At 51.0% G+C, this 69,710-nt stretch overlaps 3 protein-coding genes across 3 annotated transcripts; all 3 read left to right on the forward strand.

Annotated features, from left to right (window-relative positions):
• Nucleotides 1-1,176: 1,176 nt before the first annotated feature.
• On the forward strand, nt 1,177-40,155 carry LOC119252131 (MHC class I polypeptide-related sequence A-like). The gene is made up of 10 exons (XM_054698575.1): nt 1,177-1,237; nt 3,366-3,626; nt 3,879-4,166; nt 4,685-4,945; nt 5,057-5,194; nt 34,989-35,249; nt 35,500-35,784; nt 36,299-36,559; nt 36,670-36,809; nt 39,771-40,155. Exons 1-10 carry the CDS (start codon nt 1,177-1,179, stop codon nt 39,792-39,794), a joined length of 1,980 nt encoding a protein of 659 aa, XP_054554550.1. The 3' UTR covers nt 39,795-40,155.
• LOC119252133 (40S ribosomal protein S3a-like) lies at nt 23,352-23,845 on the forward strand. The gene has a single exon (XM_037519360.2). It carries the CDS (start codon nt 23,360-23,362, stop codon nt 23,825-23,827), a length of 468 nt encoding a protein of 155 aa, XP_037375257.1. The 5' UTR covers nt 23,352-23,359; the 3' UTR covers nt 23,828-23,845.
• Nucleotides 40,156-54,552: 14,397 nt separating the features above from the next.
• Nucleotides 54,553-57,352, forward strand: LOC129146428 (MHC class I polypeptide-related sequence A-like). Its single transcript, XM_054698580.1, has 5 exons — nt 54,553-54,630; nt 54,879-55,163; nt 55,643-55,903; nt 56,009-56,167; nt 56,944-57,352. The coding sequence occupies exons 1-5, from the start codon at nt 54,588-54,590 to the stop codon at nt 57,054-57,056; spliced, it is 861 nt and encodes a 286-aa protein (XP_054554555.1). The 5' UTR covers nt 54,553-54,587; the 3' UTR covers nt 57,057-57,352.
• The last annotated feature ends 12,358 nt before the right edge of the window (nt 57,353-69,710 follow it).

Here is a 69,710-nt window from a genome sequence, read left to right on the forward strand (position 1 = left end):
GTCATGTGTGGGCCACGGTCCTGCCCCCGCTGGCCCCGCCCCCTCTCTTTCTAAGGCATTTGTGTCTTATTCTGTGGTTTTGAGACACAGGGCAAGCTAGGAATTAGGCAGTTTTAGGGACACTGCAGGAAGGGACCTCGGAGAATTGAGGAAGGCTTCAGAGATAAGGGCAGCAAGAGGAATGTAACTAATTCCACCTGGAAAAACAAACATCCCAGGACCAAGGACAACATTGTTAATGCTAGTCCTGGTTTCCTTCAGGTGGTAAAGGGAGGCAGAGATTGGGGAAATGGAGAGTGGTTTAATTTATGGACACATTAGAAGGGCAGCTGTTTAACTTCAATGCAGGGATGCCCATCCAGAGGACTGGGCCATAAAGATAAAGATGCAACAAATGGGGAAAGACAGACCTGTTAGATAAGGAATGTGAAGATCCCCCACTCAGTAGCAAATTAAGTGAGACAGCCGAGAACTGACCAATCACAAAGAGACTGGTGGAGCTTTAGAATAATCAGGGAAAGGAGGTACATATTCCCTGAGACACGACTCCACTTTGACTTCCTTGCCCCTCCCAGGCCTGGTTCCCTGGCCTGGGAGTCCCACTTTATTTCTGTTCTTTTTCTTCTCAATAAACTTTTTCTAAACAAACCTGCATCTTCTCACTTGCTTGCCTGAGCGTCTGCGAAGTTCCTGCTGCGGCTTCGTGAGACACCAACCGGTGGGGGTCTAGTGGCTGGGGCTCAGCGCTGCCCTGCAGCGTGGGATCGGTTCCTGGCTGGGAGACTAGGCCTGACAATTCCGGTATCAGTTTGTCATAAGTTTTTGTGAAAATTCATCCTCTGAACAAGAAGTTCTAACAAAAATTGTGTTACCTTCCCCAGGGCGAGTGTCCTGTGGGTGTGTCCTCCGGGCTCTCCCGGCCTGGTATTGCTCTTTGGGCCGAGTTGGCCGCTGGCGCCTCTGGTTGGTGGCGCTGCTGGTAGGCGGAGAGTGTGTCAGCTCCGACCTGAGTGAGTTCGTTCACACTGTGAGAGTAATTTGTCAGTCTGCGGATCCCGGCTTCTGGCTGCGGCGCTTCCCGCGTGTCACCCTGATTGTGCGGGTGGACGCTTCTGGCTGCCGGCGCTTCGGGGGGCGGCGGGTCTGGTCGCCGGCGCCTCCGGATGCCAGTTCAGGATGGGGCCGTGGCCAGTTCTGCTTCTGGCTGCCCTTGTCCCCGCCGCAGCCCTGGGCGCTGGTGAGTGGGGGTCGTTGGTCCCGGGGGGCAGGAGCCTGGGCCGATCTGGGGTCTAGGAGGGGCCCCCTGGGTGTCTTGGGGACCCTCTCAGGAGGGGCGTGGCCTCTGGGGGTATTCTTGAGGAGGAAGGTGGGGCTGGACTTGGCTGGTTACACGCCTTCCTGACACACTGATATATATTTTTGATGTATTGATGTTATTTAAGCAATAAAGTTGTGATCTGCTCTCTGGGCAATGCCCCACCCTCCCAGGTTGCCTTAACAGTCTCTCAGCTCTTTTCTGGTCCTGCATGTGGACCCCTCCTACTCCATCCCTCTCCCCCCACCCCCACTTTCTGGTCTCACCTGCTGCCCCCTCCCTGCTGCTCCCCTCCCTGACACTCTCACCTTCCTGCCACCTTCCCTTTCTGTTTCCCCTCCTTCCCAGCTGCCCCCCTTTCCAGCATCCCCCATCCCTGCTGCCCCCTTCCCTGCTGTCCCTCCTCTCTGTGTTCTAGGGTGTCGTCCTCTTCCTGACTCGTTTTCTTCCTCCCTCCTGCACCATTGCCTGCCAGGAGCCTTCACCTGATGGATCCTACCTCCCCCCATTTTACTAAGCCCTGCTTTCTGAGGGTGATTTTTTTTAAATTATTTATTTATACAAGAACCGGGGTACAGGCCAGATGTAGGGGAGGGTGAGAGGATTCACCAGAGACAGCAGGGAACAGCACAGGCAGACTGACGAAATACACTGTTGAAGGGAGCAGCAGACGAGACAGGAGAGGTCTGCCTCGTTATGTGGGACTCTCGCTGGCCGGCTGTGATCTAACCAGAGCTGCAGAGGCTGAGGACAGCTTCTCAGCGCTGAGCTCAACCGCCTGTACCACCAGGGGAGGCCCAGAGGGTGCTTTTTGCCTCTGGTCTCTCCCTCCATGCTAGTCCCCTACCCCAACCCCATCCCCATCAAGGAGAACCTGGGAGCTCTGTATCTTTGCCTTGACTGCAGGCACAGCGCCCCTGCACAGACCTGCCCTGTCCTCTGGCCTCAGCTCCCACCTTCAGCCAGTACAGCTCCTGCTCCTGAGCTCTCAGCACAGGCCCTTCCCCACCCCTCCTGTCCTCACCCCAGACTCTCTTTTCTGGTCAGCACCCCAACCCAGGCCCTGCTCATCTCTGCTCCCCAGTCCTGTCCTCAGTACCAGTCTCCCAGCTGCCTCTTTATCGTGCAGCATCCCGCCCTCCCCAGACCTGAGAGCTGCTCCTGATGCGGCTCCTCTTCGGTCTTTACCCTCTTGGGTTCCTTGACCCCAGTGGGCTCTCGCTCCTCACATCACAGATCCGCCACCCTATGGCAGCCTCCCCTCCCCTCTACCCCCCACCCTACTCCCATCTGCCCCTAATGGACACAGCCCTGTCTGTGCAGGGGCCTCATGGCCACCTGCATCACCCCACACTGCAGCTCTCCCCTCCTGTGGCCTGGCCATCTGCTGGGCATTGAAGTTCTGCTCCCCAGGCCTCCCCAATCTAAACTCTCCCTGGGCCCACAGGCTGACTCCCAGTCCCTGCACCTGCCTCTCCCCCGGTCACAGACAGGTTCATCCACCTCCCCAACCTGTCCTTGAGGAACCACAGCCCGGCCTGGCTCATGTGGCCTCCTGCCTCTCACCACAGCTGCTCTGATCTCTGACCCCTGCCCTGGGCCTTCACATGCCCTCCCTTCTCTCTGATAAGAAACCCCAGTGCTCCTAGGGACCCAGTGACCCCTTCTTGGCCTCTGACCCCAGTTTCCCTTCTCCATCCTTTTCATCCACCATCACCCCTCTCCTTCCTTCCTTTCTTTTTGAGATTTATTTTCTTACATAATTGCTAATTTTTGTACAGAATTTGATTTCCCCTCTCAGGTGCAGTCCCCTTGGTCCATCACCCCATCCCTTGTGCTCTCCCTCCCCAGTTCTGCCCCTCCCTGCCCCTGCCTGGGCCCTCTCCTTCCTTCTCCTTGCCTGTGTCCTGTACTGCGAATCCTCCTCCTGTCCCTACGAACACAGCCCTGTCTGCAGCCCCCAGGCCTCCAGGGCTCAGGATGCGCAGCCTCGGGTGACTCTGAAGCTCAGGTAGCTCCTACCTGCCTCACTGAGGATTTCTCCCCCCAGGACCCCACAGGCTTCAGTATGAGCTCATGGAGACCCAGGATGCCTCGCTGTACTCGCAATTTGTTGCCAAGGAATACTTGGACGATCAGCTCATCCTGCGCTACAGCGGTGGGAACAACAGGCCCGAGACCCCAGGCCTGCTGGCACTAGTTATCCTGGGAGCTGAGCCGGAGGACACAGTGACCAGTGGCTTCACAGAGGACAGGAGGGGCCTCCTGATGAAGCTGGCAGATATCAGGGAAAAGCAGAGCCAGAGTGGAGGTGAGAGGGGCAAGCATGGGGGGCCTTTCCCAGGACAGTTAGGACAGCCGGTGGGGCCTGTCTCTTTCCACTGGATTTTCACAGGGTGGTGTGAGAATGAGGGGGTGTGGATTTCAGCACAGAGGTGAAGTCTATGCAGCCAGCACAGGGAGAGGTGGGGAAAGTGGGGGCGGGGGTGGTGTGAGTTACCTGGGAACCAGAGGGACAGACACAGGACTGGGGGAGTCACCCCTGTGTCTGTGTTGGGGGTAGGCTCCCGTTCCCTCCAGGAGGTTCGGGGCTGTGAGATCCAGGAAGACAACACCACCAGGGCCTTCAGGCGCTTCTTCTATAATGGGGAGCCCTTCCTCTTCTATAACGAGACGACCCATGAATGGGAAGCACCCCAGTCCTCGGTTCTTCCCTTGGCTGTGGAAGTCAAGAACTCCTGGGACACAGATAGGATTGGAAGCCAGAATTCCTGGGCCCTTGTGCGTGGTGACGTTTGTGGAAAACTGCGGAGATACCGGGAATCCTGGAAGGCCTTCACTAAGAGCACAGGTGAGACTCTGGGCACCCCATACCCCCCAGCCCGTCTCCCAGCTCTGCCCAAGGGGACCCTCCAGTACCTGGGCTGCCTGAATGGTCTCAGGGGTGTGGTGTCGTGAGGTGCCTGCACTGTTATGCCCCAGGGTGAAACACGAGGCGGGGAGGGCACAGACTCCAGGGAGCTACGGAACACTGAGCTGGAGCACGGGGGTCAGGAAGGAGGGGATGACCTCAGGCTGGACGTCACCCTGCTAGCTCCCAGTCAGTCAGTCCTTCCTGGTCCCCCCGTGCAGGAGCCCACCCCTCGCGTCCCCCTCCTCAGCTTCAGCATGTGGGTTCCAGGCCATCCTCCACCAGTCTGAGGAGCTGGGCCCCAGGGTGCAGAACCAGAACCACCTGGGGAAGGCTCTGACCCAGTGATGGAGGTGGGAGGAGCAGTCTCTGTCTTTCCTCTCTCCATCTCCCTCACTGGGGAGCAGGGCTTGGCCTTGTGTTTCACTGACTCTGTGCTTTCTTCCTGGTGCCGCCAGCTGTGAATGCCACCTGCAGCCAGGCCTCCGAGGGCGTGGTCAATGTGACCTGCTGGGCATCTGGCTTCTCTCCCTGGAATATCTCACTGGTCTGGCTTCAGGACGATGAGCCTCTAAGCCCAGATGCCCAGCTGTCTGGGGGTGTCCCGCGTGATGAGAACAGAACCTATTGGGCCTGGGTGGCCCTAAGGATTCCCCAAGGAGAGGAGCAGAGGGTCACCTGCTCTGTGGAACATTACTGGAATTGCACTGTGACCTGTGGTGAGCCTGGGGTGACCTGTGGGGTTGGACCTTGTAGGGCCAGGAGCCAGGATAGGGGTGGAGAGCAGGCGTTGGCTCTGGGTGCTCAGGTTAAAATAAGACCTTTTTTAGGAAACGTGCAGGTACATCAGAGTCCACGGCCAGCTGTGTCCCGGGGTATCGCTGTCGCTGCCACTTTCACTGTCCTTGTCGCTGCTGTCCTTCTTTATAACTTTTGGCTCAGGAAGACATCAGCTGGGGAGCGTCCAGGTGAGATAGGGGGCTGTGGATGGCAAGGGAGGGGCTCTTCTGCCTGTGACTAGGGTGTCATGTCTCCCACTCTGCAGCTAGGAGAGGGATGACTGGCCTCTGTAACAGGACTTGGAAGTGGGGTCCTTGTGACGGGTTTGGGGGCCACCTCTATGCCCTTAACCCTGCCCAGAGCCAGGGCCCTGAGTGTGCAGCCGGGGCCTCCCTCCTGGAAGGTGTATGGGGTTGGCAGAGGCCATGTTCCCTGCTCAGTCTCCTCAGGCTTGTCCCTGCTGTCAGGCTCCCCAGGGTTTGTGGGGGTGTGTGGGAACCATGGGCATGTTGGGGGAGGGGCTGGGTGATCCTAGACTTGGGTAACAAGCATTAAGATCACCTGTGACCTCGTGGGTGGAATAAACTCTGGGGAGAGTGGGGCTCTGAGCGCCACAGTGAGGGGCTCAGTTGGGCAGGTCTATGGGTCTCCTGCTCATCTACCTGACACCCCTTACTCTTGGGTCAGAATGTTGCTGCTTTTGTCATTGAGACTTGGGTGCAAAAAGAATATGAAAGTCATGAGCTAATTTCCAAATTTCCTTCTTTAAACTTTGCAGTCCAAAGCAGATGCTTATGACTGTCATTGGTTAGCCTTAACGGGGGGCTTCCTCCAATGCTGGGTCTTGGGATGCGTATTAAGTGAACAGTTCTCTGGGGAGCTCCCTGTTTAAGAAGGTTCCAGATGGGAGGTGGGGGGTGGTAACACTGACAGTCCAGGGTCAAAGAGGACAGACCTAGCCTCAGGCTAGGGGTCTCCAGAGTCCCTCACTGCACTGAGAAGCAGACCCCCTAAGGCTGTGAGCCAGTGCCTGCACAGGAGGGAGGGCCTGGGAGCCTCAGCCAGGCAGCAGCATGGGGTGGAGCTCAGACTCCAGGCACTAGGGCCAAGTGTAGCCTGAGATCCTGAGGGGGCCGCGAGGGTCCCTGCAGGGCTGACCTGTGTGAATTGCTCCAGGGTCCATCAGCCACCTAGCTTGTCACCTGAGACCCCAATGGCCATGCAGTTAGAGCTGCTGGTCAGGGCTGGGGCAGGAGCAGGCTGAGCTGCAGGGGAGGTCAGGGGTGTGTGGGGGACTGGGGAGGGAGCAGGCAGTGGCCCTGGGTGCAGGTGGCTGTGAAGAGAGGAGGCTGGGAGCTGGGACAGGTGATGATGTGGTGGAGTCAGGAGCAACCGAAGGGGAATTCCTGAAGGAACAGGAGGCAATATTCTGCAGCCAACTGAGCATTTACTGGTGTCTCTTTCCCCAGGGCCCTCTTCCCCCTGAGCCAAGTGGTGACAACGGACCTTCACGGCACCAGGGCTCAGGGCACCAGGGCTCAGGGCACTCGGCCTCTCTTGTCAGCGCCTGAGTTCAGGGACTCAACTGCGGGCACTTAGGGTCTGCACATCCGGCCTGGACTCACTGCCTGGGCTCCTCTCACCAGCACTTTCTCTTGGTGCCTCCCTTTTCTCATCTAAAATTAGATGACAGCATTCTCTGTCTCTGTCTCCTCTGTACCTCCTGAGGGGTCCCACAGCAGCTTTCCTTTGTGCTCTGTCACTTTGTATGGCTGTGCGGGTTATGTAATATGTATATACAGTGTATGTGTATATGTGTATATCTGTGTGTATATATTTAGGTACATACCTATAGATTTCAATTTTTACAATTTTATAAATCTTTAAACATACATATCTGGTGTGTGTATTATTTCATGTGGCTGGGAAGGGATAGTATGAGGTTGTGGGGAGATGGAGAGGTAGATACAGCGCTAAAAATCCCCAGCTCCCGCCCCCCAGCTCCCAGTCCTGCCAGACTCACAGGAAAGCACAAAGGGCTGGAGAAGCTGAAATGGGGCGTCTGGCGCCAGTGCTCAGGGGCTGAGTCTGGGGGAATCTGCCCTGATGGTGGGAGCTCATATGAGGGAGCAGAGCTGATCTTGGGAGGAGACAGGGACAGGGTATTGGGGTGACCTTGTGACAGGATAATCCCCAGGGTTCCTTCCCCCCCCCCCCCCCCCCGCCCCCAGGAAGGGTGGGGTTGATCAGGGAGGAGAAGCTAGAAAAGACCCAGACCCAGAGAAGGCAGGAAGGGGATCTTGAGTGAGGCACAGGGGCAGACACATATGAAGAAGCGGCACTTGCTCCTTGGTCTTGGCTTGTACCAGGGATGGGGGACATGGAAGGAGACACTTGAGACAGAAACGTGGGTGAGAGACCGTGGGGAGGCTGACGATGGCAGCTTTTACTTGATTTCAATTTTGATTTTTGTCTCCTTTCCTTGAAGACTTGCCTGGCCCCTTCTACCTCCTTCCTATGGTTACACACCAGAATGTGCCAGAGACTTTTGGCAAGATTTTGAGCCTCAACAGTCCTGCTTTCGGCCAACCTTGTTTGGGCATTTACCCACGAGGGGATGGGTAATTTTGGATGTTTGATTTGGAAAATTCTTTCCTACACTCTATTGCACACAAATTGTATTAAAGTTCCTCTGCAGGGAAGGTCTCATGCACTAGATGATGTTTGTGTTGATGAGGCAGATGGCAGGAGGCATTTAGCAGGCAGGTTTGGGGTTCCTGGGGTGCCCCTCCCCTTGCCCTGTGACAGCCACACGTTGCAGAACAGGGCTCAGTCCACTAGGATGAAGTGGCTTCTGGGCGTGTGTAGACTGTTGAGGTGAGAAGCGAACACGGATGTGGATGAGCACACATAGCCCCAGCATCTCCCCCCAAGTTCTGTGAGATTTCTACAAGAGGGAAATTTCTGCAAGGGAGATGAGGGTTCCCCATCTGAGGATCATGCTTCCTCACTTCAGGGGGCTCGCCGACAGTTGGTACTCTTCTTGGTCAGGAATGACTTACCCCTACCAGGTTAAACACTGATGACAGCACTGGGGTGGGGGTTTGCACCACCCACAAACCTAACGTTTGAGGGGAGCCCAGTGGGCAGCAAGACCTGCATGGAAGGAAGAGGAGGATGAAGGTCCTGTTCCCCTTACCTAGGTTCACAGGGTGGACAGCAAGGAAATTGGAAAAGAGAATTCATGGATAGATCTTTTCAGATTGTGTGTGTTGACATACTTTTTGTGTGTTTTTATTCAGGGTTGATGTCACTCAGCATTCAGGCTTGCATTCTGATATTTTTGCATTTCAGCTAGCAGCAAGTGTCTTTTGTACTCAGTTGTCATCAAGTAAACTTTATACTCATGCAACTTTTCGCTTTTATTTGAATCAGTCACAACTGTTTGTAATTAAGATGCAAATATTTGTGCAAGATTTCTCTTGAAATTGACACCCTTGTAGTCCTCTTCTCAGCTTTGCCTTCCTCCAGGTAACTATTTTCAATATTTTTAGATGATTCTATTGGCTTTTTACTTTCATATACCTAAATTCCATGTCTTTAGTACTGCTGCTTGATTTTCTGGTTGTGGCATCCATCAGTGACGGATGTAATTGTTAATAGTAGAAATTTTCTTTTTCTTTTCTTCTTCCCACTCCTTCATAGAGTGGTTGCTTCCCATAGAGTGATTATATTTAGTGAGTCATTCAGTATTTTCCTTTCCATGACTAGTGCTCTCATATGTAAATATTAGTCCATGTAGCTGCTGCACAACTTTCTATTCTCCCTGGAGTTCATAATTGCCTTTGGTTTTTTCTGTCATTTTATATGTACTTTCATAGTTCGAATTTGGTATTTATTCTGCTGTATGACTTCTTTTTAAAGATTGATTTATTATTTATGTATACCAGAACTGGGGTACAAAGCACAGGTGGGGGGATTCACATAGTCAATGTGGGGAACAGAACAGGCAGACTTACTAAATACACTACCGAGGGGAGCAGCGGGCGAGACAGGAGAGGTCTACTGTGCCATGTGGGTTGTTCCCTGGCCGGGAATCAAACTCATGCTTCAAGGCTGCAGACAGCTTCATACGTTGAGTTTTAACCCTTTGCACCACCAAGGAGGCCCCTCTATTGTATGATATTGAAGAAGTGAGGACACTGTAGGTATTTTACCCATTTTACCTTCATTCTTCCTGGACCCCTCTGACATGCGCCCATCTAGATTGGATTCTTTTATGCGCCCATCTGTAGAGACTCTGGTCCCTCCCTGGCCCTGCCCCTGGTCCTGTCCCAGACAGAGGGCGTGGCTCCCTCTGTGTCCTCTCTGGGAGAAGAAAACCTAGATAGTGTGACTCCATTATAAGCCTTTGCTAATTACTGGTTATTTTATCTCTCTATGTTATTGAAAGTAATGTTAGGTGGGTTCCAGTTTGCTGGCAGTATTAGTGAGATAGGAAGCTCATTAACTTTTTTGCCCAGTGTGATAAGGAGCTGGGAACCCAGAGCGCTAGGCAGGAGGATTTTGACTTGGAGCTCCAGGCTCAGGGACAACATCCTCCAGGGAAGTGTCAGTCAGCCCAGGCAGCCTATGGGAGCAGGCTCGGCCCAATATCGCTCCCTTGTGGCTACGGTCTTCCTGTGCCCAGGTCAAGCAGGACCTGAGCTCAGCCTGACCTTGATGTTCTTCGCTGTTCCCCAGGCCTGAGTCCACCTTCCCACAGAGCAGTAAAGCCTGAGGGGGACTATGTGGGATGGAAGGGTGTCAAACCTGGGGAGATCCCTGTCACCATGCTCAGGGGAGAGCTAAGCCTACCTTCCCATGCTGAGGGAGACTTGGACCCTGATGGTCCTACAGAGAGGGAGCTCCTGCGCCTCACCCTGCAGGAGAAGCTGAGGGCCTGCTGGCGGTGAGGGAGGCTTCTCCTCAGCTGTGTGCTGGTCAGGGCTACTCAGGGTCAAAGACTGAACTGCGGACATCACCTCAGCTGTTGGAAGCTAGAGGCTCACCCAGGGGTGCTGTTTCCCCAGGGGGTCATTGGGCTTCCAGTTCCTCCAAGTGCTCAGATGTCTGCAAGATGGTAGCAGATTCTGTGTAAATCAGACATTTTAATATTTTCTTACTAGACATAGGCTTTTACAAAAATATTTATTTTTTGAAGATTTATATGTTTAGACAACAAGAACTCAGGTACAGCCAGAGGGGCGGGAGTTGAGTGGATTCAGCAGAGACGGAGTGAGGGGCAGAAGAGGCAGATCAACTGAAGTACACTGCAGTGAGTGAGACAGGAGAGGTCTGCTGCGACATGTGGGTTACCTCCCTGGCCTGAAGTGGATGGAACTCGTGCTGCAGTGGCTACAGATAGCTTCATAGTGCTGCGACTTAACCCATAGTCCACCTGGGAGGCTCCAGATCTTAATTTCTTGTGAGTAACATCTAGGAATGTAAATGCTGGTTCTAGATTTCTAGTTTAGTAACTTTATGAAAAGACACAAAACTCTGTTTCAATGTGGGTGTCTTATATGGTTAGGGGACTGGAGGAGAATTCAGCTGTTCTGCACCCTTGCCAACCTTGACTGTTACTAATCTTTTCACTTTTAGCCATTCTGTTGGGAGCAGTGACTTCTCTCTGTGGTTCCACCTTGCATTACACCTTCATTCCCATGACTATTGATGTTGAGAATTTTTTTCATATACACATTGACCATTTATGGATCTTCCATTGTAAAATGCCTCTTTAAAATCTTTTTCTATTTTTTGCTGTTTGTTATTTGTCTTCTTATTATGAAGTCTGGGAGGTGTGTATGTACTCTGGAGAGGAATCCTTTGTCAGATAAATGTATGACAAACATTCTGACAAAGAGCTGTCAGTCTGTCCCGGTCAAGGCCTTAACAAGCTCTGTGTCATCACCTGAGACGGAAACGTCTGTGTCATCTCTCTCCACCTCTCAGCAGCTTCCCCACATGCCAGCCTACTCTCTCCTCTTACCATTTTTTGCACCAACACTTGGATTTCCTTCACACATTTCACTACAAGCAGATCTACTGGAAGAAAGGAAAACTGAACAGAAAACTTGATGGGGCAGCACCAGGTTGATACTTGGCACATGTGATAGTGTTTGCTGCATGTAGGGACAGAGCAGACCCCAGACCGTGCTCAGGTGTGGTTCTGATGTGTGTGTTTCAGCCAACACTGCACAGGCAGGGGCTGCTGGGGAGGGTCTAGAATTTGGTGCTTCCCTGTATACTTTCCTAAATCCCTCCTTTCTCATGTTTCAGATTGTGTGATTTACTTCTTTTCTGTATACTGCAGTTATGTATTTTAATAGGCTTATATGTAATATCATATAAAGTCCCTTTCTTTAAAATCTCAAGAATTAAAAAATAAGTCATTCAATATTTGAAGAAAGTACAGATTTATAAAATGTGTAAATCCTGTCATGAAAACTCAACATTATCTATACACTTGGAATAAAATACAAACAGGATCCACCCCACATGTATGCAGCAGTCACTTAATTCACACCATGTGATGAAAAGCACATCGTCATCATGTCATTCCACAGCTTGCTTTCCAGCTCACGGTGTGTATGAGATGATCCTTGTTTGTACAGGCAGTTCATTGTTTTTCATGCAGAACAGTATCCCGTGTAGGATGGGCTAGGATTTATTTCCTTTTCTCTTCGGTGACCTTTAGCTTGTTTCTATCACAGGCATTGCTGCAGTGAGTGTACTGGGGTCCCCCCTGTGAGCTCCTTTAGGGTGCCTGTACAGGAGTGGCATTACGTACATCTTGACACCGTGATGCTCCCTGATGCCAATGGAGGTGATAATTTCCTTACCTCCTTTGTTCCCTTAAAAGCTTCGGTGACAATCTACAGGTCTGGTTTCCTTCCTGCCGCACTGACTGCTCCTTCTTACTCTCCTTTTGCTCCAAATGTCCGTGGGTTTCGGGTCCCACCTGGGCTGCGTGCTCTGCTCTCACCACCTCTTCCAGGCTGTCGTTTCAGTCAGTGCCAGGATTTAAGTTTGTCTCCTCCGAGCATGACAGAGGTGACAACACATACCTGTGTGTATTTTCATAGTTTGAAAAATAGCCGCACCAAGACAAATACTCAGATCCATTGCACTCTGGCCATTTCTTTCAAATTAAAAAATGCTCATACCTGGCAGCCCCAATTCTGGACTGTGTCTCCAAACACACTTGTCTATCTGCAAAAGAACTATATTCAAAAGTACACTGCAATAGTGTGTAAAAGCAAGAGAAAAAAAAAAAGGGAAAAATGAAGAACCCAAATGTCTCTTAGTCGGGGACAGTTGTTTCAAAATCATTGCATCTATACAATGAAGTACAAAGAAAATTTAAAAAAAAAAAAAAGACATAGATAGTTGCTGGTAACTCTCATGGGTGGTCTCCATGGTACATGTTAAGGATAGGAGCGCCCGGTGCAGCAAAGCATGATGAGGGGCTAGACCTTGACAGGCAGGTAGGGACTGGGGCCCTGGGAGGTGTAGTAGGAGGGATAAGGGCTGGGACCCCTGGAGACACGGGACCCCTGGGAGACATAACAGGAGAGAAAATAAGAAAAAAGCCCACGAAACTGTCACCAGTTAATCTAGGTTAGGACATTGGCCAAAGCTGGGCCATCAGACACTGCACCATCACACAGCTCATGTCCTGACCCAAAACATGAGCTTTATTATTAAAACCCCAAAGTTTAGTTCACCATCTGCAACCTTTCCAAGACCCCTCTGGTGTGTGAGGGAGCTGCTTTTGCGTTTTGTCTGTCCTTGCATAAATCTCAGGCCTGTGCCTATTTCTTTAACCCTGTGCCTTTGCTGACCTGTGTCTTTTAATAAACCTCCTATGGCTTCTTACAGTTTTTTCTTTTCTTTCTTAAAGACTTATTTATTTATGCATACAAAAACTGGGGTGTAGGCCAGAGGTGGGGGTGAAGTGAGAGGATTCACCAGAGAGAGCTGGGAGCAGAACAGGCAGATCTACTGAAACACTGCTGAGGGGAGCAGTGGGTGAGACAGGAGAGGTCTGCTGTGCCATGTGGGTAGCTCCATGGCCAGGGATTGAACTCGTGCTGCAGTGGCTGTGGATAACTTCATAGGTTGCGTACTTTTTTTAAAAAAGATTTATTTATTTATGCATACAAGAATTGGGGTACAGGACAGAGATGGGGGGGTGAGAGGATTCAACAGAGGCAGAGTGGGGAACAGAATAGATCTACTGAAATACACTACTGAGAGGAGAAGCAGGCGAGACAGGAGAGGTCTGCTGCGCTATGTGGGATACCTCCCTGGCCGGGGATCAGACTCGTGCTGCGGTGGCTGCAGATAGCTTCATAGGTTGCCTCTTAACTCCTTGATCCACCGGGGCGTCCCTCAGTATGCTCTCTTTTAACAGCATTACACATTTGTCTCTCATCATTAAAAAGTAACATGAGACAAGATAAATGAACAATTGCCATTTTGTTTAGTGAAGGAAATCAGCCAAATCCGGGTAATGGGAAAGCCCAAAGTCTAAGACATTTTGAGGGGAGGGACCCATTGCCTGCAGCGCCAGCAGCTGAGCGCGCCCTCTAGTGTCGAGGTGGACACAGGTCCCCACAACAGAAAATTAATCACCTGGGTAGGTCTGGTATGGGGGCATTTGAATGAAGCCATTAGCCAAACTTCAGGGCCCTCATATGCACCTGTTGTTTTATTCCTATGTTTCCTCATGCTTGTCACACTATGTTGCCCCATCTTTGCATGAGACACACCCGGAGCTCTGCAGGCCACACGAGTGGCCAAAAGCCAAGATGCAGTAGAACGAGGCCCAGAGGTGAATGTAGAGGGGTGGGGAGCGCCTGAAGGTGTAGGAGCAGCCTGTGGGCCTGCAGGCCGCCCAGGAGCTGTGGAAGGCTCTGTCTGGGTCACCCGATCACCCTCCCCTGGCCCGGACTTGGATTTGATCCATTCCTAGGACCCCAAGGGAATCAAACACTGGCTCATTGGAGAGTAGAGTTTTGGTAAGTGACAGGTGTGGTCTGCCTTATCCTGCCCCCTCTCTCCCTCAGCTGATATTAGAAATATTAGATAATATCAGCCCTCTGCTGATATTAGAAACCAAACCAGGAAGACTCAGGGTGGTGGGTCTCAAATGCTGCACTGGCACCACCAGGGAACGTGTTAGTTATGTAATTTCCAGACCCCAGCCCTGCCCTACTGGGTGAGAAACTCCAGGGTGGGGCCCAGGACTCCGTATTTTCACAAGCCTTCAGCAGAATTTTGTTTTTCAAATCAGTGCAAGCTCTCTCTCTCTCTCTCCCTCTCTCTCTCTCTCAGGCATGTAGCATCTCTGATTCTGGGACACACTTTTTGTTAAGAGGCACCTGGCTTCTCAGTCAGCTCAGTCTGAGCCTTGGCCTAGCGCAGGCAAAGAAATTCACGTCTTGGATTCTGGCCACATTCTCCTGTCCTGGGTGCCCATCGGCACCTACTTCTGTGAGCCTCTAGTGGACTCGGAGACCTGATCGTAAAGTACGAACCAGACAGGGGACTGCTATGAGCAAGAAGCAGTGATTCTCTATTTTTTTCAGCATGGTTATATTGGAATAGGAACAGAGACATCTACGTTTTTTCATAAGTCAGAAAAAAACAAAACAACCTTGCCTCGCTTGCCGTGTGCGTGAGCTCGTACACACATACCGCATATGTGAAGCCTTGAGCTGTGAGGCCTTGAGCTTATGGGACATGTCTGCCCCAGTGGGCCTCTGTTGCTAGGTAACGACCGAGGAGACTTCCAAGGACAAAGCATGTTTTTGGGGGCGTCCCTCCAGAGCGGTTTCCACGCTGATGTATGTGAGTTTTCTCAAACGTTTCTGTCAGCCCTTCCCTTGCCGTCCTCAGGTCACCTCTTGATCATCCTCATGAAACAACTTCTACCTCAGAATGTAGCCCCAATGTTGTCTCTGTCATGAGGGTTTGGTGGCTTTTTGGTCAGCACGGATGGTCTCTCTGTAAGTCCATACACAGCCCACAAAGCCTGGAGCGTGCCCACTTCACGTGTGATCACATCCTTCCGCATCTGTGCCTGACTCAGGCCCTGCCCTCCACGAGGGTGAGGAGATATGGGTCCATCAGCCCCAGACCCGAGTATAGACTTGGTAGGTTCAGGGTCTTAGGAGAAGAACTACAGGTAGCTTGGGAATGCGAGGGCCATTCTTAGGGCTCACTGACCCGCCCGGCTGTGACTCACAGGGGTCACATTGGCCCTCTGCTGTGCTGGGTGTGTGTGGCCCGTGGTCCAAATCTGAGAGGCTCTGGTCGCTGCTTTGGAGATTTTGAGGGGGGGGGGGGGAGGCAGTAAAAATCCCAGGTGGGCTTCCCAGAGGTGGAGTGTCCTTTAAGTGTCAAGGCCAACATTTTCAGAGAATCCAGGCCAGGCACTCACAATTCCAGGGACTGCCTCTCAGGGTGTGAAACTGAAAGAATGTACCCCACTCTCTCAGGGGTTGTGGGGTCACAATTAGATGATAATCAGTAATCTATAGGTGGATGATTTTCTTAGTGCTGCCTTTATTGCTCAGCTGATTCCTACAAGAATGACGATTAAGAAGAATTCATTTCTTGGCCTCCCTGGTAGCACAGGGGTTAGACACAGTGCTATCTATCACCAGCCCCTGTGGCATGAATTTGATCCCTGGGCCAGGAGCTGGCCCACATGGCACAACAGACCTCTCCTGTCTAGCCCACTGCTCCCCTCAGTAGTGTATTTCCCTCGATCTGCCTGTTCTGTTCCCTGCTGTCTCTGGTAAATCCTCTCACCCCCCCGCACCTCTGGCCTTCACCCCAGTTCTTTTTTTTTTTTTAAATAATTTTTTTTTTAAAGAGGCATGTGTTTTTATTTTTATTTATTCGTTTGTTTTGTTTATACATGCACTGGGTACAGTCAGAAGCGCGGGAGGGTGAGAGAATTCACCAGAGCCAGAGCGGGGAGCAGAGCAGGCAGAAGGACCGAAGTACACTGCTGAGGGGAGCAGCGGGCGGCAGGAGAGGTCTGCGCGCCATGCGGGACCCTCATCCGGTGGCCAGGGAGCAGCCGGGAGGCGCGGGCAGCTTCGCAACCCAGCGCTCAACCGCTGCGCCACCGGGGAGGCCCCACCCCAGTTCTTGTATGCACAAGTACATAGATCTTAAAAAAAAATTTTCATTTTTTCTCCTAGAAAGAGGGTAAAAGCTGCTCAATCTCAGACAATTCTAGACTGTATAGAAGCAGAAAGCTGGAGGCTGTAGCAGCATCTCCATAAAGGCGGAGGCACCATGTTCCCTGCCCCAACATGTGCAGCCGCTTTTGGACTGGCCACTGGGAACCCGTGGGGAGCAGAACCCCCATGTGAGGCTCTACTGCAGGGCAGGCAGTTGAGCTGGGAGGAAGATGAGGAAGAAGAGACTGCTCTTGTCCTGCTGCAGTTGGAAATGACACGAGAGTGAGACATGTGAGGAGGACACTGGCAGCCCTCGTCTTCACGTGGCATCTCCTTTTGTCTCAACTTTCTGGGACCAAGCCCTTTGGCTTGGCTTCCCTGCCAGAAGTTGTGGCAAGATTTCAGGCCTTGGTGGCCCCACTTTGGTTTGACCCAGTTTGAGCATTTACCATTGAGAGGAGTGATCATTTAGGGTGTTTTATTAAGAAACTCTTCTCCATTCTTCTCTGTTTATGACACTAATTCTATTAAAGTTCTTTTACACTAAAAGTCTCTTTTGCCTTTGTGAGCATGGATAGCTGAACCCTTTAGAGAGTATAAGTCTGGGGTCCCGGGGTGCCCCTCTGTCACAAGTAAAAACCCACCTGTTGTCTCCAGAGGCGACTGTGGGGGAACCCTTTGATGGGTTCAGAGGCTCTTGACCTTGTGATGGGGCCCCTGCAGCTGTGCTTCGCAGCCCTGGTCCCTATGGTATGTTCTATGGCCGCGAGTCTATGTGGTCTACACAGCTAAGGACACAGTGAAGTCTTTTGAATCCTTTTTTGAAAATGTTAGGATTAGCAATAAACAACCTTATGGAATATTCCCACTTTTGTTAAACACACTTTTTTTTTTTTTTTTGTTAAACACACTTTTTTTCCCCCACTTTTGTTAAACACACTTTAGTTTATTTTATAAATGCATTTATTTATTTTCTTACACCTTTGTTAACTTTTCTACAGTATTTGATTTCTCAGCTCAGGTCTAGTCCCTGTGGTTCTCCCACAGCAGCCCCCTGATCCATCTCCACAGTCCCCTGTGCTCTTCCCTCTCCTGTTTTGACCCAACTCCCTGCACTTCCCTGCTGCAGCCTCAGATCTATGGTCAGCTCGCAAGTTTTGTCTTTTCCTGACCCTTTTTCCTGACAGTATCTCTATATTCCATGTTAACGAAACCATCTGGTATCTTTTGCCTTCTGACTTATTTCACTGAGCATGCTCCCTTCCAGCTCCATCCATATTGCTGTAAATGGCATGAGTTTTATCTTTTTTGATCACTGAGTAGTATTCCGTTGTATTTATAGACCACATCCTATGGATCCATTCATCTGTTTTGGGGCATTTGAGTTGTTTTCCATATCTTAGCTATTGTAAATAGTACCTCAATAAACATAGGGGTGCAAGTTTTCTTTGGAATCAGTGTTTTTGTTCTCTGGGAGAATTTCTAGGAATGGAATCGCTGGATCATTGGTAGATCCACTCTTTAAATACCGCTTTTAGGGCTTCCCCGATAGCCCAGGGTTTAAACTCTCACTGCTAGCAAGCTATTGCCAGTCACTGCAGCATGAGTTTGATCCCCTTCCAGGGGGCTACAAACATGGCGCAGCAGGACTTTCCTGTCTCACTCACTGCTCCCCTCAGCAGTGTATTTCAGCAATATGCCTTTTCTGATCCCTTCTCTGTCTCTGGCGAATCCTTTCACTCCCCATACCTCTGGCCTACACCAGAGGTTTTTGTGTGCATAAATCAATAAAATAAATCTTTGGAAAAAACAACACTGAGGGGCCTCCCTGGTGGCGCAGTGGGTTGAGCGCCGCACTGTGAAGCTATCCGCAGCCTCTGCAGCGCGGGTTTGATTCCGGACTGGCCAGGGAGAAACCCACATGGCATGGCAGACCTCTCCTGCCTCGCGGGCTGCTCCCCTCAGCAGTGTCTTGGGTCTGTCTTCCTGTTCTACTCCCTGCCTGTCTCTGGTGAATTCTCTCACCTCCCATGCCTCTGACCCCAGTTCTTGTATAAATAAATAAAATCTTTAAAAAACACACACACACACACAAAAAACAACACTGATTTTACCAGCCATATTTTTTAACAAGCATATAACTATCTTCTGTATCTTCTTTATCATTATATTCAATGAGTAATTAATATCCTTTTGTCTAAGTATCCTTCTATATTTTGTTTTAAAACATACATTTCTTGAATAGAAATTACTAGAACATTTTGAACATTGCTTGAACTTTTTTAAAAAAGATTTATTTATTTATGCATACAAGAACTGGGGTATAAGACAGAGGTATCGGGGGTGAGAGGATTCCCCAGAGAGAGTGGGGAGCAGAACAGGAAGACTGACTGAAATACACTGCTGAGGGGAGCAGCAGGCGAGACAGGAGAGGTCTGCTGCACCATGTGGGTCACCTCCCTGGCTGCAGAGACCTGAACTGTGAGGACAGTCATGTGGGGCCCAGGGAGGGCTGTAGGGTTGGTCCCTGAGACAACCCTGGCACAGATGTTGGTGTGAGTAGAGACACGATTGAGCCCAGTTGACAATGGTGGGGGAGGTTGGAATCAGAGGAGCCCCATCAGAGGTGCTTACAGGCCCTAGAGAGATGCTGGGCTCAGGAAGGGAGAGCTGGTGAGTTCTCTGGGATACAGGAAGGATATGTTCTTTTTTTTTTTTAAGTTTTATTCATTTATTTATACAAGCACTGGGTACAGTCACAAGCGCGGGAGGGTGAGAGAATTCACCAGAGCCAGAGCGGGGAGCAGAGCAGGCAGAAGGACCGAAGTACACTGCTGAGGGGAGCAGCGGGCGTGGCAGGAGAGGTCTGCGCACCATGTGGGACCCTCGCCAGCGGCCGGGGATAAAAACAGTGCTGTAGAGGCTACAGGCAGCTTCGCAGCCCAGTGCTCAACCGCTGCGCCACCAGAGAGGCCCGGGAAGGATATGTTCTTATTCACAATGCAAAGGTCACTTGTGTGAGATTGCCCATGTGCAGCTGGATGTGAAGGGCAGCAGGGAGTCGGGGCAAAGACTACCTTCCTGGCTGCAGCGGACACCCTAGGATGGAGCAGTAGAGGTGAGGGACGTGAGTGGATTCAGGGTTGGCCCATGTTTAATGGTGTTGGCAGTGACCCCAATGCATAATCACGCATTTCTATACTTGTATTAATCTACAATGACTTGAGGTGACTGACCACATACATGACCTAATCAATAGAGACAAATTATTTAAAAATCAACACGAGGAAAACACAGCTTTTCAAAATGGTTAGACTGGGGTGAAGCTGTTACAGGGCAGCCCCAGATATAAAATGGGTTGCCTGACTGTGGGTCCTCACCCACGCGCTTAAAGGGGACTAAAACTGCAGGCACACACTAAAGGTTAACAAGGGTTTATTTACAAGGGAAAGGGAAATGAGGGAATGTACAACTCTGGGAAAAAGAGGGAGATAAATTCTTAAATGTTTCCTACCCGTTCAGCCAACCTGGAATCCCAAATGACCCACCCAGACCAAACCTGCCTCACCAACAGCAAAAGCCAAGTGACTGAGACCCCACTAACGTGGTTTAAAATACCCAAACAGAGAAAATGGCTGCTTAACTCCACCCTTAGGTCCTCTCAAGTTCCCTTTGGGGATCATGGGATTTGTAGTTCCCAGTCTCTTGATGGAGTGGGGGTGGCATCCACAAAGCCTGTATGGAATTTGCCCAGGACATCCTTTCCCCCTAACAAAGCTAGGCAAGTAGGAAATCTGAAACATTTGTGGAAACGGAGAGTTTACTGTTTACCCAGCCATGGATTTTATTGCTTTAAAATCTCTTATGGGGGCCTCCCTGGCGGCGCAGCTGGTTGAGTCAGGGCTGTGAAGCTGTCCGTAGCCTCTGCAGTGCCGTTCCATCCCCGCTGGCCGTGGAGCAACCCACATGGAGCAGCAGACCTCTCCTGTCTCGCCCACTGCTTCCCTTAGCAGTGTTTTTCGGTCAGTCTGCCTGTTCTGTTCCCCGCTGTCTCTGGTGAATTCTCTCACCCTCCTGTACATCTGGCCTATTCCCCGGTTCTTGTATAAATAAAATGAATCTTAAAAAAAATATGTAATTGTTGGGCCTCCCCGGTGGCGCAGCGGTTGAGCCCTGGGTTGCGAAGCTGCCCGCGGCCGCGGCCTCTGCGGTGCCGGTTCGATCCCCGGCTGCTCCCCGGACACCAGAGGAGGGTCCCACATGGCACACAGACCTCTCCTGCCGCCCGCTGCTCCCCTTAGCAGTGTACTTCGGTCCTTCTGCCTGCTCTGCTCCCCGATCTGGCTCTGGTGAATTCTCTCATCCTCCCATGCTTCTGACTGTACCCAGTGCATGTATAAACAAACAAACAAACAAATAAAAATACATGCCTCTTTAAAAAAAAAATGTAATTGTTATGAGGCTACCCAATATTTAAAATAAATAAATCAATAAAATCTCTTATGATTCTTGAGCCAGAAGGTGGGGTCACAACTCAGGTCACCCTGTTTCTTGCTTTAGGAAGAGTTTAGATTCTACAATTAAAGTCAAAGCAAATTATTCGTCAGTGTTCAAAGATGGAGTCAACATCTGCATCATCAGTGATTAAGTTTAAACCTTGAGGGACCCAAGGAGATTCCACATTTCCCCCTGGAGGTGGCATCACTGCGCTGCTGGGCGAGAGGGTCTCTCTGGGCCAAATGGAGTGGTTCTTTCTACCTCCAGCCCCTTCAGTCTACAGCCAATGCAGTGATCTTATCTGAGCTAGGATTGTGGTTTTCTGATGTCAGTTGTATTTGAGCCATCGCATGGGTAACAATGGGACATGGGGTTTTGTTACACTGATATTCTGTGACGGAATCCAACATGCACCCGGTGGCTCTGCTGTTCCTGCCTGGTCCCAGGAGGAAAGGGACTTGTCCTGACCACTGTGCAGTATCCCTTTGTGTAGAAGTGATCAGTAGATGTGGGGTCAGGGGCTCTCCAAACTCACCCTCCTCTCCAAAGCAGCCCCAAATATGGGGGGTGGGCAGGGATCTCTGCAACTACTCACCAGATATCATTGTCCCATCTATTGACGTTAAGCCACGTGTTCACGTAACACCAACTGTTGCCTGCGGTGCCAAGGTGAGAGTCTAGGGGAGGGGTCGGATGGGGCTGGGGTCTAAAGTGGGAGCCATGGTGTAAGGGGGCAGGATGGCCACAGGGTAGGTTTTCTATGACCTGTGTAGACGGGGTAAAGGAGAAGTCCTGGAGCCCTGGGTGGCTTTTGCAGGCTTTTATTGGGATTTACCAGGCACATGGCAGGCAGGGGTGCTAGCAAGCCTTCACTCTGGGCTCTCTGATGTTCTCTGGTGGTTGTTTCTGCTTCTGCTTCTGCTTCCACTCTTCTCTCTCCTAACTCTCTTCTTTACTGCTTCTCTTGTTGACTATCTCGATACTACTCCTATGGCCCACAGAAGTAAATAAGACAATTTGCAACAATGTAACAACTGCAGATGCCCCATCAGGCAGGGCAATCCTAATGGTGGGAGGGCGAAAAGCCTGAAAACCATTTACCAAACAATTTACCCTACACATGGGTGTCCTGCAGGGGTTCTCTGTCATCTTTGTCTTGTTTCCTGAAATTTGTAGGAAATCATACTCAACAAAATGTCTTTGAAGATGGCCAGGAAATTTCACGGCAGGTTGGTGAGGGGAAAGGATGCAGAAGTGGAGACAAGGTGTGGGCTGGCAGCAGGTGGAGGGCATGCAGGACCAGGGGGGCCTGATGGAGGGAGCCCTGCCTCACTGTGGGGAATACCCAGGCCCTGGAGGAATGGGGAGAGTGGCTAGATCCCCTGAAGCCAGAGTCTGGTTCAAAACCAGAGTTGTCTCTTTGTTTTGTTTTAATTTCCAGATTGTAGGGACAGGATGGCCACTGAGCAGGTTTCCTATGATTCGAGCAGACAAGACGGGTAAAGGAGAGTCCCATAGCCTTCGGTGGCTTTCTCAGGCTTTTATTGAGCTTTTCCATGTAGAGCAGCAACTAGGTACACGGGCAGGCAGGGGTGCCAGGAGGCCAGTAAGACTTCACTCTGGGGTCCTTTCTCCCCTTCTCTCTCTTGCCTCTCCCTCCTGCTTCTCTTGGAGAGTATCTCAATACTGCTGCTATGGCCCACAGAAGTAAACACCCTAACTTATAACGCTGTAACAACTGCAATTGCCCCACCAGAGGGCAGAAAAGCCTGAAAATCATTTACCCTACACAGATGAATCTGCAAACCCATCAGAGTGGAAGATGAAAAGTCCACTTCCAAGGTGTGTTTTACAGTTTCCTCCCAGTGTGGGGTCAGCAGTGGTACCTGCCAGGAGCAGCCAAGGTTATGGCCTCAGGCCTGCCCAGGCCCACGCTGTCCACTCCAAAGAAGAGGAATGTGGGGGGTGTAGGGTAAATGGTTTTCAGGCTTTTTGCCCTCCCACCATTAGGATTGCCCTGCCTGATGGGGCACCTGCAGTTGTTACATTGTTGTAAGTTGTGTTGTTTACTTCTGTGGGCCATGGGAGGAGTATTGAGAGAGTCACCAAAAACAATGAAAGGCGGGGGGGGGGGGGGGGGGGGGGGGGGGGGGGGGGGGAGAGAAGCCTAGAGTGAAGACTTTGTGGGGGGCCTGGAGGCCTCTGCCCCCTCCCCCTCACCTGCGTGTACCTGGTTGCTGTTCCACATGTAAAGCTCAATAAAAACCTGAAAAAGCCACGGAGGGCTCCAGGACTCTCCTTTACCAGGTCTGCTGAATCATAGATAATCTGCTCTGTGCCCATCCTGGCACTACAGGGGGCTTCGGGCCTTCTTATTTCCTTCTTCCTTTCTGGGCCCTTTTTTGTGTTTCCTCAGCTCCCTGCTGCTGCCCCAACCTTCGCTGGAGCAGAGAGAACACAGCTGCCACTTTGGCTGGGAAGCCCCTTTGAGCCTCAGACTCAGGAGTGCAGTTTCTCTGTGCGCCATATGAGGGGGCTTTGCTCAGATGGGCTGGATGGTCTCACAGACACTGCCATTGCCCATACATTCTGGAAACTTCTTTACATCAGAAAATGTGCTCCATGGTCAAAAAATGGCAGACCATGATTGAAGCTCATGTTGATGTCAAGACTACGGACGGCTATTTGCTTCATCTCTTCTGTGTTGGTTTTACTAAAAAACACAACAATCAGATTCGGAAGACCTCTTATGCTCAGCACCAACAGGTCCGCCAGATCCGGAAAAAGATGATGGAAATCATGACCCAAGAGGTGCAGACAAATGACTTGAAAGAGGTGGTCAATAAATTGATTCCAGACAGCATTGGGAAAGACATAGAAAAGGCTTGCCAGTCTCTCTACCCACTCCATGATGTCTTTGTTAGGAAAGTAAAAATGCTGAAGAAGCCCAAGTTTGAATTGGGAAAACTCATGGAGCTTCATGGTGAAAGCAGTAGTTCTGGAAAAGCTACTGGTGATGAGACAGGTGCTAAAGTTGAACGAGCTGATGGCTATGAACCACCAGTTCAAGAATCCGTTTAAAAATCAGACTTTGATGACAAAAAGTCAAATTTGTGATGTTTCAAAAAAAAAAAGAAAGTATCATTCTTCAGACTTGCGCTGAAATCCTTCAAGATTTTGCAAGGGCAAATCGATCCTCAAGGAACACGATTTGGCCTGTCTGTAAGCCAAGGACAATGCCACAACATGTATTTGAAGTTGTCTGAGTTAAGCGAGGCACTGTCCTGCTGGCCCACAACTCTTTCTTTTCATTATACCTGCTCCTTCTATAAATATTTGATTGCATGTCTGCCTAAATCACCTAAGAAAGATTTAATGGTGTTAAAATGTGAAGGATTATCTTCAAAGAGAAAGGGTCTGGTATTAAATTTTAGTGAAAAAAATTTTTTTATGTATTTTTTAATGATTTATTTATATATATGCATACAAGCACTGGGGTACAACCAGAGGTGTGGGGGGTGAGTGGATTCACCAGAGACAGAGCGGGGACAGAACAAGCCGATGGACTGAAATACGCTGCTGAGGGGAGCAGCGAAACAGACAGGTGTGAGCTGCTCAGCTCTCTGAATGGGGATCTAACTTGTCTGTGAAAGGATTGGCGCTGTAAAGAAAAGACAAGCCAGGCTAAGTTTCTCACAGGCAGGAAATTTATTGTGCTCCTGGGGGAGGTTCGCCGACCCCTTCGGGGGGGGTCAGAGAAGTTGCACCTGTTGGGGGAATAAGGGCAAGCTTTTATAGGGTGGAGCCTGGCTTTGGTGGGAAGGGAGTTGAAGTTGCTTTTTATTTTACTTTTACTTAATTTTTTATCATTTTATTATTATTATTTTTTATTTTTTAAAGATTTATTTCTTTATACAAGAGCTGGAGTATAGGCTAGCGGCGTGAGGGCAAGAGAGTTCACCAGAGACAGAGTGGGGAGGAGAACAGGCAGAGGGACAGAAACACTGCTGAGGAGAGCAGTGGGGAGACAGAAGTCTGCTGCTCCATGTGGGAATGTCCTTGCAGACCGGAAATTGCAGAGGTTGGGAACAGCTTCACATCGCTGTGCTCAACCCTCTGCGCCACCGGGGAGGCCCCCACACAGTTGCTTTTTAAAGAAGTTTTTTCTTTCGGAAATGGTTGTTCTTTCATAGCTGCTTATCAGGCCCCGTGCAAACTGGGCAGAGCTGGCTCCCGGTTTCCAGTTCCCTTTTTCTCCGGCCTCATCTCTGCCCCGGCCTAGACCTGACAATCTCCAGTGGCTGTGGATAGCTTCATAGGTTGTGTGCACCACCAGGGAGGCCCAACATTCTGGTTTTTAAGCACCTGTCAGAGTTTAGGGCACTAGCTTCATATTTTCCACCAAACATTGTCTCTTCCTCACTCCCTCCCTAGGAAATCCAAATTTACATTAAGAGATAAAACACATTTCACACCAACTGTAGGTCACTAAGTTATCACCCCCTGGAGATATCACTGTCAAAGCCCTGTGAATTTTCTTCCAAGTTTTCTTCTTTAAAATACATATTGCAGGTCCTCCCCGGTGGCCCAGCGGTTGAGCGCTGGGTTGCGAAGCTGCCCGCGGCCTCTGCGTCGCTGGTTCGATCCCCGGCTGCTCCCCGGCCACCGGAGGAGGGTCCTACATGGCGTGCAGACCTCTCCTGCCACCCGCTGCTCCCCTCAGCAGTGTATTTCATCAGTCTGCCTCTTCTGTTCCCTGCTCTGGTGAATTCTCTCACCCTCCCGCACTTCTGACTGTGCCCAGTGCATGTATAAACAAAACAAACAAACAAATAAGTAAGTAACATGCCTCTATTAAAAAAAAGAAAGACATTACATTGCATCTGATAAAATATTGTTTACCTAAACAAATTTAAATGTTTCGTTGATGGCGCGCACCTGGACGGTCAGGTGGGGACACGGGCCCGCGCTCACCCCGCGGCTTGGCCCGCGGGGAAGGCGCCGCCGCCCTGGCTCGGGGAGGCCCAGTCTGGGGGGGGTCACCCCGGGTCTCGTCACGTTCCTCCCCGAAGTGGGGAGACCCCCGGGGGGTTCCCCGGATCTGCCCGTCGCTGTCCCTCCGGGCGGCGGAGCCCCTCCAGGGGCGGCCCGGGCGGCGGGGGTCCGGGAAGGGTTTTCGGGGGCACGTGGGCAGCGAGAACCGTTTCCTCGTGCGGGCCCCGGAATCTGCCTGAAAGAGGCGCCCCCAGGACCCCCTCCAGGCCCCAGGACCCCGGCCCGGGCTGCGCAGTGTCGCGACTGGTGGGAGGGACAGCCCCGCGGTTTGCGGACCAGACACCCGAGGGCCGCGCGCCCCTCCCCGCCCGGCTCCAAGCGCCTCCCTCTGCTTTTGTGGAAAAAAATAACCGGTTTCCTTCCGCCGCGCTTGGGGGCGGGCGCTCCCCAGCCCTCACTGCAATCGTGGCTCAGCGCCCGCCGCTCTCCAACCCCGCCCCGGGGCATTAGGTTCCTGCGCAGTTGGTCTCATTTTCTAAAACAGGGTACGCCCGGGGTGCGACGAGGTCTTCGCGGAGGGGAAGAGCCCCCGAGCTCGTGACTCCAGGAGCCCAGTGGTGAGCGGAGGAGAAAAAGGCGCCCGGAGGGCAGCCCAGAGGGGCCTGGAGGCAGGTGGGGGAGGGGAGTCGTTTGTAGGACAGAAAACCTCTGAGGCCTCGCGGGGGAGGGGAGCCCCAGCTCGATCCCGGGGAGCGCCCCCAATCCAGAGCCCTAGACCCGCGGGGCCTCCCCCACCCTCCCAGAGGAGTAGGATTTGCTTCCACTCGTAAAGCAGCCATCTGTGACACGGTTGCCCGCACACCTGACAGTGTTATTGGTCCTGATGTCGTTTTTGGAGTCAGGGGGTTTGGAGTGCGGGATCCTGGGGTTCACTCTGGGAAAGGTGTCACCAGAGTTCCCGTTTAAGGCCCGGGGCGAGTGTCCCAGGCGAGTTTCTCCACGAGACAGACACGGTAGTGATATTTAAAGGCATGTTATTTGGTACCTGAATTCTTAACACTGTATTTCCGTATAAGTGGTGACTTTTTGTTTTCATGTCTTTGATCTGGTTTTGTTCCTGTAATACAGCCACCCAATTTTGTGAGGCGGGGGTGGGGGGATGGGGGTGGGGATAATATGTGTTTTTTGTACAAATGTGTTTCTCATTGTGTTATTTTGGAAAAATGAAGGGAGTTTTGAGATATTGGAGGAAATTGATCAAGAAGACCAAATCTCCCTCTTTTTCACTGAATAAATAGAGCATCATTTCTGGAAAAAAAAAAAAAAAAAAAAAAGGCATGTTATTTGGGAAAGGGACAGAGGAATAAAGGACACTTGCATAGACACGAGCGGGCAGGAAGAGCTGCCCCAGAAGGGACAGGTTTGCTGAGAGAGGCCTGCCTGGTTGCAGAGGGGCGGCCTTGACAGGTCACGGACAGGCAGGAGGCTGCTGCCCTGGGGATGGAGAGAGTGGGTGAAAAGAAGCACCTGCATCGTCACAGGTGGGCAGTGGGAGTGCTGCCTGGAGCCTGTGCAGAGACTGCACTGATACAGTCCTTTTCTCTTTGGAAGGGCTCACTCCTCCCTGGAGTGGCCTGTTTATTGCTGGTTTTGGATAACTAGGCAAAACTAGAAAGGGACCAGAGATTCCAGAATGGGCCCATCTCCAGTATTACCATTTTTAAATTATTATTTTTTTAATTATATTTTTGCATAGAAGACCTAGGGTGTAGGTCAGAGGTGCAGAATGTTAGAGGATGGACCAGGGACAGTTGGGGAGCAGAACAGACGCATCTTCTGAAATAAACGGCTGAGGGGATCAGGGGGCCAGTCAGGAGAGGTCTGCTGAGCCATGTGGGTCAGCTTTCTGGGAGGAGGGGATCAACTCAGGCCCTTGATAGCACTGAAACCCTAGGCCTCCCGGGAGGTTCCATTTTTAAATTATTACAAGTCTTTTTGGCGTTGAGTGTAAGCGGAATGAGTTTCCTGGCGCTGCCATCCCTAGGAAGTCCTGAGAAGGGAGGTGGACACGGTCACTTTTGGAGGTTAGGAGGGCTTGGGCTCCCTCTCCACTGCCTCTGTCCCTGTTGTGGCAGTTTGCTGGAGCATCTAGACTGCACTGAGAGGTGGGGGAGAGAGGGAGAGATTTATTCATCATAATGGAAGACAAGAATAGGAAAAAAAAATCTGAAAAGGAGGTGTGCCACAAACCAGAAACCTGGCTCACACAAGGAGGTGGGGGTAGAAGATAGGAGCATAGCCATTGACACAGCTATGGAAACCGAGATACTTACGCACAGACAACACAGTTATAGAAATTAAGATCCTTAAGGGATCCTTAGACACCTACATTACAAAGCATAACATCCAAGCAGGCATCCTAATGCGCATCCAAAGGGAAAGATATAGAAATTGAACCTGTTAGGGGGAAAAGGATGTCCCAAAGCTAATTCCATATAGGCTTTGTGGACTCCACCCCCACCCCAGGTCAAAGCCAAAGACACTGGGAACTCCAAATCCCATCACCACCAAAGGGAAGGTGGCTGGGACCTGAGGGTGGGGTTAAGCAGCCAGGTGGATACAAAAGGCAGACACGTGGGCTTTGGGGACCCCCCATTTTTGGCTCTCCGCCAGCTCGCAGCGTCTAGCCAGCTCTGAGAGTGACTTTGGGTTTCCAGGTCGTCGGATCGGGTAGGACGCATTAAAGACTTTATTTCCCTATTTTCTCCCTGAGTTGTACATTTTCCTTATTTCTTTTTCTCTTGTAAATAAACCTTTTATTAACCCTTTTGTGTGTGTGTCTGTAGTAGAGTATTCATAAGTCCCTTTAAAGCGCGCGGGTGAGGACCCACAGCCAGGAACCCGTTTAATATCGGGGTTGCTCTATAACAGCTGCCCACGTGTCTGCCTTTTGTATCCACCTGGCTGCTTAACTCCACCCTCAGGTCCCAGCCACCTTCCCTTTGGTGGTGATGGGATTTGGAGTTCCCAGTGTCTTTGGCTTTGACCTGGGGTGGGGGTGGAGTCCACAGGCCTATATGGAATTTGCTTTGGGACATCCTTTTCCCCCTAACAAACCCACTGTAGAATCTCCCCTCCCTTTAATAGTTCATAGTTCTCCAAAATCTGCAACTAAGGAGAGACTCACGAGGGGTGAGCCCCTCCCAAAAGAGAAGACTGTATCAGTGCAGTCTTTGCACTGGCTTGGAGCAGCACTCTCTCTGCCCACCTGTGACTCTGCAGGTGCTTTTTTTTTTTTTTTTTAATTTTTTTTAAAGATTTATTTATTTTATTTATACAAGCAGTGGGTACAGTTAGAAGCATGAGAGGATTCACCAGAGACAGCAGGGAACAGAACAGTCAGATTGACTGAAATACACTGCTGAGGGGAGCAGTGGGTACAGCAGGAGGGGTCTGCACGCCATGTGGGACCCCCGGGCAGAGGCCAGGGATCTAACTGGCGCTGCAGATGCTTCGGGCAGCTTCCCAGCACAGCGCTCAACCACTGCGCCACCGGGGAGGCCCTGCAGGTGCTTGTTTTCACCAACTCTTCTCTGCAGGGCAGCAGCCTTCTGCCTGCCCATGTATGACCTGTGCTCTTCACTCACCTCCCTCAGTGGGGGCCGCTGTCCTCAAGGCCGCCTGCCTGCGACCACGCAGGCCTCTTAGCAGCTCTTCCTGCCCGCTGGTATCTAAGCAGGTTTCCTTTATTCTTCTGTCCCTTTCCCTAGAAACCTGCCCTTTAAATATAACTAACGTCTCTGTCTACTGGAGAAACTCGCCGCGTGCCGCTGAGACGGGAGCTCTGGTGACACCTTTCCCAGAGTGAACCCCAGGACCCCGCGCTCCAAACCCATTGACTCCAAACATGACAACAGTCACACTGAGGGGTCAGCGGATTATTTCTGAAAGGACTGAGCCCCAAGTAACATGGATTGTGGGTTTTTATAAAGCTTGGGCAGAACATCACGCGGAAACGGTACAGCTCCCGGACCCCGGATGAGCATTTGCTTTGCTGAGTTCCACTGAACAGGGGTGGGGTTGGGGTTTGTGAGAGAGTGTGTGGTTATTTTGTGTGTGTGACAGAGCCTGGCCTTCCAGCCCCTGGTCATTTTCTACTTCTTTGCGACTGGGTGAGGCCTTGCTCTGTGGAGGGAGCAGGGAGCCCCCGGACTGCTGGGGTTGGGCCCCGCCCAGCTGCTCAGAGCCGCTTCCTGGGGCTTTGGGATCCTAAATTCAGGCTCCTGTAACTTTGTCCATTTTTTCTCCCCTGCAGAGACCTCCGGACCCTGGGTCCACGTGTTTGCTTTCCCCCCTCCACCTTTTTTTGTTGTTGCTTTCCTAAAGGAGCTGTGGAAGGGGCGGGAGGGGCAGGAAATGCCGGGAAAACAATTGAGAGGCTTCAGGAGGGCTTGTTCGAGGGCTGGTCGGGGCGGGCCAGGGTTCTGCCCTCGCTGGCCCCGCCCCGTCTCTCCTTCTAAGGCGTTTGTGTCTTATTCTGCGGTTTGTCATAAGTTTGCGTCAAGTTCGTCTGAAAATTGTTGTTACCGTCCCTGGGCCTGTTTCCTGTGCCGCGTGTCCTCCGGGCTCTCCCGGCCCCTGTGCTGCTCATTGGGCCGCTGTGGCCGCCGGCGCCTCTGGTTGGTGGTGCTGCTGGTGGGCGGAGCAGTGGGGTCTTTTTTGAGCTGAACAAAGTTCCTTCTGTAAGTACTTGCAGGCTAGTCCTTATACCTTATCACGCCGTTTGTCCGGGTGGGCGCGCTTCTGGCTGCCGGCGCCTCCGGAGGCCAATGCAGGATGGGGCCGTGGCCAGTTCTGCTTCTGGCTGCCCTTGTCCCCGCCGTAGCCCTGGGCGCTGGTGAGTGGGGGTCGTTGGTCGTGGGGGGCAGGAGCCTGGGCCTTTCCGGGTCTGGGAGGGGTCCCCTGGGTGTCTTGGGGACCCTGTCAGGAGGGGTGTGGCCTGTGGGGTTTTTTTTCTTTCGATTTATTTTTATTTATGCACAAGAACTGGGGTACAGGCCAGAGGTGTGGGGGGTGAAGGATTCCCAAGAAACAGCGGGGAGCAGAGCAGGCAGATCTACTAATACAAGTGTGGTGTTTTTATTTTGTTGTTGAAGATTGATTTATTTATGCTACAAGAACTGGGGTGTAAGCCAGAGGTGGGGGGGCGGTGAGAGGACTCACCAGAGACAGTGGGGAGCAGAACGGGAGCATCTACTGAAATGCACGGCTGAGGGGAGCAGGGCTGGACAGGAGAGGCTGCTGTGCAGGGGGGTCAGCTCCGGCCGGGGATGGAACTCAGGACGCAGCCAGGTTAGCTCCCTGGTGCTGGGGGCGGGAGGGGAGGGGCGCCCTTGCCGGGGTCGGGGGTGGCCCTGCCTTTCACCCCTGCTCCTCCAGGGAGGCCCCGAAATACACGTCTTAAGGGACGCAGCAGGGCCTCCCCGGTGGGCGGCGGGTTGAGGGCGGTGCTGTGAGGCTGGCGCGCGCCGCCTCCCTCTTCTGCTCCCAGTCCACGCAGCGGGGTCGGGTCGTTGTTAGTGTCTGGTGTCAGCATCCGTCTGGTGTAGGTGTCCCTTGGTGTCAGCATCCATCTGCGCTGCGGGGCGGGGCCGGGCGGAGCGGGGTCGGGACCGGGACCGCTCCGCTCAGCTCTGCCTTGGGGATTGGATTTCCGCCTGCCAGGGAGAGTCCCCCATGGCGAGGCAGACCTCTCTTGTCATGCCCGCTGCTCCCCTCAGTGTATTTCAGTCCGTCTGTCTGTTCTCCCCACTCTGTCTCTGGTGAATCCTCGCACCCTCCCGCGACTCTGGCCTGTACCCTGATTCTTGTATGAATTAATTTTTTTTTTTTTTTAAGAAGGGACGCAGCAGGCTAGACAGGAGAGGTCTGCGGGGCCTGGGTTAGCTCAGCTGCCTGTGGGGCTCCAGCTGAGGCGGAGGCTTCTGGCCACAGCCTGACAGCGCGGACATTTTCACCCTGAACCACCAGGGAGGCCCTGGTTTTCCATCTTCTTTCCCTGTTTGGGTTCCTTGTGTGTCTTTCTCTTACCTTGTTGCTCCTCCAGGAGTAAACTGGGCTTCCAGGATTACACGGAGAAGCAGTGGTGAGAGGGGACATCCTGTGTGTGTGTCACAGATGAATTTTACCATGTTAGGTCAGGCATGTAGCTTCTATCCCTTCTATCTTCATCATGAGTGGACGTTGAACTTTGTCAAATGATTTGTCAATATCTGTTTATATGATTAGAGTTTAGAATTTTTTCTTTTTGTCCATGGGTTGAGTTATATTAATTGATTTTTGGCTGTGGAACCATCTAGTGACCCTGGGGTAACTCTCACTTGGTCATAGTATATTATCCTTTTGATGCTTTGTTGGGTTCTGTTCGCAAGGGTTTTATTGAGGATTTTTGCATCAGTGTTCATTAGGGAGATGGGCCTGTAGTTTTACTTTTTTTTTTTGAAAATTTATTCATTTATGCCAAGAAGTGGGGTATAGGCCAGAGGTGTGAGGGGGTGAGAGGATTCACCAGAGACAGAGTGGGAAACAGAACAGCTGGATTGACTGAAACACACTGCTGAGGGGAGCAGCGGGCAAGTCAGAAATGTCTGCTGTGCCATGTGGGTCACCTCCCTGGCCAGGGATCCAACTCAGGATGCAGTGGGCTGAGGTGAGCTTCCTAGTGCTGCGTCTTAACCCCTTGCACCACCTGGAGGTTCCCTGTTCTTTTTTTGTGTGTTGTCATTGGTTTTGGCTTTAGTGTCATGTTGGCTGAGCAGGAGGGGCAGGAAATGCAGGGAAAACAATTGACAGGCCTTGATGTGAGCAGGTCGCTGGTCACCTGAGTGGTCCTGCCTTCCTGGCTTCTGCCCAGCTCACATTCTGCTTCCACTGCAGCTATAGCCTCTGCTGCTGCCTTGGCCTCCTCTGCTTAGGCCGGCTCACCCCTGTCAGGCACGGAAGGTTGTGGCTTCAGGATGGGCCAGTGCCCTGTTCTGCTTCTGGCTGCCCTCACCCCCTCCCTAGACCTGGCCGCTGGTGAGGGGGCTTCATGGGTCCTGGTAGGCAGGAGCCTGGGCCTTTCTGGGGTCTGGGAGGGGTCCCCTGCATGCCTTGGGGCCCTCTCAAGAAGGGTGTAGCCTTTAGGGTGCTCTTGAGGAAGGTCAGGGGGACTTGGCTGTCTGCACACCCTCCTGATATACTGATACATGTTTTTTTTTTTTTTTTTTTTGCTGTATTGATGTTATTTAAGCAGTAAAGTTGTGGCCTGCTCTCCGGGCCGTGCCCTGCCCTCCCAGGTTGCCTGAACAGTCTCTCAGTTCTTTCCTGGTCCTGCATGTGGACCCCTCCTACTCCATCCTTCTTCCCCCAACCCCTTTCTGGTCTTACCTGCTGCCCCCTCCCTGCTGCTCCCCTCCCTGCCACTCTCACCTTCCTGCCATCCGCCCTATCTGTTTCCTCTCCTTCCCAGCTGCCCCATTTCCAGCATCCCCCCATCCCTGCTGCCCCCTTCCCTGCTTTCCCTCCTCTCTGTGTTCTAGAGTGTCTTCTTCTTCCTCACTCCTGCACCATTGCCTGCCAGGAGCCTTCACCTGATGGATCCTACACCCCCCCCCCCCATTTTACTAAGCCCTGCTTGCTTTCTTTCTTACTTTTTTTTTTTTTTTAAGATTTATTTACTTATTTATTTATTTATACAAGCACTGGGTACAGTCAGAAGCGCGGGAGGGTGAGAGAATTCACCAGAGCCAGAGCAGGGAGCAGAGCAGGCAGAAGGACCGAAGTACACTGCTGAGGGGAGCAGCGGGCGGCAGGAGAGGTCTGCGCGCCATGTGGGACCCTCCTCTGGTGGCCGGGGAGCAGCTGGGGATCAAACCTGTGCCGCAGAGGCTGCGGGCAGCTTCGCAACCCAGCACTCAAACACTGTGCCACCAGGGAGGCCCACTAAGCCCTGCTTTCTGAGGGTGCTTTTTGCCTCGGGTATCTCCCTCCATGCTAGTACCCCCCCCCCCGCCCCTTCATCCAGGAGAGCCTGGGAGCTCTGCATCTTTGCCTTGACTGCAGGCACAGCCCCTGTGCACAGACCTGCCCTGTCTTCTGGCCTCAGCTCCCACCTCCAGCCAGTGCAGCTCCTGCTCCTGGGCCCTCACCACGGGCCCTTCCCCTTCCCTCCTGTCCTCACCCCAGACCCTCCTCTCTGGTCAGCACCCTACCCAGTTGCCCTCCCCACCCTAACCCAGGCCCTGCTCATTTTGCTTCCCAGTCCTGGCCCTCAGCACCAATCTCCCAGCTGCCCCTTTCTCGTATAACCTCCCCCCTTCCCAGACCTGAGAGCTGCTCTTGATGCTGTTCCTCTAGCCTTCACCCCTTTGGGTTCCTTGACCCCAGTGAGCTCTCGCTCCTCACACCATAGATCCGCCACCCTGTGACTTTCTCCCACCTGCTGCCTGATGCAGGCCCCCCTCTGTGGAGGGGCCTCATTGCAACCTGTATCATCCCCACGCTGCAGGTCTCCCCTCCTGTGCCCTGGCCACCTGCTTGGCATTGAAGCTCTACTCCCTTCTCCCCAATCTAAACTCTCCGTGGACCCATGGACTGACTCCCAGTCCCTGGACCTGACTCTCCCGGGGTCTCTTGCAGGTTCATCCACCTCCCCAACCTGTCCTAGAGGAACTACAGCCCCGCATGGCTCATGTCGCCCTCCCTGCCTCACACCACTGGTGATCTGACCTCTGACCCCTGCTCTGGACCCTTACATCCCCTCGCTGCTCTCTGAGCAGACCCCACAGTCCTCCGAGGGACCCGGTGCCACCTCTCTTGGCCTCTGACTCCATGTTTCCCCTCTCGATCCCTTTTCCACCCTCACCCCTCTCCTTCCTTCCTTTTCTTCGATTTATTTTCTTACATAGTTGTTAACTTTTGTGCAGTATCTGATTTCCCCTCTCAGGTGCAGTCCCCTTGGTCCATCGCCCTGTCCCTGTGCTCTCCCTCCCCAGTTCTACCCGCCCCCCCCCCCCCCCCGCCCCTGCCTGGGCCCTCTCCTTCCTTCTCCTTGCCTGGTGTCCTGTACTATGAATGCTCCCTCCTGTCCCTACGAACACAGCCCTGTCTGCAGCCCCCAGGCCTCCAGGGCTCAGGACGCGCAGCCTCGGGTGACTCTGATGCTCAGGTGGCTCATACCTGCCTCACTGAGGATTTCTCCCCCCAGGACCCCACAGGCTTCAGTATGAGCTCACGGAGACCCAGGATGCCTCGCTGTACTCACAATTTGTTGCCAAGGAATACTTGGACGATCAGCTCATCCTGCGCTATGACAGTGACAACGGCAGGCTGGAGACCGGAGCCCTGCTGGCACGAGTTGTCCTGGGGGCTGAGCTGGGGGACGCAGTGACCAGTGGCTTTGCAGAGGACAGGAGGGACCTCCTGACGAAGCTGGCAGATATCAGGGAAAAGCAGAGCCAGAGTGGAGGTGAGAGGGGCAAGCATGGGGGCCTTTCCCAGGACAGTTAGGGCAGCCGGTGGGGCCTGTCTCTTTCCACTGGATTTGCAGTGGGGTGTTGAGAATGGGGGTGTGTGGATTTCAGCACAGAGGTGATGTCTCTGCAGCCAGCACAGGGAGAGGTGGGGAGAGTGGGGGCAGGGGTGGCGTGAGTTTCTCCCCTGGGGGAGCAGGGGACACAGGACTGGGGGAGTCACCACTGGGTCTGTGTTGGGGGTAGGCTCCCGTTCCCTCCAGGAGGTTCAGGGCTGTGAGATCCAGGAAGACACCACCAGGGCCTTCTGGAGGTTCTTCTATAATGGGGAGCCCTTCCTCTTCTATAACGAGACGACCCATGAATGGGAAGCACCCCAGTCCTCAGTTCTTCCCTTGGCTGTGGAAGTCAAGAACTCCTGGGACACAGATAGGATTGGAAGCCAGAATTCCTGGGCCCTTGTGCGTGGTGCTGTTTGTGGAAAACTGCGGAGATACCAGGAATCCTGGAAGGTCTTCATTAAGAGAACAGGTGAGACTCTGGCCACCCCATACCCCCCAGTCCATATCCCAGCTCTGCCCAAGGGGACCCTCCAGTACTATGGGCTGCCTGAATGGTCTTAGGGGGGTGGTGTCATGAGGTGCCTGCACTGTTATGCCCCAGGGTGAAGACATGAGGCGGGGAGGGTTCGGACTCCAGGGAGCTACAGAGCACTGAGCTGGAGCTGGGGGTGGGGTGTCAGGAAGGAGGGGATGACCTCAGGCTGGATGTGAGGCCCGCTAACTCCCAGCCTGTCAGTCCCTCCTGGTCCCCCCGTGGAGGAGCCTATCCCTCCCACCTCCATCCTCAGCTTCAGCATGTGGGTCCCAGACCATCCTCCCACCAGCATGAGGACGTGGGTCCCAGGGTGCAGAACCACCTGGGGAAGGCCCAGGGTCAGTGGTCCAGGTGGGGAGGAGCAACCTCTGTCTCTCCATCTCCCTCACTGGGGAGCAGGGCTTGGCCTTGTGTTTCATTGACTCTGCTTTTTTCCTGGTGCCCCCAGCTGTGAATGCCACCTGCAGCCAGGCCTCCGAGGGCGTGGTCAATGTGACCTGCTGGGCATCTGGCTTCTCTCCCTGGAATATCTCACTGATCTGGCTTCAGGACGATGAGCCTCTGAGCCAGGATGCCCAGCTGCCTGGCGGTGTCCTGCGTGATGAGAATGGGACCTGTTGGGCCTGGGTGGCCCTAAGGATTCCCCAAGGAGAGGAGCAGAGGGTTACCTGCTCTGTGGAACATTACTGGAATTATACTGTGACCTGTGGTGAGCCTGGGGTGACCTGTGGGGGCTGGACCCTGTAGCAGGAGCCAGGATGGGGGTGGAGAGCAGGCCTGTGGTTCTGGATGCCCAGGCTAAAATAAGACCTTTTCTAGGAAACATGCAGGTGCATCAGCGTCCATGGCCAGCTGTGTCCTGGGGTATCATTGCTGGTGTCTTTGCTGTCCTTGTTGCTGCTGTCCTTCTTTATAACTTTTGGTTCAGGAAGACATCACATCAGCTGGGGAGAATCCAGGTGAGATACAGGGTTGTGGGTAGGTGAGATAGGGGCTCTTCTGCCTGTGACCGGGGTATCGTGTCTCCCACTCTGCAGCTAGGAGAGGGATGACTGGCCTCTGTAACAGGAGTTGGAAATAGGGTCCTTGTAATGGGATTGGGGGCCACCTCTGCACTCTTAACCCTGCCCAGAGCCAGGGCCCTGAGTGTAGCCGGGGCCTCCCTCCTGGGAGGTATATGGAGTTGGCAGAGGCCGTGTCCCCTGCTCTGTCTCCTCAGACTTGTCCCTTCTCTCCGGCTTCCCAGGGCTTGTGGGGGTGTGTTGGGATTCATGGGCATGTTGGTGGTAGGCTGGATGATCCTGAACTCGGGGTAACAAGCAATAAGAGCACCTGTGACCTAGTGGGAGGATTAAACTCTGGGGAGAGTGGGCCTCTGAGCCCCACAGTGAGGGGCTCAGGTGGGCAGGTCTGTGGGTCTCCTGCTCATCTGCCTGACACCCCCTCCCCTTGGGTCAGAGTGTTGCTGCTTTTGTCATTGAGACTTGGGTGCAAAAAGAATATGAAAGTCGGGCCTCCCCGGTGGCGCAGCGGTTGAACGCTGGGTTGTGAAGCTGCCCGCAGCCTCTGCAGTGCAGGTTCAATCCCTGGCTGCTCCCCGGCCACCAGAGGAGGGTCCCACATGGCGCGCAGACCTCTCCTGCCGCCCGCTGCTCCCCTCAGCAGTGTCCTTTGGTCCTTCTGTCTGCTCTGCTCCCTGCTCTGGCTCTGGTGAATTCTCTCACCCTCCCGCGCGTCTGACTGTACCCAGTGCTTGAATGAATGAATTAATGAATCTTAAAAAAAAAAAAATATGAAAGTCATGAGCTCATTTCCCAGTTTCCTTCTTTGAACTTTGAAGTCCAAAGCTGTGGAAGACCCACTTAATGGTAAATTGTTGGTTCAGGTGTCCCTGAAAGGATGAGATGGCCTAGGAGAAACTTCTTAAGGCCTGAAGGGAAGGGGAAAGGGGAAGGTAAGGCTAATACAATACGCTCTTATTTTGGTGCAAGCATCTCCTGCTGAGGGTCTCAGAGGGTCTTTATTTATATGTTTAAGGCAAGCAATGGGATTACATCATGGTAAGCATAGAAGCAAAATAAAACAATCGCTCCATTCCTTTCCCACAGACATTTTGTCGCCTACGTGTTTTCAAGAAAAGAAACGACCTTAAAAGTTAATAATTAAAACTTAGACACATTATTTCAGCCTAAACAACTACCTAGGTCAGCTAACAGTCCTTGGTACCGCCCTGTTGCCAAGGCTACAATATCAGGAGACTTTTCTATCTATAGGACTTACGGTAGAGACCAGTTGCTTCCCGGTAATCAGTTATTAGAACTTTTTTTCTATTACTCAGAAACTACTATCGTAATTAACTTCATGATTCGTTACAAGGCTTCTCTACGGAACTCCCATATGAGGAATAATATGACCAGCTCTGGGTTGCTTATCAGACATGCCCTTGCACATTTATTATTTCCCACTGTCAAGTAGGCCAAATTATTCAGTGTTTAAGTTTTAAGTAAGTAATTTTCCATGCCATGTACTTACAATATTCTTATAATTATCCTTATATTTATATATAGTATAAACATGTTCTTATAGTTCTTTGCCCAATGTATATTCTGAGAAATTATTTCTGTTACGACCAAGAATGTCAGTACCAGGCTTACACCAGCAGGGGGACCTGGGGTGGTGGTCGCTTCCGCCCAAAGATGAGTCACTTCCGCCCAAAGCGGAAGCTGATGCAACAGTAACCGGATGTAGCAAATCCACGTAAAGCGCATGCGCAGGCTTTCCGATACATATAGCCCCTCCCCTCGAATAAAGAGATTTCCTGCAGCCATCAATGTGAGTGCACGTGTTTTTTCATCCCCAGCCCCTCCGCCATGTTCCTGAACCCCGTCGGCCTGCAGGCAGGACCGACACAAGAACAACAAACAAAGGGATGTTTGATCTTCAGCCCCATGGTGTGAGGCTCTTTAAACTTAAGCCCACTGTGTGAGGCCCTTTTCTTAGCTGCTTGCCAATGTCTTGCCTGGCAGGGGCAGCTAGGCCCCCTGCAGCACAAAGCAGAGGCTTATGACTGTCATTGGTTAGCCTTAACAGGATTTCCTCCAATGCCGGGTTTGGGATGTGTATGAAGTGAACAGGAGTTCCCTTGGGAGCCCCCTGTTTAAGAGGGTTCCAGATGGGAGGTGGGGGGTCAAAGTCCAGGACAGTCCAGGGTCAAAGAGGACAGACCTAGACTCAGGCTAGGGGTCTCCAGAGTCCCTTACTGCCCTGAGAAGCCAGACCCCCTAAGGCTGTGAGCCAGAGCCTGGACAGGAGGGAGGGCCTGGGAGCCTCAGCCAGGCAGCAGCATGGGGTGGAGCTCAGACTCCAGGCACCAGGGCCAAGTCCGGCCTGAGATCCTGGGGGGCCAGGAGGGTCCGGCCAGGGCTGACCTGTGTGAGGCGCTCCAGGGTCTATCAGCCACCTAGCACATCACCTGAGATGCCAGTGGCCGTGCAGTTAGGAGCTGCTGGTCAGGGCTGGGGCAGGAACAGGCTGAGCTGCCGGGTAGGTCAAGGGTATGGGGCTGGGAAGGGAGCAGGTAGTGACCCTGGGGTGCAGGTGGCTGTGAGGAGAGGAGGCTGGGAACTGAGGAGAGAAGCTCCTGGGTGTGAGCACCCCCAGGCCTGGAGGCCGGGCCTGACTGCTCTCAGGGACCCTGGCACTGATATGGGAAGGCCAGGGATGGAGAGGAGAGGGGGGCATTCAGTTTCTGCTCCTGGATCTAGTCCTTCAGTCTGGCCCTTACAAGCACTCACCTGGTGGTGGTGCTGGGCGCAGGGACAGGTGATGTGGAGTCAGGGGCAACCGAAGGGGAATTCCTCAAGGAACAGAAGACAGTAATCTGCAACCAACTGAGCATTTACTGGTGTCTCTTTCCCCAGGGCCCGGTAGCCTGCAAGACCTGAGCCAAGGGTGACAACGGACCTTCAAGCCCCTGGGCCTCAGGGTTCTCAGCCTCTGTTGTGAGTGCCTGAGTCCATGGACTCAACTGCGGCCTCGTAGCATCTGCACTTTGGCCCTGGACTCATGCCTGCGCTCCTCTCACCAGCACTTTCTCTTGATGCCTCCTTTTTCTCATCTGCAATTAGATAACAGCATTCTCTGTAACTCTCTTTCCTCTGGTACCTCCTGAGGATTCTCACACCAGCTTTCCTTTGTGCTCTGTTACTTTGTATCTCTGCAGCTCATGTAATGTATGTATATATAGTATATATATGTGTATATATTTATATACATACCTATAATTCCTTTGTGCAGTATTTTACAATTTTATATTATAAATCTTTAAACATACATATCTGGTGTGTGTATTTCATATGACTGGGAAGGGTGTGAGGTTGTGGGGAGAGGGCAAGGTAGACCCTGTGCTAAAACTTCCCAGCTCCCGCTCCCCAGCTCCCAGTACTGCCAGACTCACAGGAAAGCACAAAGGGCTGGAAAAGCTGGAATGGGGCGTCTGGGGGAATCTTCCCTGATGGTGGGAGCTCATGTGATGGGGCAGAGCTGAGCTCTGGAGGAGACATAGACAGTGCATTGGGGTGACCTTGTGACAGGGTAATCCCCAGGGTTCCTGCCCCCGGGAAGGAAGGGTGGGGTTGAGCCGGTAGGAGAAGCTAGAGAAGACCCAGAGAAGGCAGGAAGGGGAGCATGAGAAGGGCTTGGGCAAGGCACAGAGGCAGAGACGTGAAGAAGCTGCATTTGCTTCTTGGCCTTGGCTTGTACCAGGGATGGGGACATGGGAAGAAACACGTGAGACAAACGTGGGTGAGAGACCATGGGGAGGCTGACGATGGCAGCCTTTACTTGATTTCAGTTTTGACTTTTTCTCTTTTTCCTTAGAGACTTGCCTGGCCCCTTCCACCCCTTTCCTATGGTTCCACACCAGAAGGTGCCTTAGACTTGTGGCAAGATTTTGGGCCTCAGCAGTCCTGCTTTTGGCCAAACTTGTTGGGGCATTTACCCACGAGGGGATGGGTGATTTTAGATGTTTGATTTGGAAACTCTTCTTTCCTTCTCTCTTCTGCACACTAATTGTATTAAAGTTCCTCTGCAGGGAAGGTCTCATGCACTAGGTTATGTTTTGTGTTGATGAGGCAGATGGCAGGAGGCATTTAGCAGGCAGGTTTGGGGGTTCCTGGGTGCCCCTCCCCCTGCCCTGTGACAGCCACACCACACAGAACAGGGGCCAGTCCGCTGGGATGAAGTGGCTTCTGGGTGCGTGAAGACTGAGTTTAGGGGAGAAGTGAACACGGACGTGATGAGCACACACAGCCCCAGCATCTCCCCCCAAGTTCTGTGAGATTTCTACAAGAGGGAAATTTCTGTAAGGGAGATGAGGGGTTCCCATCTGAGGATCATGCTTCCTCACTTTGGGGGGCACACTGACAGTTGGTACTCTTCTTGGTCAGGAATGACTTACCCCTGCGCTGGTTAAACACTGATGACAGAGAGCACTCGGGTGGGGGGCACCACCCACAACCCAACATTTGACAGGAGCCCAGGGGGCAGCAAGACCTGCCTGGAAGGAAGAGGAGGATGAGGGTCCTATTCCCCTTACCTAGGTTCACAGCGTGAACAGCAAGGAAATTGGAAATGAGAATTCATGGATACATGTTTTCACATCGTGTGTGTTGACATATTTCGTGTTTTTATTCGGGGTTGATGTCATGCAGCATTCAGGCTTGCATTCGGGTGTTTTTGCATTTTAGCTAGCTGCAAGTGTCCTTTGTGCTCAGTTGTTATTAGGTAAACTTCATACTCATGCAAATTTTTGCTTTTATTTGAATCAGTACAACTGATTGATCAGTATAAAACAGTACAACTGTTCTGTTTTTTTTTTTTAAAGATTTATTTTTATTTATACAAGATCCAGCGTACAGGCCAGAGGTGCGGGAGGGTGAGGATTCACCAAAGACAGAGTAGGGAGCAGAAAAGGCAGACTGACAAAATACACTGCTGAGGGAGCAGCAGGTGCCATGGGAGAGGTCTGCTGCACCATGTGGGACCCTCGCCAGCTGGCTCGATTGAACCTGCACTGCAGAGGCTGTGGACAACTTCACAAAGCTGTGCTCAACCACCTGCGCCACCAGGGGAGACCCTATTTGAATCAGTCACAACTGTTTGGAATTAAGATGCAAATATTTGTAGAAGATTTCTCTTGAAATTGACACCCTTGTAGTCCTCTTCTCAGCTTTGCCTTCCTCCAGGTAACTCTTTTCAATATTTTTAGATCTATTGGCTTTTTACTTTCATGTCTAAATTTCATGTCTTTAGTCCTGCTGCTTGATGTTCTCTTTGTGGCATCAATCGGTGACTGATGTGATTGTTGATAGTAAATATTTTCTTTTTCTTTTATTCTTTCTTTTCCTTCATAGAGTGATTGCTTCCCATAGAGTGATAAAACGTCTCAGTGAGAGCAGGTGTGGTGGCTAGGAGGTGAGAGAGGAGGGCTGGATTGAGTAGGGGAAGGAGGGCAGTTGGAGGCAGGTCCCACATAAGGCGGAGCTCCCTGAGGAGCAGAAGGAGGTGAAGAAAGAGAATCTGGAGGATCTGAGAAAGTTGATGACAGGTTATGAAGCAGTCTTTTTAGTGTCAGAAGTAGAGGGTGGGGAGTGAGAGGAGTCTCGAGCAAGGAGGACTTAGAAAGTGTGGCAGGTTTTTTGGAGGGAGAGATGGGAGGGAGGGATGGTTGCGCAAGAGAAAGAAAGCCTGACCCTAAGGGATCTCTGACCATTTTCCTTTGCGGTGACAGAAATTGTTTAGGTCTGTAAGGACCATGAAATCAAAAGTGTCATGTTTTGGCCATGAGAGCCATTATCCAATTGGTATTGAGGCTAGGCAGTGTCGCAGAGAAAAATGAGTCACTTAGGATGTATATCTGGCCTTAGTCCCAGCAGACCGAGGTTTGAGAGGAGGCATCCCAGTGGAGTAGCTGGATCAGGCTTAGAATTTGCAGACCCCATAGCTAACCCAGCTCCTTTTCCCAACCAACAGGGGGCACAGTGTCAGGACGCAGTGTCCCACGAGCCTGACCTGGCCTACAGGGGGCACAGACCCAGGATCGTGGCGTCCCACAATTCGGTTCTGGCCAACAGGCAGGGGGCAAACAAGTGAGGGGCACGTCTCCACCTCTCGGTTCTGGCTACAGGACAGGAGACAGACAGACGAGGGGGACGTCTCCACCACTCACCTGTTGCCTTAAACCAGGCTCCTAGTCTGGACGGGCATCCCCAAATCCAGGTCTAGGTGTAATAGGGGGTCAGCTGATGTGGGCCCATGGTTTCAGGACAACCGACCAAAACGGGGTTAGGAGAGGAGCTGGATAGCCAGAGGCGAGAGCCTCCTAGGAAGGAGAATCAGATTGATGACTTACCCCAGGAATCAAGGCCGGTGGATGTGAGGCGTCTGCAATGGAGAGGAGAGGTCCTGTAACAGGGTGGTCCCCAGGAAAGGGGGAGGTTCCCTGCCCCACCCAAGGGAGGGTGGAGCTGAGCAGCAAGAGAAGAAGCTGCAGAAGAGACGGAGGAAGGAAGCAGGATGGAGCCAGGAGACCTGGAGGAGGCGCATGGAGCCTAGAGACATGTGAAGAAACTGCGCTTGTCTTTTGGTCGTGGACTGGGTGACACAGATGTGGGTGAGACCCGTGGGGAGGTGACCATGGCAGCTTTTATCTGGATGTTTATTTTGCTCTTTTCCTTCCGGGCTTGTCTGGTTGTTTGTGACCCTTTTCTGTGGGTCCCCACTGGAAGATGCTTTAGACTTGTGGCAGGCTTTGGGGCCTTGCTCTGGGCCGACCCCATATGGATGGAGTTTTACCCACGAGGGGATGGGTAACTTTGGGTGCTTCATTTAGAAACTAGACTCTTTGCCTTACCTGTATTGTTTCCTAGTTTTTATTAAAGATCCTTCCCATTAAAGTGTCATATGTTTTGTGTTGATGCGGCGGATGGCAGAACCCATGTAGAATAGGCAGGTTTGCGGGGTTTGGGCTGCCCCTCTCCCTGTCCTATAACAGATTTGGCGTCCAACGTGATTTAGGATAGAGCCATCCGTGGTTAGTCAGCCCCATGGGGAAATTGGGCTTCCCTATGGCACTGGCTACCATAAGCGCAAATGTGATTTTTGGTTTCTCTAGTGTTTGTTTCATATGTCGATTTGCTGTTGAAAAACTGGCTTGGGCTTTGTGAAGATCTGTGTGTCTGTATGTAATTTGTTTGTAGTGACTTGCTAAGAGGTTTTAATTTGTGCAAATTTTTTCTGTGCCAGTTTTACTCAAGATTAGGCAGTACATTGGACCATGTGGCCAGATCAAAGATGGCGTCTGAGGCCACTTGGCTGGCTCTTGTAAAATTCAGAGTTTCTTGTTGCTAGGACTTTGGAATTTTTTTTTTCTTTCTTTTTGTAATCTCTGCTGTCTCATTAGCATTTCTAAAGGCAATAATGTTTCTTCAGTGGTATGTAGCTTTGTCTTTGGCTACTTCCTGCTCTTTGCCTGATGCATTTTGCCAGCCAACTGTGAAGCAGTGGTGTTTTTAATTAGCAAATGTATGCCTGGGTGTTAAGGAAAGAGTAGCCTTAAGCAGTAACTGGTAATCGCTGGTATCCTTGATGGATTCTTGGAGATAACTTGAATTTTTGCAAAGTCTGGATCAGAAAAATTAACAAGATTTTGTCTGAGTCTGAAAGGATTTGCTACTGTAAATTTTGTCTACACAATTTGTTTTGGGCATGTTTGCCATTTTGAATACTGGATTTGTTCAATTGCTGGTGTAAGACAAGATTCTAAGTTTCTGCTTCCTACTGAGGAAGGTCTGTTATGGAAAGCACTCTTTAGGGTGCATCATGTAACTGTACCAGGTTTTCATACCTGTGTTGTTGTTGTCCCTCCCTAGTGTGGGGGAGGTGTAATCTGTGCTTAGATGTTTAATCTGCTCTTTCAGCTTCTGTCCCAGAGTGGCTAACAGAAGTAAGGAGATGACTCCTTTTAATTGAAAGTTAATTACTGATATTTTGATTTTGCTTTTTCAGGTTCTATTCCAGGAAACCCAAGGAACCATTTTAACATTTTTTTCCCTGTGATTTTGATATATTTGCTATCTTGTTTTAGCCAATGCTCCAACTTTTTTTCTTTTGGCTTGGATAATGGACTATTTTTAAGTAATGAAACTGTCATACTGGACATTCATGGACAATGCTGCTGACTAATTGTTGCTTCTCTTACACACATTGGAACCCTGAAAAAAGACTGTCTCCTAAGACTACACCCTGAGATCTGTGCCACCATAGATATGGTGGAATAAAAATTAAAAGGGGGGATTGTAACAGGGTGGTCCCCAGGAAAGGGGGAGGTTCCCTGCCCCACCCAAGGGAGGGTGGAGCTGAGCAGCAAGAGAAGAAGCTGCAGAAGAGACGGAGGAAGGAAGCAGGATGGAGCCAGGAGACCTGGAGGAGGCGCATGGAGCCTAGAGACATGTGAAGAAACTGCGCTTGTCTTTTGGTCGTGGACTGGGTGACACAGATGTGGGTGAGACCCGTGGGGAGGTGACCATGGCAGCTTTTATCTGGATGTTTATTTTGCTCTTTTCCTTCCGGGCTTGTCTGGTTGTTTGTGACCCTTTTCTGTGGGTCCCCACTGGAAGATGCTTTAGACTTGTGGCAGGCTTTGGGGCCTTGCTCTGGGCCGACCCCATATGGATGGACTTTTACCCACGAGGGGACGGGTAACTTTGGGTGCTTCATTTAGAAACTAGACTCTTTGCCTTACCTGTATTGTTTCCTAGTTTTTATTAAAGATCCTTCCCATTAAAGTGTCATATGTTTTGTGTTGATGCGGCGGATGGCAGAACCCATGTAGAATAGGCAGGTTTGCGGGGTTTGGGCTGCCCCTCTCCCTGTCCTATAACAGTCCCAGGGATGGGAAGGCGGCCCTGGCGCCAGGGGACACAGCCCTCCCAGTTTCAGCACCAAGAAGAAAGGATCGGCAAGGTAAAGAAAAGGAAAGCCAGGTTAAGTTTCTTATAGGCAGGAAATTTATTGTGCTCCTGGGTGAGGTTCACCGACCCCCGAGGGGGTCAGAGAAGTTGCACCCATTGGGGGATAAGGGCAAGTTTTTATAGGGCAGGGTCTGGCCTTGGAGGGAGGTGGAGAATGCCGAGTCAAAGTTGCTTTTCAAAGAAGTTTTTTTCTCTCAGAACTGGTTGTTCTTTCAACGCTGCTTATCAGGGCCCGTGCAAACCAGGCAGAGCCGGCACCCGAGATGCAGATGGCAGCAGTTTCAAGATGCCCTTCTCTACCCCATCTCTGCCCCAGCCTAAACCTTATGCTTCTCTTTGATGCTTTGAATTTTGAACCAATCAAAATAAGAAACAGAAAAATAATTCAAGAAATGAAAAATAAGTGAATTAAAGAAACAACAGAACTGGAAGAATAGACAGACTTTTTTTAACCTTAAAATAAAAGCTGTATAAGAATTTTATTGTTTCTTGAACAAAGATTATTCACTACCATTTTAATTCAGTATGTTTTCTTTAACTGCATTAACTTTCCATTACATATTGTTTTTCATCAATAAAAAGTAACATGAGGGCTTCCCTGATGGCGCAAGGGGTTAAGAGGCAGCACTATGAAGTTATCCCGAGTCACTGCAGCAGGAGTTTGATCCCCAGCCAGGGAGATACCCACATGGTGCAGCAGACCTGTCTTGCCTGCTGCTCCCCTCAGCAGGGCATTTCAGTAGATCTGCCTGTTCTTCTCCCCACTCTGTCTCTGGTGAATCCTCTCACCCCCTACACCTTTGGCCTGTATCCTAGTTCTTGTATGCAAAAACAAATAAATCTTTAAAAAATAGTAACATAAGAATGATAAATGAACAAATGCTATTTTGTTTGGTGAAGGAAACGGGTAAATCTGGGGTAATTGGAAAGCCCAATGTCTAAGGCATTTAGTGTGCAGCTCCAGCAGCTGAGTGTACCTTCTAGTGTCCAGGTGGACACAGGTCCCCACAATAGAAAATTAATCACCTGGGTAGGTCTGGTATGGGGGCATTTGAATGAAGCCATTAGCCAAAATATAGGGCCCTCATATGCTCCTATTGTGTTATTCCTATGTTTGCTCATGCTTGACAGAATATGTTGCCCCACATTTGCATAAGATGCACACCCAGAGCTCTGCCCAAAAGGCAAGGCGCTGTAGAACAAGGTCCCCATGGTGTGTTTTATGGCTGTGAGCCTGCGTGGTCTGCACAGATTGACACATTATGAAGTCTTTTGAATCCTCTTCTGAAAATGTAATGATTACCAATAGACAACCTTATGGAATATTCACACCTTAAACAGTTTTTTTTTTTTTTTTGGAAAAGCATCATTTTGTTTTATTTTATTTTATAAATGCATTTATTTATTTTCTTACATCTTTGTTAACTTTTCTAGAGTATTTGATTTCTCCCCTCAGGTGTAGTCCCTGTGGTTCTCCCACCACAGCTCCCGATCCATCTCCACAGTCCCTCCTTTGGGCAGATGTGCCCATTTTCCCAGCTCTTATTTCAGAGTTCACCTCCCCTGTCCAAGGTCTTATTCTCTCTATTTTTACTGTCTTATTTAAGCTTCCTGGACTTTCTGTCCTCATCGCTGGAGTATGTTTGGTTAACACCTCTTAGAATTTATGGTCGTTATCTCAGAAGCCTCCTTAACTCTCCCAAAGTCCCTGCCTGCACTGTCTAATTAACCCTAACTTGCCTAATTAACCCTAACTTGCTCTGGGACTCAGCCATATTGGGTCAAAATTATGTTACTCCTGGAAGGAAGGATAACCCTGGTGGGTTGTTTTTTTTTTTTTTAAAGATTTATTTATTGATTTATTGATTTACACATACATACATACAAGCACTGGGTACAGTCAGAAGCGTGGGAGGGTGAGAATTCACCAGAGCCAGAGCGGGGAGCAGAGGAGGCAGAAGGACCAAAGTACACTGCTGAGGGGAGCAGTGGGCGGCAGGAGAGGAGGGAAATAGTTTCTACAACAAAACCTCCCCTCTGAGGCCTTGCGGGGGAGGGGAGCCACATTTAGATCCAGAGCCCTAGACTCTCAGGACCTGTCCCACCCTCCCAGAAGGAGTAGGATTTGCTTCTCCTCATAAAGCAGTCATCTCTTAGACGCTTTGCCACAATCCTAACAGTATTATTGATATTATCATTTTTTAAATTTTATTTTTGCATGGAAGAACTAGGGTATAGGTTAGAGGTGCGGGAGATGAGAAGATTGACCAGAGACAGAGTGGGGAGCAGAACAGGAAGATCTGCTACAGGGCAGGGAGAGAGGCACCCCAGAGCTCCCAATCCTGCCTGCTCTAAATAGGTTCTGCCATCTGCAGCATCAACACAAAACATATGAGCCTTTAATGAGAAGGAACTTCAATACAATCCATAAACAATACACGAAAGGCAAAGAATATACTTTCTAAATCAAGCACCCAAAGTTACCCATCCCCTCCTGGGTAAAAGTCCACCCAAGCAGGATTAGCCCAGAGCAAGACCCCAAATCCTGCCCTAAGTCTAAAGCACCTTCCAGTGGGGACCCACAGAAAAGGGTCAGAAATAACCAGACAAGTCTGGGAGGAAAAGAGTAAAATCAAGACCAAGATAACAGCTGCCATTGTCACCTCCCCACAGTCTTTCACCCACATCTGTGTCATCCAGTCCATGACCAAAAGACAAGCGCAGTTTCTTCACATGTCTCTAGACTCCATGCGCCTCCTCCAGGTCTCCTTCTGGCTCCATCCTGCTTCCTTCCTTCTCCAGTCTCTTCTCCAGCTTCTTCTCTTTTCTTTAGCTCCACCCTCCCTTGGGTGGGGCAGGGAATCTGAAACTTGCCCTTTCCTGGGGACCCCCCTATTACAGATTGACTGAAATACACTGCTGCGGGGAGCAGGGGAGAAGACAGGAAAGGTCTGCTGCACCATGTGAGTAGCTCCTTGGGAGAAGGGGATCCAACTCAGGTCCTTGATAGCACTGAGACTTAACCCCTAGGACAGCAGGGAGGCTCCATTTTTTTGTTTATTTCTTACATGACTTTTTTTTAAAGATTTATTTATTTATTTATACAAGCACTGGGTACAGTCAGAAGCGCGGGAGGGTGAGAGAATTCACCAGAGTGGAGAGCAGAGCAGAATTCACCAGAGCCAGAGTGGAGAGCAGAGCAGGCAGACTGATGAAGTACACTACTGAGGGGAGCAGAGAGGTCTGTGCGCCATGTGGGACCCTCACCTGGCGGCCGGGGATCAAACTGGCGCTGCAGAGGCTGTGGGCAGCTTCGCAACCCAGCGCTCAACCACTGCGCCACCGGGGAGGCCCTGCAACATGACTTTTTCATGCACAGGATATTGTAGGCCAGTAGAGACAGGCAAAGTTCAAGGCTAAATACAAAACATCACGGCAGGGAGACAAAGGTGACATGACAGAGTTCCTGATCCTGAGTGGGCTCATGCCTAATTAGTGGGGTTGTAGGATGGTAAGATGGGTTCAAGAACACCTCCCCACACACAAAGGCAACACCCTTTTTTAGAGGGTTCCAAAGATGTCCAGGGGACCCCTCCCAAGCTCTGGAAAGGCTCCTGACCACCAGGACAAATGATGCCCCCTCCCTCCACATTAATCCCTTTGCTCTCCTTGGGGACAGGGGTGGGGAAAAACATTTCCCTCCAACTCCTGCACTCTTAGTTTACACCACTGTGATGAAAGACGGTTACTAAGGAAAGAGCAAGGAGGGTCAAATCATGCACTAGACCAGGGCTTCTGAAACTCACCTGCACATTGGTATTTGATCAGAACCCCGGCCTCAGTTTCCCTCAGCCAATAAAAGGAAATAGAGTTTGAGGAAAAGGAAAGTGGTTTTGTTATATGACACAAAGGAAACCTGGACACCAGGGCTAACAAGAAGCAGGTTTAATGCACCGGTGCTGACTCAGCGGATTTGCATCCCAAGGCTGAGCCCCATCTGTAGGAAGTCAGGGGCTTATATGCACCTTCAGTTTATGCAAGGTTCCGGGTGGGTTTGTATTGGCAGCTGTACATGGTCAAACATGACATGGCTACTACCAAGAGGTGAGTCGTATAGTTCCATACCAAGGTGTAAGTAAAGGGTCGTAGTCATGGGACCCCCCAGGTCCATCCTGCCTCACAGCGGTGTATGGTCTAAGATTCATATTGTTATAGAGCAACCCCGATATTAAACGGGTTCCTGGCTGTGGGTCCTCACCCGCGCGCTTTAAAGGGACTTATGAATACTCTACTACAGACACACGCAAAAGGGTTAATAAAAGGTTTATTTACAAGAGAAAAAGAAATAAGGAAAATGTACAACTCAGGGAGAAAATAGGGAAATAAAGTCTTTAATGCGTCCTACCCGATCCGACGACCTGGAAACCCCAAAGTCACTCTCAGAGCTAGACGGACGCCGCGAGCTGGCCGAGGGCTCCAAAATGGAGAGCGCCCCAAAGCCCACATGTCTGCCTTTTGTATCCACCTGGCTGCTTAACCCCACCCTCAGGTCCCAGCCACCTTCCCTTTAGTGGTGATGGGATTTGGAGTTCCCAGTGTCTTTGGCTTTGACCTGGGGTGGGGGTGGAGTCCACAAAGCCTGTATGGAATTTGCTTTGGGGCAGCCTTTTCCCCCTAACACTGGGGTGGGGGTGGAGTCCACAAAGCCTGTATGGAATTAGCTTTGGGACAGCCTTTTTCCCCTAACAATATCAGGGACTAAGTTGCATACCAGATTGTTACTAAGGTCCCCAGGCTGCTTATCCCAGGTCACCATGCTTCATTCTAATTTGTCGACAAATGAGGAGGGCAGCAGACTCATGTCTGAAAGACAACCATCCTGCTCTTTGGCGAGGGCAGGGGTATTTATGCAAACGGGAAAAAAGGGGAGATGGGCGAGGGTCTGCAAAGGGGAAGGGAAGGAGTCCGGCTTGGGTTGGAGACTGGTGGGCACCAGCTTGCTTTTTTCCAACTCCTTGGAATGCAAGAAGACAAACCAGTCAAACAAGGGAGGAATTGCAAGAAATACAGGAAAGAGAAACTTGTTAATGCTTATCTGGGAGAGCAGTCATTAAGACAGCAAACTTGTCAAAAGTGGGACTTGCAAGAGATGGGGGAAGACAAACTTGTGAATTCTTATCTGAGACACCACTCATTTGTAACTGCATCACAATGACCAGGGAGTTGGAAGGGGGGAGGGAGAGGAGGAGGAGATCAGAATGGCTGTGGGGCTTTGGGGGCTTAGAGAGTTTGGAGCCTGAGGGATTCAGCTTTGCAAGCGGCTTCCCAGATGCCCAGGAGGCAGAGATCTGCAAATATTTTGCACATCTGGTGTTTGGTGACTGCCCGAGACCCTGGTGCAGGCCAGAGGGTGTGTGGGGAGAAAAGGAGAGGAGGAGGGAGCAGGAGAGGCTCCTTGGAGTCTCCTCAGGAGCTGGGGGAGGCCTTGCTCTGGAGGGAGCAGGGGCAGTGATAGGGGGCTGCTGGGGTTGGGCCACTCCCAGCTGCTCAGAACCGGTCTTTGGGATTTCTGGCCCTTAAATCTTCGGTTTATGTAGCTTTGCCGATTTTTGTCTCCCCTGCCCAGACATCAGGACACAGTGTACTTCCTTTCCTTTTTTTTTTTTTTTTTTTTTGTTTCCTTTTAAAAAAGTTGGCTGAGCAGGAGAGGCGGGAGGGGCAAGAAATACTTGGGGTCCGCGGGAGGGCGGGGAAAATAATGGGAACACTATCACGCCATGGGGCACACTATCACGCCATGGGGCACACTATCACGCCATGGGCATGGGCGTGCCATGCCACACCTGGCTGTCATTCAGCTTCCACTGCCTCAGGCTCCGCTGGCTGGGCCAGGCTCACTCCTTTAGGGCACTTCAGATTGCGGGGGCTTCTGAATGGCACGGTGCCAGGTTCTGCTTCTGGCTGCCCTTGTCCTTCCCATAGCCCTGGGCGCTGGTGAGTGGGCTTCATTGGTCCTGGTGGGCGGGAGCCTGGGCCTTTTTAGGGTCTGGGAGGGGTGCCCTGGGTGTTGCCCAGTGTGTGGCCTTTAGCGGGGTTCTTGGGGAGGAAGGTGTGGCTGGACTTGCTGGTTGCACCCTCCTGATATATTGACGTATTTAAACAGTAAACTTCTGGCCTGCTCTCTGGGCAATGTGCCGCGTTCCCATCCCCCCAGGTTGCTTCACAGTTCTTTTCTGGTCTTGCATGTTTTCCCCTCCTACTCCATGGCTCTTGTCCTAAACCCTTTCTGGTCTCACCTGTTGCCTCCCCTCCCTGATACTCTCACCCTTCCTGCCACCTTCCCCTTCTCTGCTGCCCCTCCTTCCCAGCTCCACCCCATGCCTTCCCTGCTTCACCCCTTCTTTGCTGTTCCCCTCCCTCTAGCCTCCCTCCCCTGAGGTCCCTTCCCCTGATGTCCCCCTTCCCTGCTGTCCCTCCTCTCTGTTTTCTAGGGTGTCCTTCCTCCTCTTCCTCACTAGTTTTGTTCCGCCCTCCTGCATCATTGCCTGCAAGGAGCCTTCACCTGATGGATCCTACCTCCCCCGCATTTTACTAAGCCCTGATTCTGAAGGTGCCTTTGGCCTCAGGTATCTCCCTCCTTGCTAGTCCTGTTGCAGGGCAGGGAGAGGGGCAGCCCAGACCCCCCAAACCTGCCTACTCTAAATAGGTTCTGCCATCCGCCGCATCAACACAAAACATATGAGACTTTAATGGGAAGGAACTTTAATACAATTAGGAAACAATACAGGAAAGGCAAATAATCTAGTTTCTAAATCAGGCACTGAAAGTTACCCGTCCCATCGTGGGTAGAACTCCATTCAAATGAGATTGGCCCAGAGCAAGGCCCCAAAGCCTGCCACAAGTCTAAAGCATCTTCCAGTGGGGACCCACAGAAAAGGGTCAGAAACAACCAGACAAGTCTGGAGGGAAAAGAACAAAATCAAAAGCAAGACAAAAACCGCCATTGCCACCTCCCCACGGGTCTCACCCACATCTGTGTCACCCAGTCCACGACCAAAAGACAAGCACAGTTTCTTCACATGTCTCTCTGCTCCATGTGCCTTCTCCAGGTCTCCTTCTGGCTCCACCCTGCTTCCTTCCTTCCTCAGTCTCCTCTGCAGCTTCTCTTTCTCTGCTAAGCTCCACCCTCCTTTTGGGTGGGGCAGGGAACCTGGAACCTCCCCCCTTCCTGGGGACCACCCTGTTACAGTACCTTCCACCTTGGGAGCTTGGGAGCTCCTCATCTTTGCCGTGACCACAGGCACAGCCCTTGTGCACAGACCTGCCCTGTTCTTGGGCCTCTCCTCCCTCCTCCAGCCAGTGCAGCTTCTGCTCCTGGGTTCTCACCACGGGCCCTTCCCCACTCCTCTGTCCTCAACTGGAGACCCTCCTCTCTGGTCAGCACCCTAACACAGGCCCCTCAGGCCCCCACAACCCCCAACACAGGCCCTGCTCATCTCTGCTCCCAGTCCTGCCCTCAGCACCAATCTTCCAACTGCCTCTGTCTTCCAGCCTCCCGCCCTTCCCAGACCTGAGAGCTGCTCTTGATGCAGCTCCTCTTCGGCCTTCACCCCCTTGGCTTCCTTGACCCCAGTGGGCTCTCGCTCCTCACACCACAGATGCACCACCCTGTGGCAGCCTTTCTGCCCACCCCCCAGAGCCTTCTCCCACCCTCCCCTGATGGACACAGCCTCCCTCTGTGGAGGGGCTTCATTGCCACCTGCATCATCCCCACACTGCAGCTCTCCCCTCCTGTGCCCTGGACACCTGCTGGGCATTGAAGTTCTGCTTCCCCCTCCCCAATCTAAACTCCCTGGGCCCACAGGCTGACTCCAGTCCCTGCACCTGCCTCTCCCCGGGTCACAGGCAGGTTCATCCACCTCCCCAACCTGTCCTTGAGGAAGCACAGCCCTGCCTGGCTCATGTCACCCCCCCCCCCCCCCCGCCCCTGCCCCGCCTCACACCACAGCTGCTCTGACCTCTGACCCCTGCCCTGGACCCTCATATCCCCTCTCTGCTCTCTGACAAGACCCCACAGTCCTCATAGGGAGCCGGTGCCCCCTCTCTTTGCCTATGGCTCCAGTTTCCCCTCTCCATGCCTTTCTTCCACCCTTACCCCTCTACTTCTTTCCTTTCTTTCTTGAGATTTATTTTCTTACATAGTTGTTAACTTTTGTACAGAATTTGATTTCCCCTCTCAGGTGCAGTCCCCTTGGACCATCACCCTATCCCTGTGCGCTCCCTCCCCAGTTCTGGCCCTCCCTACCCCTCCCTGGGCCCTCTCCTTCCTTCTCCTTGCCTGGTGTCCTGTACTGCGAATCCTCCTCCTGTCCCCATGAACACAGCCCTGTCTGCAGCCCCCAGGCCTCCAGGGCTCAGGACGCGCAGCCTCGGGTGACTCTGATGCTCAGGTAGCTAAACCTGCCTCACTGAGGATTTCTCCCCCCAGGACCCCACAGGCTTCAGTATGAGCTCACGGAGACCCAGGATGCCTCTCTGCCCTCGATATTTGTTGCCAAGGAATACTTGGACGATCAGCTCATCCTGCACTACAACAGTGGGAATGGCAGGCTGGAGACCCCAGGCCTGCTGGCACGAGTCTTCCTGGGAGCTGAGCCGGGGGACACAGTGACCAGTGGCTTTACAGAAGACAGGAAGCCCCTCCAGATGAAGCTGGCAGATATCAGGGAAAAGAAGAGGCAAAAAGGAGGTAAGAGGGGCCAGTATGGGGGGCTTCTCCCAGGAAAGTTAGGGCAGGTGGTTGGGCCTGTTCTTTCCACTGGATTTGCTGTGGGGGGTTGAGAATGGGGGTGGGGACTTCAGCACAGAGGTGATGTCTCTTCAGCCAGCACAGGGAGAGGTGGGGAGAGTGGGGGCGGGGGTGGTGTGAGTTTCTCCCCTGGGGGAGCAGGGGACACAGGACTGGGGGAGTCACCACTGGGTCTGTGTTGGGGGTAGGCTCCCGTTCCCTCCAGGAGGTTCAGGGCTGTGAGATCCAGGAAGACACCACCAGGGTCTTCAGGCGCTTCTTCTATAATGGGGAGCCCTTCCTCTTCTATAACGAGACGACCCATGAATGGGAAGCACCCCAGTCCTCAATTCTTCTCTTGGCTATGGAAGTCAAGAAATCCTGGGACACAGATAGGATTGGAAACCAGAATTCCTGGGCCCTTGTGCAAGGTGATGTTTGTGGAAAACTGCGGAGATATCGGGACTCCTGGATGACCATCATGAAGAGGACAGGTGAGACCCTGGGCTCCCCACACCCCCCAGCCCCAGATTCCCAGCTCTGCCCAAGGGGACCCTCCAGTACTACGGTTGCCTGTATGGTATCAGGGGTGTGGTGTTGGGAGGTGATAACCAAGGGTGTTAACACGAAACCAGAGGGCATGGAGTCCAGGGGAGCTACAGAGCACTGAGCAGGAGTGTGGGTGTCAGGAAGGAGGGGACGCCCTGAGGCTGGACATCAGTCCTGCTGGCTCCCAGCCTGCATGTCAGTCTCTCCTGGTCCCCTTGTGCAGGAGCCCACCCCTCACATCCCCCTCCTCAGCATCAGCATGTGGGTCCCGGGCCTCCCACCAGCCTGAGTAGCTGGGCCCCAGGGTGCAGAACCACCTGGGGAAAGCAGGAGGTGGGCAGGAGCAGCCTCCGTGTCCCTTACTGGGGAGCAGGGCTTGGCCTTGTTCTTCCCTGACTCTGTGCTTTCTTCTCTGTGCCCCCAGCTGTGAATGCAACCTGCAGCCAGGCCTCAGAGGGCGTGGTCAACGTGACATGCCGGGCATCTGGCTTCTCTCCTTGGAATATCTCACTGGTCTGGCTTCAGGACCATGAGCCCATGAGCCTGGATGCCCAGCTGCCTGGAGGTGTCCTGCATGATGAGAACGGGACCTACTGGGCCTGGATGACTCTAAGGATTCCCCAAGGAGTGGAGCAGAGGGTCACCTGCTCTGTGGAAAACAACTGGAATTCCACTGTGACTTGTGGTGAGCCTGGGGTGACCTGAGGGGTGAGACCCTGTAGGGTCAGGATGGGAGTGGAGAACAGGCTGGTGGCTCTGAGTGTACAGGTTAAAATAAGACCTTTTCTAGGAAACGTGCAGGTGCTTCAGCGTCCACAGCCAGCTGTGTACCTGGATGACAGCAGCAACATTGCCATCCCTGTTGCTGGTGTCCTTGTCTCTGTTGTCCTTGTTGCTGCTGTCCTTTATATCTTCCGGGTCAGGGAGACATCAGCTGGGGAGAGTCCAGGTGAGCTATGGGCCTGTGGGTAGTAAGGGAGGGGCTCTTCTGCCTGTGACCGGGGTCTCATGTCTCCCACTCTGCAGCTAAGAGAGGGATGACTGGCCTCTATAACACGAGCTGGAAGTGGGGTCCTTGTGAGGGATTTGGGGGCCACATCTGAGCCCTTAGCCCTGCGCAGAACCAGGGCCCTGAGTGTGCAGCCGGGGCCTCCCTCCTGGGGATGGGGGTGGCAGAGGCCTTGTCTCCTGCTCAGTCTCCTCAGGCTTGTCCCTGCTCTCAGGCTCCCCAGGGCTGTGGGGAGTGGGGAACCATGGGCATGTTGGGGATGGGGTTGGGTGATCTTGGACTTGGGGGGAACAAGCAATAAAGCCTCTGTGACCTAGTGGAGGCTTGGGAGGTTGGCAGCTGAGGAGAGAAGCCCCTGCTTGTGAGCACCCCAGGGCCTGACCTCTCTCTCAGAGACCCTGGCACTGAGTGGGGGAAGGCCAGGGATGGGGAGTGGGGCATTGTGTTTCTGCTCCTGGATGTTGTCCTTCAGTCTGGCCCTTCCAAGCTCTCACCTGGTGGTGGTGCTGGGGGCAGGGACAGGTGATGATGTGGTGGAGTCAGAGGGGGAGACCAGCAGGTCTGTAAAGTGGGGTGAGAGGGAGAAAAAATGGGTGTTATCCCCCGTCAGATACAAACAAAATGTGATTCCAGAGCTGCAGAAGGGGAATTCCTGAAGAAACGGAAAGCAGTAAGTCTGCAACCAATTGAACAATTACTGGTGTCTTTTTCCCCAGGCCGGTTTGCCTGCAGCCAAGTGGTGACAAGGGACCTTCAAGTTGCGGAGCCTCAGGGCTCTCAGCTTCTGTTAGCAGCGCCTGGGTCCAGGGACTCAACTACAGGCGCTTAGCATCTGCACATTGGGCCTGGACTCACTGCCTGCGCTCCTTTTACCAGCACTTTCTCTTTTGGTGGCCCCCTTTTCTCATCTGTGAAATTGCAAAAGAGTATTTTTCTCTTGTAATATGATATCGTTATGGGATGAAAATGAATATATGTGAAGTGGTTTTGTTATAGGGCATTTCCTGGGGACCACCCTGCTACAGTTCAATCTTTGCCACATTTAAGTATTATTATTTCTTTTATTATGTTGCTGTAATATACTCTCATCCCACTACTGTGCAATTACATGTGATGATTGAGCTATTTTGCATTAACATTATCTGTTACAGTCTTTCTTATGGTACTTAATGAGGAGTCTAGCGCCAGGTTTCCTTAGTGCTCTGTCACTTTGTATATCTTTTCAGGTCATGTAATATATATAAATATAAATATATATTTACACACATATCTGTAGACTTGACTTCATTTGTGTAATAGTATGTAATTTTATAACTGTCAACATACATATCTGAACTGTGTTTATTTCATGTGTCTGGGAAGGGATAGTATGAGGTTGTGGGGAGATGGAGAGGTAGATACAGTGCTAAAATTCCCCAGCTCCCGCTCCCCAGCTCCCAGTCCTGCCAGACTCACAGGAAAGCACAAAGGGCTGGAGAAGCTGGAATGGGGCATCTGGGGCCAGTGCTCAGGGGCTGAGTCTGGGGGAATCTGCCCTGATGGTGGGAGCTCACGTGAGGGAACAGAGCTGATCTCGGGAGGAGACAGGGACACTGCATTGGGGTGACCTTGTGACAGGGTAATCCCCAGGGTTCCTGCCCCCTGGGAAGGAAGGGTGGGGTGGAGCAGGGAGGAGAAGCTAAAGAAGACCCAGAGAAGGCAGGAAGGGGAGCATGAGGGGGGTTTGGGCGAGGCACAGGGGCAGAGACACGTGAAGAAACTGCACTTGCTTCTTGGCCTTGGCTTGTACCAGGGATGGGGACATGGAAGAAGACACTTGGACAGAAACGTGGGTGAGAGACCGCGGGGAGACTGACGATGGCAGCCTTTATATTAATGTGGGTTTTGGTTTTCGGCCTTTCCTTGCAGTCTTGCCTGGCCGCTTCTGGCCTTTCCTGTGATTCCACACCAGAAGGGATCCCAGATGTGGCAGGATTTTGGGCTTCAGCAGTCCTGCTTTGGGCCACGAGGGCATGGGTCATTTTGGGTGTTTGATTGGGAAAGCATTCTTCCCCTTCTCTCTGTTACACACTAACTGTGTTAAAGTTCCTCTGATGGCAGGTCTCATGTACTGATCATGTTTTGTGTGGATAAGGTGGAAGGCAGAAGGCATTTAGCAGGCAGGTTTGGAGGTTCTTGGGGGGCCCCTTCCCCTGCCCTGTGCCAACCTCACCGTGGAGAACAGGGGCCCGTCTGCTTCTGGGGTGAAGTGGCTTCTGGGCGTGTGAGGACTGAGTTGAGGAGAGAAGAAGTGAACACGGATGTGGAGGAGTACACGCAGCCCCAGCATCTTCCCCCTGGTTCTGTGAGGTTTCTGCAAGACAGGTGGGGAGGCGAGGGGTTTCCCACCTAAGCCTCAGTGGTTCCTCACTTCAGGGACACACAGACTGTTGGCGCTCTTCTTGGTCAGGAATCACTGATCCTACCAGGTTAAACACTGATGATGAGAGCACTGGGTTGGGGGGGCACCACCCAAAAGCTAAGATTTAAGGGGCACCCATTAGGCAGCAAGACCTGCCTGGAAGGAAGAGGAGGATTTGGTCCCGTTCCCCTTACCTAGGTTCACAGCAAAGATACTGGAAAAGAGAATCATTGATACATCTATTCAGAGTTGTGTGTGTCATGATATTTCATGCTGTTACTCAGGGTGGATGTCATTCATACCATTGTGCATTCTAGGTTTTTTTTTTAAAGATTTATTTATTTATGCATACAAGTATAGGGGTACAGGCCAGAAGTGCGGGAGTGAGAGGATTCATCAAAGACAGAGTGGGGAACAAAACAGGCAAATCTACTGAAATCCACTGCTATTGTGAGCAGTGGGCGAGTCAGGAGAGGTCTGCTGCGCCATGTGGGTATCTCCCTGGCTGGGGATCAAACTCCAGCTGCAGTAGCTGCGGACGGCTTCATAGGTTGTGTCTTAACCCCCTGCACCACCAGGGAGGCCCTGTCTTCAGTTTTCTATACCCTACATGTTTCTCTCTCCGAAGAAATGCTAAGCTCTTACTAATATACTTTAAGTTAATTAATGTTAATTAAGTAATTAATGGGGTTAATAAAGTGAAAATTTTTTATTGTGGTAAAAAAAATACATGAGATAAAATTGCCATAGTAGCCATTTCAACAGTGAGGTACAGCAATTTTGTATTTTACTTATTTTTTTATATCCAAAAGGGCCAGTTTCTTATATAAGGAAATTTGGAGGGGCCTCCCTGGTTGCACAGGGGTTTATTCTCAGCGCTGTCATGCTATTGGCAGTCACTCGGCCAGCTATTGCAGCATGAGTTCAATCCCCAAGCCAGGGAGCTGACCCACATGGCGCAGCAGACCTCTCCTGTCTTGCCCACTGTTCGCCTCAACAGTGTATTTCAAGGCATCTGCCTGTTCTGCTCCCCAATCTGTCTCTGGTGAATCCTCTCACCCCTGCACCTCTGACTTACACTCCAGTTCTTGTATGCATAAATAAATAAGATTAAATTTCCTTAAAAAAAAAAAAGAAAGAAAAGTTGAAGGAGAGGACACTTGCACAGACACGAGCGGTCAGGAGAGCTGCCCTGAACGGGACAGGTGTGTGAAAAGAAACAGCTTCAGAGTCACAGGTGGGCAGTGTTGGGAGTAGAGTGGCCTCTTCCCACTTTTTATTATCCCTGTTTTTAGTATATGTGTTGCAGAGTGAGCCCCTCTGTCCACTTTTTATTGGGTTGTCGATTGTTCTGGTCTATAAACTATGTATTTTGACTGTAAGCCCTTTTCTTATATGTGGTTTGCAAATTTCTTCTCCATTCAGTCAGCTGTCTTTCCATTTTATATTATTTTATTATGTTTTTTAGGATTTGTTTTTATTTATGTATGCATACAAAAACTGGGGTGTAAGCCAGATGTGTGGGGAGTGAGATAACTCATGATAGACAGAACAGGTGGATCTACTGAGTTACACTCCTGATGGGAGCAGCGGGAGAGACAGGAGAGATCTGCCTCGCCATGTGGGTCACCTCCCTGGCAGCTCCCTGGCAGCAGCTCAAACACATGCCCCAGGGGCAGGAGACAGCTTGATAACACTGAGATTTTTTAGCCCCTGCTCCACCAGGGAGGCCTATCTTCATTTTTCAAAAAGATTTATTTATTTATGCGTACAAGAACTGGGTACAGGCCAGAGGTGTGATTGGGGGTGTGTGTGTGAGAGAGGACTCACCAGAAACAGAGTGGGGAACAGAACGGGCAGACTGACTGAAACACACTGCTGAGGGGAGCATCTGGCAAGACAGGTGAGGTCTGCTGCGCCATGTGGGATCCTCCCTGGCTGGCTGGGGATCGAACTCGTGCTGCAGAGGCTGGGATAGCTTCACAGTGCTGTGCTTAACCCCTTGTGCCACCAGGGAGGCCCCACCTGTCTTTTCATTTCAATAGTTCTTTCTCTGTGCAGGAGCTTTCTGGTTTGACCTAGTGCCATTGTTTTTGTACCCTTTTGTTTCTCTTGCTTTTGGAGAGCATCTACAAAGACATTACTGAGACTGATGGCAAGGAGCTCGGGTACCTATATTTTCTAACTACTGTCCTCTTTCCTGCTTCTGTGACTTTGCTTATGGCACACTTCACAGGGTGGAGTCATGAATTGCTGGCCTCTGTCCCTGTCTTACTTTTCTGAGCATAATGTGCTCTTTCACCCATGTGATAACAAAGGACAAGATTTCCTTCCTTTTTAAAGCCGAATAGTACCCCATCACATGCATAGAGAATATTTGAATGATGCAGAGCTTGTGGCTTCTGTACCTTTGCTTTTGGAAAATTGCTGCAGTGCACGCAGTGGGGTGTCTGTCTCTATTTTTATACCCTCCCTCACTTTGGTGGAAATAATACTTCAGTAGTTTTTTAGGAGCAAATGTTTCAGGTCCATCTCCTGCATTTCCTAGTGTGTAATCACGTGCTTGTATTAATCAAGTGCTTGATGGATAGTTTGGCTGAGTGAATAACTGTAAGCCAGGAATCTTCCCTTTGCATATCAAAGGCATTGCTTTCTGTCTTCTCTGCCTTTAGGGAGGGGGAGAAAGGGAGAGAGGGAGACAGAGAGAGAAAGGGGTGTGGGGGAGAGAAAGCATTTTCAGTGTTGAAAGTCTCATTTCAAGGGTGCTGACAGTTTTTTGGTGTAGAGGATCACAGTAGCCATTCAGTCATGTTTTTGTAGTTGTGCTGTGATAATTGGCATGTGGAGGAGGTGCAGAACTTCAGTGTAGGGAAAAGAACTGAAATCCTTAAATACAGAGAAGAAATCATCGGCACAACCCTCCATGACAAACATCTCAGAAACTTGTTTGAGGACTCATCCCAGAGGCAAAGAAAAAAAAGGAAAAGCTGCACAGCTGGCCCGACATCAAGATTAAAACCTTCTGTACAGCAAGAGACAAGAACCAAATGAAGAGATATTCCACAGATTCGGAGAAACGCCATACAACAGATAAGGACCAATTTTGCACTGTTGCCATGGTCTCTCTGGTCCCTCCTCGGCCCTGCGCGCGTGCAGGTGACTCCCGGAGCCAGGAGAGCGTGTGGCTCCTCTGTGACCCCGCTTGGAGAAGGAAACCTAGATGGCGTGACCCCGTTATAAGTCTTTGCTGATGACTGGTTATTTTATCTTTATATCTTATTTAATGAAATGTCATGTGCGTTACATTTACTGGCAGGATAAGAGAGAGTACAAAGCTCATTAAGTTTTTTGCCCAGTGAGATAAGGACACAGATAAGAACCCAGTGGGCTGGGCAGGAGGATTTTGACTTGGAACTCCAGGCTCAGGGAACAACATTCTCCCTTCATGAAATTGCTCAGCCCAGGCACCATCTGGAAGCAGGAGCGGACCAATGTCGCCCCCTTGTGGCCATGGTCTTCCTGTGCCCAGGTCAAGCAGGACCTGAGCTCAGCCTGTTATTCTTTGGGTCTGAGATGTTCTTTACTGCTCCCCAGCCTGAGTCCACCTTCCCACAAAGCAGTAAAGCCTGAGGTGGGACTATGTGGATGGAAGGGTGTCACCCACACCTCTGGGGAGATCCCTGTCACCATGCTCAGGGGAGAGCTAAGCCTCCCTCCCCATGCTGAGGGAGACTTGGGCCTTGATGGGCCTGCAGAGAAGGAGCTCGTGCTCCTCACCCTGAAGGAGAAGCCAAGTGCCTGCTGGGGGGGAGAGAAGGAGGCTTCTCAGCTGTGTGCTGGTCAGGGCCACCGAGGGTAAGTGACTGGACCAAGGACATCGCCACAGCTGTTGTGAGCTCCAGGGGTGCTGTCTCCCAGGGGGTCCTTGGGCTCCCAGTTCCTCTGTGTGCTCAGATGTCTGACAAGATGGTAGCAGGTTCTGTGTAAATTAGACATTTTAGTATTTTCTTACATAGGCTTTTTTAATCTTAAAGGTACAAAAAAGATCAACTGTCTAAAAAGGTGGCCCTTCCTAAAAGGCAAACAACTTTAGGCCCCAGACACACCTTTGTGAGCCTTTGTCCCGTTTCAATCCTAACTTCTTCCCTCCTTCAAAGACAAATATGTTCAGACTTTAATGATTATCATGTCATTGCTCTGTTTTATAATTTATCATTAAATTATATATATATATATTAAAGATTTGTTTATTTATGCATGTAAGAACTTGGGTACAGGCCGGAGGTGCGTGGGGTGGGAGGATTCACCAGAGACAGAGTGGGGACAGAACAGGCAGACTGACTGAAATATACTGCTGAGGGGAGCAACAGGTGAGTCGGGAGAGGTCTGCCACGCCATGTGGGTCATCTCCCTTGCTGGGGATTGAATTCATGCTGCAGAGGCTGCGGATAGCTTCATAGCACTGCATCTTAACTCCTTGCTCCATCAGGGAGGCCCCTAAATTATATTTTAACTTACCTTTTAAATTTTGTTCTTGTATGGGTTCCTCTTTTATGTTTTTATCCTCCTAATATGTCTATGTCTGCAGAGATTCTGTTAAGTTTGGGTTTTTAAAAAATTTTTTGCACAGAAGTGGGGTGCAGGCTAGAGATGTAGGATTGAGGGAAAGGTGAGAGGATTCACCAGAGACAGAGTGGGCAGCAGAAAAGGCAGATTGACTGAAATACACTGCTGAGGGGTGCAGTGGGTGAGCAGGAGAGGTCTGCTATGCCATATGGGTAGCTCCCTGGCTGGGGAGCATCTCAGGCCATGGCGGTGATAGCTTGGAGACTTAACCTTGAGGCCACCAGGGAGGCCTAGATCTTCATTTCTTTTGAGTAACACCTAGGAATGTAAATTCTGGTCCTGGGTTCATGTTTAATAACTTCATGAAAAGATACAAAACTCTGTCCCAAAGTGGGTGTTTATATGCCTTAGAGTAGTGGCTGAGATTCAGCTTGTTCCATGCCTTTGTCAACCTTGACTGTTATTAATCTTTTCACTTTTAGCCATTCTAATGGGTGCACAGTGACTTCTCACTGTGGTTCCACCTCGCATTGCCCCCTCCATCCCGTGATTGTTAATGTTGAGAATTTTTTCATAGACACATTGACCATTCATGTATCTTCCATTGTAAAATGCCTATTTAAATCTTTTATTTTTCCTAAAGATTTATTTTTTTGTTTATACAAGAACCAGGGTACAGGCCAGGTCCTCAGGAGGTGAGAGGATTCACCAGAGACAGAGCGGGGAACAGAACAGGCAGACTAACGAAATCCACTTCTACGGGGAGCAGCAGGCGAGACAGGAGAGGTCTGCTCTCCATGTGGGACCCTCGCTGGCCAGCCAGGATCAAACTGGCGCTGCAGAGACTGTGGGCAGCTTCACAGCGTGGCGCTCAACTGCCTGCGCCACCAGGGGAGGCCCATGCCTATTTAAATCTTTCTCTTTTTTTTTGCTGTTTGTTATTTGTCTTCTTATTATGAAGTCATGGGAGTTGTGTATATACTCTGGATAGAAATCCTTTGTCAGATAAACGTATGACAAACATTCTGACAAAGAGCTGTCAGTCTGTCCCGGTCAAGGTCACTAACATGCTCTGTGTCATCACCGGAGACGGAAACATCTGTGTCATCACTGCACCTCTCAGCAGTTCCCACACGCCAGGCTGCTCTCGCCTTTTACTCATATTTGCACCAACCCTTGGATTTCCTTCACACATTTCACTAGAAGCAGATCTACTGGAAGAAAGGAAAACTAGAAGTAGATCTACTAGAAGGAAAAAAACCTGACCTACTAGGAAAAAAAACAAAACAGAAAACTTGCTGGGGTCACCACCAGGTTTGATACTTGGCACATGTGATAGTGTTTGCTGCATGAAGGGGACAGAGCAGGCCCCAGACCATGCTCATGTTCAGTTCTGATGTGTGTGTTTCAGCCAACACTGCACAGGCAAGGGCTGCCAGGAGGAGTCTAGAGTTAGGTGCTTCCCTTTATACTTTTCTAAGTCCCTCCTTTGGGTGGGACTTTAAATTGTATAAATTATTTCTTTTCTTTGTACTCAGTTATTTATTTTAATAGCTTTATATGTAATATTTTTTATTAGTCTATACAAATAAAAAAACTAAGTTCTTTTCTTTAAATTAAAATCTAAAGTATTCAAAAATAAGTCATTCAATATTTGAAAAAGTACACATTTACAAAGTGTGTATATATCCTGTCATGAAAACGCAACTTTATACACATGGAAAAAAAAATACAAACAGGATCCATCCCATGTTTATGCAAGCAGTAACTTAGCTTACCCCATTGGATGAAAAGTATATAATCAACATGTCACTCTCTGGGCCTCCTTGGTGGCGCAAGGGGTTGAGGCACAACCTATGAGACTATTCACAGCTACTCAGCGCGAGTTCGATCCCCGGCCAGGGAAATTCTCATGTGGCGCAGCAGATCTCACTCGCCCACTGCTTCCCTCAGCAGTGTATTTCAGTCAATCTGCCTGTTCTGCTCCCCACTCTGTCTCTGGTGAATCCTCTCACCCCCCTCCCCACACCTCTGGCCTGTACCCCAGTTCTTGTATGCACAAATAAATAAATACATAAATCTTTAAAAAAACAAAAAAACCATGTCATCCCTCAGCTTGCTTTTGCAGCTAGTGGTGTGTGAGATGAATCCTTGGTTATACAAATAGTTCATTGTTTCCCATTGCAGAATAGTATCCCATGTAGGATGGGCTAGGATTTATCTCCCCTTCTGTGACCTTTAGCTTGTTTCTATCACAGGCATTGCTGCAGTGAATGTACTGGGGTTTCCCCCACCCCCAGCTCCTTTAGGGTTCCCATACAGGAGTGGGATTATGCACATCTTGACCACGTGATGCTCCCTGATGCCAATGTAGGTGATAATTTCCTTACCTCCTCTGCCCCCTCAAAAGCTTCGGTGACAATCTATAGGTCTGGTTTTCTTCCCGCCACACTGACTGCTGCTTCTTACTCTCCTTTTGCTCTAAATGTCCGTGGGTTTCGGGTCCCACCTGGGCTGCGTGCTCTGCTCTCACCGCCTCTTCCAGGCTATAGTTTCATTCAGTGCCGGGATTTAAGATTGTCACCTCTGAACAGGCCTAGTTCCTCAGCACATACCTCTGTGTATTTTCATAGTTGGCAAAAGAGCTGCACCAAGATAAATACTCAGATCCGTTGCACTCTGGCCATTTATGTTCAAATTGAAAAATGCACACACCTAGCAGCCCCAATTCTGGGACGGTGTCTCCAAACACACTTTCTACCTGCAAAAGAACTACATTCAAAAGTACACTGCAATAGTGTGTAAAAGCAAGAGAAAAAGGATGGAAAAATGAAGAACCCAGATGTCTCTCAGTCAGGGACTGTTGTTTAAAAAGAATTGCATCTATACAATGAAGCACCAAGAAAATTAAAAAAGAGAGACATAGATAGTTCTTGGTATCTCTCATGGGATCATTTCCATGGTCCATTGTTAAGGATCAGAATGCCCAGTGCAGCAAAGCATGATGAGAGGCTAGACCTTGCCAGGCAGATAGGGACTGGGGCTCTGGGAGATGTAAGGGCTGGGACCCCTGGAGACATGGGACCCCTGGGAGACATAAAAAGAGAGAAAAGTCACTAACAAGAAAAAAGCCCATGACACTGTCACTGGTTAATCTCTGTTAGGACAATGGCCAAGTCTGACCCATCAGACACTGCACTAGCTAGTAAAGATACTAGCTCACCTCCTGACCCAAAACCTGAGCTTAACTATGAAAACCCTGAAGTTGGCTTCACCATCTGCAACCCATTCAAGGACCCCTCTTGGTGCGAGGGAGCTGTTTTTGCTTTTTGTCTGTCCTTGCATAAATCTCAGACCTGTGCCTGTTTCTTTAACCCTTATGCCTTTGCATGAGAGAGCTGGCCTTTGTCTTTCTTTCTTTTCTTTTTTTTTTAAAAGATTTATTTATTTATGCATACAAGAGCTGGGGTACAGGCCAGAGATGCAGTGGGTGAGAGGATTCACCAAAGACAGAGTGGGGAGCAGAATACACACACATATGCATAAAATTCTTTGGAAGAATTGAGTAATAACAGCAGTTTCATCAGGAATGGGTCTGGGTAGGAGAAACTTCTCTTTGAAGTTTTGAATTTTTTTTGAAGGATTTATTTATGCACACAAGAACTGGGGTACAGGCCAGAGGTGTGTGGCAGGTGGCGGGGGTGTGGGGGACAGAGTGAGATAATTCACCAAAGACAGAATAGGGAACATAACAAGCAGATCTACTGAAATACACTGCTGAGGGGAGCAGTGGGTGAGTCAGGAGGGATTTTCTGTGCCATGTGGGTCACTTCCCTGGCTGGAGATCGAACTCCTGCTGCAGTGGGTACAGATAGCGTCATAGTGCTGCATTTTAACCCCTGTGCCAACAGGGAGGCCCTGAAGCATTGTATTTTGAACCAAATCAAAGTAGAAAACAAAAATAATTCCAGGGCCTTCCTGGTGGCACAAGAGGCTAAGTGTCAACCTATGAAGCTATCCACAGTCACTGCAACAGGACTTCCTGCCCCAGTCAGGGAGGTGACCCACATGGCTCAGCGGACCTCTCCTGTCTTGCCAGCTGCTCCTCTCAGCAGTATTTTTCAGTCAATCTGCATGTTCTGTTCCCTGCTCTGTCTCTGGTGAATCTTCTCATCCCCCACACCTCTGGTCTACACTCCAGCTCTTTTATCCATAAATAAATAAATCTTTAAATAAAAAAAAAGGAAAAAGGAAAAATAATTCCAAAGACAAAAAATTAAGTGAAGTAAACAAACAAAAAACTTGAAGAATCTGAACAGAAAGATTTCTTTTTACCTTAAAATAAAAAACTGTGGGGCCTCCCCTGGTGGCGCAGTAGGTTGAGCGCAGCGCTGTGAAGCTGTCCGCAGCCTCTGCAGTGCAGATTCCATCCAGGCAAGTGTCCCACATGGCTCGGCAGACCTCTCCTGTCTTTCCCGCTGCTCCCCCTCAGCATTGTATTTCGTCAGTCTGCCTGTTCTGTTCCCTGCTCTGTCTCTGGTGAATCCTCTCACCCTCCCACAAATCTGGCCTGTACCCCAGTTCTTGTGTAAATTTAAAAAAAAAAAAAGCTGTGTAAGAAATTTATTGTTTCTTGAACAAAGATTACTTACTGCCATTTTAATTCAGTATGCTTCCTTTTAACTGTGGTAACCTTCCATTACACATTTGTCTCTCGTCATTAAAAAGCAACATGAGACATGATAAATGTACAATTAACATTTTGTTTGGTGAAGGAAATCAACCAAATGTGGTATAATTGGAAAGCCCAAAAGTTAAGGCATTTTGTGGGGAGGGGCCTAATGCTTGAAGCACCAGCAGCTGAGCACCCTCTGGTGTCCATGTGGACACAGGTCCCAACAATAGAAAATTAATCACCTGGGTAGGTCTGGTGTGGGGGCATTTGAATGAAGCCATTAGCCAAATTTTAGGGCCCTCATATGCACCTACTGTGTTATTTCTATTTTTGCTCGTGCTTGTCAGACTATGTTGCCCCATCTTTGCATGAGATGCACACCCGGAGCTCTGCAGGCCACATGAGTGGCCCAAAAGCCAAGATGCAGTAGAACAAGGCCCAGAAGTGAACGTAGAGGGGTGGGGAGCACCTGAAGGTGTAGGAGCAGCCTGTGGGCCCGCAGGCTGCCCAGGAGCTGCGGAAGGCTCTGTCTAGGTCACCCCGCAGGCCCCGCCCCTGGCCCCTGCTTGGAGAGCTGCCATTCTTGGGACCCCAAGGAAATCAAACACTGGCACATTGGGGAGTGGGGTTCTAGGATAGGCCAGGTGTGGTCTGCTTTATCAGGCCCCCTCTCTCCCTCGCAGCCCTCTGCTGATATTAGAAACCAAATCAGGCTGACTCAGGGTGGTGGGTCTCAAATGCTGCACTGGCACCACCAGGTCTGGTGGTAAGGAGCAAACTAGCACCCTCAGGGGACACATTTGAGGGAGGAATCGTGGAGCAGGTTTGCAAGGCAAGACTCTGCCACTCAGTGAGCAGCCCTCTTGCTTTTTATTAGCAGTAACACACAGCATGATTGATTATGTGACAATGGAAGGAGAACAGGGCCCAGGGGAAACAATGGGTATTCATCTTTAAGGGGACCGGGACTTCAAAGGGATCCAAGGGTAATCAATTTTATTGGGAGGACATGTCAGCCACATGTACAGGGAGCACTTCCTGTGCAGGTGCATGGCATAATTTTCAAGCTACTCCCATCTGTCTCGGATCCTGTCCATACAATCAATCAACAGTCATGGATGGTTTTCTTAGTGTCGCATTTATTGCTCAGCGGACTCCTACAGCAAGGGTGGATTACGAATTCATTTCTTTCTTAAGAGGAGGGTAGGGCCTCCCCGGTGGCGCAGCGGTTGAGCGCTGGGTTGCGAAGTTGCCCGCAGCCTCTGTAGCCCCGGTTCGATCCCCAGCTGCTCCCCGGCAATCAGAGGATCGGAGGAGGATCCCACATGGCGCGCAGACCTCTCCTGCCGCCTGCTGCTTCCCTCAACAGTGTGCTCTGGTCCTTCTGCCTGCTCTGCTCCCCACTCTGGCTCTGGTGAATTCTCTCACCCTCCCACGCTTCTGACTGTATCCAATGCTATGTATGTATGTATGCATCAATCAATCAATCAATCAATAAATCTTTAAAAAAAAAAAGAGGAGGGTAAAAGCTGCTCAATCTCAGACAATTATAGAATATACAGGAGCAGAAAGCTGGAGCCTGTAGCAGCGGCATCTCCATAGAGGCGGAGGCACCATGTTCCCTGCTCCCACATGTGCAGCCGCCTTGGACTGGCCACTGGGAACCTGGGAGTGGGGATGGAGGGGGGGACTGAGCGCCCAGGCGAGACTCTACTACAGGGCAGGCAGGTGAGCTAGGAGGAAGAGACAGAGACGGCTCCTGTTCTCGCTGCCTGGCTTGCACCCTGGCTCTCCTCCCTGGCAGGAGACCTGGCAGGAGACAGGGGGAGGAATGACACCTA

Source organism: Talpa occidentalis, unplaced genomic scaffold (assembly GCF_014898055.3).
Source record: "Talpa occidentalis isolate TD23 unplaced genomic scaffold, MPIMG_talOcc4v2.1 talOcc4.2, whole genome shotgun sequence".
Lineage (NCBI taxonomy): Eukaryota > Metazoa > Chordata > Mammalia > Eulipotyphla > Talpidae > Talpa > Talpa occidentalis.

Bases quoted from the DNA above. Each gene is read 5' to 3' on its own strand.
- LOC119252131 (XM_054698575.1), top strand. From the start codon at position 1,177: ATGGGGCCGTGGCCAGTTCTGCTTCTGGCTGCCCTTGTCCCCGCCGCA. The intron at 5,195-34,988 runs GTGAGATAGGGG...TTCTCCCCCCAG, and splicing joins ATCAGCTGGGGAGCGTCCAG to GACCCCACAGGCTTCAGTAT. The intron at 35,250-35,499 runs GTGAGAGGGGCA...TGTTGGGGGTAG, and splicing joins AAAGCAGAGCCAGAGTGGAG to GCTCCCGTTCCCTCCAGGAG.
- LOC129146428 (XM_054698580.1), top strand. From the start codon at position 54,588: ATGAAGCTGGCAGATATCAGGGAAAAGAAGAGGCAAAAAGGAG. The intron at 55,164-55,642 runs GTGAGACCCTGG...CTGTGCCCCCAG, and splicing joins GACCATCATGAAGAGGACAG to CTGTGAATGCAACCTGCAGC. The intron at 55,904-56,008 runs GTGAGCCTGGGG...GACCTTTTCTAG, and splicing joins GAATTCCACTGTGACTTGTG to GAAACGTGCAGGTGCTTCAG.
- LOC119252133 (XM_037519360.2), top strand. From the start codon at position 23,360: ATGTGCTCCATGGTCAAAAAATGGCAGACCATGATTGAAGCTCATGTT.